The 66,343-nt window shown below is 32.8% G+C and overlaps 2 protein-coding genes and 2 long non-coding RNA genes across 7 annotated transcripts; 3 read left to right on the forward strand and 1 right to left on the reverse strand.

Moving 5' to 3' along the window:
• The first annotated feature begins 3,366 nt into the window (after positions 1-3,366).
• On the forward strand, positions 3,367-7,408 carry LOC143044895 (uncharacterized). The gene is made up of 5 exons (XR_012968801.1): positions 3,367-3,504; positions 4,298-4,377; positions 4,987-5,074; positions 6,615-6,831; positions 7,346-7,408. It is a non-coding gene; the product is annotated as an uncharacterized LOC143044895 (long non-coding RNA).
• A 2,455-nt stretch (positions 7,409-9,863) lies between these two features.
• LOC143044894 (CD209 antigen-like protein C) lies at positions 9,864-17,007 on the forward strand. The gene is made up of 5 exons (XM_076217118.1): positions 9,864-9,977; positions 13,764-13,843; positions 14,816-14,903; positions 15,479-15,695; positions 16,908-17,007. The coding sequence occupies exons 1-5, from the start codon at positions 9,926-9,928 to the stop codon at positions 16,939-16,941; spliced, it is 471 nt and encodes a 156-aa protein (XP_076073233.1). The 5' UTR covers positions 9,864-9,925; the 3' UTR covers positions 16,942-17,007.
• A 2,549-nt stretch (positions 17,008-19,556) lies between these two features.
• Positions 19,557-55,043, reverse strand: LOC143044896 (ras-associating and dilute domain-containing protein-like). Of its 4 annotated transcripts, none has more exons than XM_076217122.1 (12): positions 54,608-55,043; positions 51,999-53,655; positions 47,575-47,612; positions 45,996-46,236; positions 28,149-28,368; positions 25,845-26,017; positions 25,293-25,440; positions 23,736-23,879; positions 22,862-23,515; positions 22,505-22,626; positions 21,061-21,200; positions 19,557-20,042 (listed from the first exon to the last, which is right to left on the reverse strand). In XM_076217122.1, the coding sequence occupies exons 2-12, from the start codon at positions 53,613-53,615 to the stop codon at positions 19,943-19,945; spliced, it is 3,597 nt and encodes a 1,198-aa protein (XP_076073237.1). In that variant the 5' UTR covers positions 53,616-53,655; positions 54,608-55,043; the 3' UTR covers positions 19,557-19,942. The 4 variants fall into 4 exon arrangements, with proteins under 4 accessions (XP_076073237.1, XP_076073235.1, XP_076073234.1 ...); XM_076217120.1 differs by having other exon boundaries at positions 54,584-55,043; XM_076217119.1 differs by having other exon boundaries at positions 54,371-55,043.
• LOC143044897 (uncharacterized) lies at positions 34,975-38,262 on the forward strand. Its single transcript, XR_012968802.1, has 2 exons — positions 34,975-35,524; positions 37,826-38,262. It is a non-coding gene; the product is annotated as an uncharacterized LOC143044897 (long non-coding RNA).
• Positions 55,044-66,343: the final 11,300 nt, after the last annotated feature.

The raw sequence follows: 66,343 nt of genomic DNA on the forward strand, positions 1-66,343 counted from the left end.
TTCGTGGAACACTTGTTAGACCCAGTAATATGCCGTTGTTTGTAAGGACACTTATGTAGTTTAGGTATTAATACAGTGATGGAAGATCCAGTTTCATCATCTTTGGTTTAATTTCTAAAGGAACATAGAACGGACCTATGATTTTCCAGGATTTTCATCTTTGGTAGGTGTCGCGGGGATATTTGTTGAGTTCACACATTATAACAATGTTGCGCAATCTATCGGTTGATCAAATGCACGCCCGTTCCGAATACATTATGCTTGATCAATGGTAGCACCTGAACGTTTTTCAGTGTGGAGGTGTTAAAACGGTAGCGTCTAGAGGTTACAAAACTTCGTGAAACAGAAAACGAAAATATACATTAGCATTCCAATATTTGCAAAAGAAACATAACCAGGATCTTCAATTTGTTGATTATGATTAGTAACTTTAACATTGTCACTAAAAATCGTCTTATGTTTTGGGGAAAAAGACATGTTGCTCTATCAGCACGTGACAATTGTTTGTTTACATTTTCTACATTTACACGTGTTCATCCTAAAAGCCCGTTTTGATTGGATGCAGCCAGTTACGACTGCGACCAATATATATCACTACCTTGTGTCCAGAATTCTAGCTTAATCCGCCAAGACTGGAGAGGAGAGGATTAGATTGTAACACTTAGCTAGCGAAGATGTGGTTTTCTATGAATTAATTTCTTGAAAATCTTGCGTCTTTATACTGGATACCTAAACATCAAAACAATCATTACTAATAACAATATATAGTTTAATAAAATTGAGAATGAAAATGGGGAATGTGTCAAAGAGACAACAACCCGACCATAGAAAAAACAACAGCGGAAGGTCACCAACAGGTCTTCAATGTAGCGAGAAATTCCCGCATCCGGAGGCGTCCCTCAGCTGGCCCCTAAACAAATATATACTAGTTGAGTGATAATGAACGCCATACTTATTTCCAAATTGTACACAAGAAACTAAAATTAAAATAATACAAGACTTACAAAGGCCAGAGACTCCTAACTTGGGACAGGCGCAAAAATGCGGCGGTGTTAAACATGTTGATGACATCTCAACCCTCTACCTATACCTCTAGCCAATGTAGAAAAGTAAACGCATAACAATACGCACATTTAAAATTCAGTTCAAGAGAAGTCCGAGTCTGATGTCAGAAGATGTAACCAAAGAAAATAATCAAAATGACAATAATACATAAATGACAACAGACTACTAGCATTTAACTGACATGCCAGCTCCAGACTTCAATTAAACTGATTATGATTTCATCATATGAATATCAGGCACAATCCTTCCCGTTAGTGGTTAAGTATCATACCATCATAACATATATGAGAAGAACATAACCCGTGTCATGCTAATAACTGTTTTTTTTAATAAATGTGTTTAGTTCCGATGCAAAGACCCTATAAGTGAATCAATATTAACGCCAACATATGCAATCTTAAATGATCTGACAACAGTATCTTAACTATAGCCCTTCTTAATAAGTCTATTTAAAGGTTTTGTTAGTTTCTGAGGTAAATACTGACATTTTTGTGCTTTATAAAGAATATTTCCATAAAAAATTGGATGTGAAATACCTGAACGTATGAGAAGCCTGCATGTTGAGCTATATTTACGAATGATGTCCTTATACCGATGATAAAATTTAGTAAATGTTTTGACTAGTTAGTGATATCGAAAACCCTGGTGTAATAATTTTTCAGTAATACATAAATTTCTCTCGTTAAAATCTAAAGCATTGTTACATACACGAGAATACCAATCTAAAGTTCGTATAGCGATTCTTTTTACAGATGGGATAACAAAAACTTCACTGATATCCGCACTTTCATACATATATATTGGTTCTCTATTTATCCATTTCTTTTCGTATCATCATTAATGATCAGCTCTTTAAATAAATAATAAAAAAAAAAAAAACAACAACAATGAAAATAACTCGTTACAAATTAAATGTGGCCGAACCGCTTCTATGGATTTAGCTTCATCAGGAACGCGCAAAGCAGAATATTTGAAAGCCAAAGGATGTATAAGGACCGAAAATGTTGACGTTCTATAAAACAAAGAGGACAAAAAAAAATAACCAATCAATCTTACGCCAACATCCTGGGAGAGGAGACACCTTATTATTTTTTAATTTCAAAATTTATAAACGGGCAATTTTATAAACTTTGCTTTAAATCATGTCAGTACCGAAGTACTGACAACTGAGCTACCGATACCCTGTATTAGGGGACTGATAATCCATCAGCAGAGGTATCGACTCATGATCAGTGCTTTAGAAAATGAAAACAACAGAATAAAAAGAGGAAAAATAAAGACAACAGTAGTATAAAGGCAACAGTTGTATACCGCTGTTTACCGGTGTTCAAAAGTCATAAATCGATTGGGAAAACGCAAATATGGGTCGCAAACTGAAACCGAGGGAAGCTCATCAACTAAAAGAAGAAAACAACTGGATGAAATCAGACAAATATGGCTTGTAACGAATGTTTCCTCTATTGATTATGTCGTCTCCACCACATGTGTATTCGACATTCAATGTTTTTATAAGGAATGACTGTATTTTTTTTTTATGTCTATGAAGAAATAACATAATAAATGTGGTGCACACTGAATAATCCGCGTAGCGGGTTATTTAAAAGTGTGCACCACATTTTTTTATGTTTTTTTGAATAGACAGAAAAAAATTCTAGTTGTGTCTTATAGTTTAATTCTAAATTCGATTTTAAACCAGAGTAAACCATGCAAAAATGTTGATGACGTCACGGTCACATGAATTTTGTTCATTAGGCCAGTGCAATTATCACAGTGCAATCACTTAAAAGGTAGGTCAGTAGTGGTTTTTCTTTTTGCGATTTATGAATGGAATGTGAAAAACTATATCTCGAGTGAACGCAATTGATAGTTTAGATTATTTTTACCGATTACCGCTACGAATTTCAGCTGACGGCGACTATAGTAGTATTTAGATCTAAATTCAACAGTCAATGAGGACTTTGATGTATTATACAAAAAGAATAGACGAAGTTTTAAGTAAATAAATGGCTGAAGTTATGAAGTAAAATAATTTGATAATCTTGAATACAAAATAGTGTTATCAACCCTGTCTTATTTGAGAAAACAGAACACAATTGTTTTTCATACGACTGCATGTTTGACCTCATTATTGTTTTTAAATACAGCAAGATTTAATCTGAAGCAGCTGTATAAACAAACATTTAATGTTTTTAAGAACACTTTGGACCGTGTCTTAAGTAGAAAATATTCTAAGTTCTGACTTTCATGTTTACAAAAGTCACAGAGAATCTATAGGTATAAAGATAAGACATCTAGATGATAACAAACTATATTGAATGAGCATATTTATGACGTAATTAACAACCTTTATTTAACCTAGTATCTTAGTTCTTAACATACAACTTGAGATGAACGTGATTGATTTAGTGGTGGTTCTATGTTGTGTCTCTTCTATCAGTTGTGAGTTACTCTACAATTAAGTTGCAGTCGCAGAATATTGAAATAAACTATTTTATACAACATAGCATATTAGCTGTATAGGATTTGTTTTCTGAAATATTATTGAATTATTGTAATGTAACGTTCATTTACATTTATATTAAATGCACGTAAAATAGGCATACATTATTGTCAGGTATGTATGAAAATTATTTTATTATGGCAACCAAAGTCAATTTTAAAACGGAGTATTTTGCATACCTTTTTGTTGATTGTTCAGGAATATCGGATTGCAACAGATATGTTATAACTGCCTTCCCAGTCATTTTTTAAATGAATGTGACATTGTAAAATGATGCTTATCATTGACTTCGTACTAACAATGAGCAACATGACGAAAATTTTATGCGGCCTTCCTACGAGTGATATATTTAACTACCTATAAACCAGATTAATTTTCTTCCAATGAAAATGCATGTTTCAACATTCGATTAGGGACTTTCTGTTTGAAATTTCCGCTGAGTTTGGTACGATTTGAACTAACTCATATAAGAATTGACCATAAACGATTTTAATGATTCAATTGTGTTCTTTTGGTTTTCATTTATAAATGGAAATGTGATTGTTTTTTACTTTGAATCACTGATAAGAACATAACAATGAATGAATGAAACTAAAGTGAGTACTTGTAGATACGGTTGCGGATCTATATTAATTGATTGTGTGTTTTTTTTTATGAATCACCCAAAACAATATTACTACTATAACGGTTTCATTAAAACTTTGGATTGTTTTTTCTTACCTTCTTCTCTAGGTTGCATGAATGGATGGACACAATTTGAAAACAAATGCTATTTGTTCAGTCGGCAGGTGGAATCATGGATTGAAGCATCGGTTAGTGTATTGCAGGATTGTTAGCTGTTCAAAGAATTTCAATTATATATTTTTTTGTTCGATTATTATTCATCGTGATTGCAAATCTCGTGTTCAAAACGCAAGTTGCAGATCGTAAATAGAACAAATTTTAACTAAATTAGTAATAATAACCAACGCAAGACCCAATTACAAGGACAACACAGGTAACAGAGGGACGCAAGATACCAAAGGGACAGTCAAACTCATAAATCTTAAACAAACTGACAACGCCATGGCTAAAAATGAAAAAGACAAACAAAAAACAGCACACATGACACAACATAGAAAACTAAAGAATAAACAACACGAACAGCTGACTTCTGTTCTTTGTTCATTTAATTAAATTATCTTAAAACAACCCAATATAATCACAGAAAAGATCATGGCTATTACAAAAGTAAGGACAATGAAGTTGTTATTGTTCATAATGAGCATGAACTTTTCTAATATTAAGCTTTTCTTATTCCATATGAACTTTTGAATTTCTTTAATTTGTACACAGGTAGTTCTCAAGCTTTTGTATTTTTGAAGTTCTATCTGTAAAACTCGAGTTATACATCAGTAATTTTGATATGTTCTATTTTAAAGACAGTTTGTGGTGGATTTAATTCTAAGCTTGCTGAACCTATGAATACCAACACATCTCATTTCCTGATTAGTCACAGTCAGATTATGGGTATGTTTTAATAGTACAACTTTGTACCCTTTTTTTAGCTTTCGAACTTTTATATCTGGGCGTCACTGGTAAGTCTTGTGTGGACGAGGCGCAGTTTTGACTTTATTGAATTTTAAACCTGATGCCTATTAGCTATTATTCATGTTTTTCTTTGCCTAATACGTTCTCCTATTTATTTGTATTGAAGTCCTGTATTATCATGTTGTCATTTTAATGTTATAGTTAACAATGCCATTAAAGTGCGAGGTTTGGCATGCCACAAAACCAGGTTCAACCCACCATTTTTTTCATTAAAAATGTCTTGTACCAAGTCAGGAAAATGGCCATTATTATATCATAGTTCGTTTCTTTGTGTGTAACATTTTTACGTTGTTTTTCTGTTGTGTCGTTTGTTTTCTTCTATATTTGAGTGTGAATTCACGTTACTATAAGACGTGTCACGGTACTTTTCTATCCCAAATTCATGTATTTGGTTTTGATGTTATATTGGTTATTCTCATCGGATTTAGTCTTATGCTTAGTCCGTTGCTATGTGTGTTACATTTGAATGTTGTGTCGTTGTTCTCCTCTTATATTTAATGCGTTTCCCTCAGTTTTAGTTTGTTTCCCCGATTTTGTTTTTTGTCAATAGATTTACGATTTTTGAACAGCGGTATACTACTGTTGCTTTTATTTAATAGAATTGGAAATTTAAATCAGACGGTAACAAAGCAAAACAAAGAAAAAAAAAATTAAAAAAAAAAAAAAATTACACAAAAGATGATTTTATGGCCATATAACGAAAAAACAAATATGTTTTACTTTTATTCCGTACAACTTTGGGTAGTCCTTAAAACAAGATAAGAAGCATAGACTTTGATTTTAAAACCAACCTTAAAATGGGATTGATCCAAGGTTCATCAGCAGGGTAAACATATCGTATTCCACATGTTGTACCCGTTTTTATGATAATGACAAGAAACATTCGGTGAAAAATCTCCTCTTTTCTATAAGAAAGGTTTGAAAAAAATGCAAAAATGATTTCCATCAACCTACTAAGAGAGGGGCGAAAGATACCAGAGGGATAGTCAAGCTAATAAATAAAAAAAATAGACAAAGCCATGGCTAACAAAGAAAAAGACAAACAGACAAATAAAAGTACTCACGACACAACAGAGAGAACTAAATATTAACTTTCACGGGTCATGCTTAACGACTCATCAATTTTGAAAGATACATTTTTGTTAGCTGAAAGTTGCTATCAGAACAAACTAATTGATGTGAACTTGTATACAAACGTTGATAAATGATGATTTACTTATTGTCTCAACAACCAAACTGTTAATGAAGGAAAATACATTAAAAAAAACTCTCAAACAAGATACCAAACAAATGCATGTACTGTCAGGAATATGTCAGTTTTGTTCTTTTCGTTTGATATGTTTGAGCTTTTTATTTTTCCATTATATAAAGGACTTTCTGATTTGAAAGTACTATTTTATTTTTTGGCAATATATATAATAAGTATATATATTTTGTGGAATTAACATTTACTTCACAGGTGGCATTTTCTGGATAGGCATATCGGATATAATTCAAGAGGGAAAATGGATATACTCAACAGGACAGATTCCGATAAAAGTCAACAACTTTCAACCTGGTGAACCCAATGCTGGGACGGCCGCAAATTGTGTCGCTTTGTGGGCTGCCTTCTACGGGTACTGGGCAGACGAGAATTGTCTAGCTAGATACAAGTTCATTTGTGAGGCAGATAACATGTAAGATTACTGCATAAAATTCAATAATGAAAAAAAAAAAAAACAGCACTTTTCAAGTTTTAGTTAAAACAAAGAGCCAGTCAAAAATGAACAAGATATAATTTTTTTTTGGGGGGAGGGGGGACATTTGATCTCAATACAGGTTGCATAGAAGATTTCTTAAATAGAATGATAACGGATGAGAAACACACCAAAACACAGTGTACGATTATGTTAGCATATTATTTAAACCGGAAAAGGAAGTAGATTTCTGCGCAGATGCGAGGATTTCAAAAAAGTCTGAAAAAAAAGTTAACGATTTTGAGTTCATTAGTAGGATGGAAAATTCGGGAAATTTTCACCGATTTTTATTTTTTTATTTTTTTTTTTATTGATTTTTCTACCGTTATTGGGGACTTCGTCCCCATATAAATATGATGTATGCAGTATGCTCAAGAGAAAACACACTAATTTTCAATGGAATATTGAATGACTGAATGATAATGGTATCTTTTCTTTTGTTTTCTCTTTATAGGGTTGCGGCGTGATGTTTATACAATAATGAAGTGATAAAGAATAAAGAATATATATAAGGATATTATTATTTGTCATACTGTTTGTCACCTCAAATAACGCAAATAATGAATGTTTCGATGTAATGACGAGGACTATATATAAATTATAAATCTATACTATAGTTTGTAGTAGCAAACAAACATGCACGCCTTTGTTAGTCTTGTAGGATTTTTAATTTTAGTTTCTTGTGTATAATTCGGAGTTTAGTATCACGTCCATTATCACTGTACTAGTATACATATTTTTTAAGGGGCAAGCTGAAAGACGCCTACGGGTGCGGGAGTTTCTCGCTACATTGAAGACCCATTGGTGGCCTTCGGCTGTTGTCTGCTCTCTGGTCGGGTTATTGTCGCTTTGACACATTCCCCATTTCCTTTATCAATTTTAAATCTAACTTACAGTATTTAGTAGTTGCTAGTACACGTAGTTCATACCGTACAATCAAGGTGGCGCCTAGGGTAATGGTAGACAAATTTATGACTCACATATTGTATATTGTGCAATTTTAAAACATACAGAAAATGTTGTTAATTTGATGAACAGTTACTGATGAACTGATTTGTTTTGCGGGGCAGGTATACTTCCGCTCCACAAATATTCAAGACACAGAAATTAACAGTTATAGGTCACCGTAAGGCCTACAACAATAAGCAAAAACCATACTACATAGTCATCTATGAAAGGCCCCGAAATCACAAATGTAAAAAAATCAAACGAGAAAAACTAACGACCTATCAACATGATTAATGTACACATAAAATTACTAAAAACCGAACAAACGACACCAACTAAAATACAGGCTCCTGACTTGGGAGAGGCACATACATACATAATGTGGCGGTGTTAAACATGTAAACGGGAAACCCCCTTACCTGTGACAGTAGTGTAACAGTACAACACAAGAATGAACTATATAAATCAGTTGGAAAAGGCTTAAATGATCAGATGGATACAAATAGAAATGCATAAAACGAAAACACAGAGATGAGGTGACCGGATACTTGTACATATTAACACCAAAAAGACACTTCGTACATATCTAAGAGTACTCGCAGTGTTTGACAGTTAGTTCAAAGCAAATAACAAAAACAAAAAAAAAACAAAAAAAGAACAAATATGCATCTTAGACTTAATATAAAAGGAAGATGTGGTATGATTGCCAATGAGACAACTGTTCACAAGAGAGCAAAATGACACAGACATTAACAACTATAAGTCACCGTACGGCCTTTAACAATGAGCAAAGCCCATACCGCATAGTCAACTATAAAAGACCCCGATAAGACAATGTAAATCAATTCAAACGAGAAAACTAACGACCTTATTTATATAAAAAAATGAACGAAAAACAAATATGTAACATATAAACAAACGACAACCACTGAATTACAGGTTAATGTTAGTTCAATGAAAACTGATCAAATTCATGCAAAGGAACGGGTTTGTCCCTTTTGGGTCACACAATTAGACACCTTTAACAATAACAGTTAGTTGCAAAGGGTACCAGAATGCGAAGAATACATAACAATAGAGCATAACATAATTCGGTAATGTAGTAAAGATACCAAAATAATCAGTGCCGTCAGATGCTTGATAGCTCTTCGAACTCCCTTAAAGCAGAGGAAGGTAATGTATGGGTATATCTATGGGCAGGAACATTTGAACTCACTATCAAGAACTGCAATATTTATACTCAAGGATACATTACTGAATCATAGATGAATTCATAGCAAAAGCAGATTTAATCATTCACTGAATTATGGAGGTTCAACACGTAACTACAAACACTTTAAAATGGCTTTTAAAGAAAACTTTACAGAAAACGCAATATTCCTTTTCACACATTTACTACTAATTCCCTTTTGATCATATATCTCTCCGCATTTATTGATTTCATTAACCTTGGCTTGCAGATATTTGATTTTGAGAGTTACTGACGATGTTTAATCTAGAATAAAACAACGGACGAATACCATTTACTGAACTGGGTCGATACCGCTGCTAATGAATAAAAGTCCATAGGTTATCATCTGCTCAATAGTTGGTGCATAGGTACTGGCATGATAAATTTCAGAATCCTTTTTAAGCTGTTCATTGATAAATTAAAAAAAAATGAATGAATAAAATTAATAAAGTGTTATTTTCAATTTTACTAAAAAGAAAATATTAATATGATTGAGTGAAATATGTTAAATAGTAAAAGGTGCCTCATTTTATCATATCTTTTCATCTAATTGTTTGTGTTTTTTTATGTTGTAAATAGACTTGTCTGAATCCCTAATTGATGATATTGAACACTAGTTCATCCATGTTCTCTTTTTTGTAGTCTACATATTTATTAGGTTTTTCATCTATCCCTTAAGATTGCTTCGAAGACCATAATTTCGTACTCTTATAAATATAAAAGTCACAGAGATTGTATGGTATTAAGATAAGAAATCTAGATGATAATGTCATATATTGAATTAATATATATGTGTGACGAAGTTGACAACATTTCAGTTAAGGTACTATCTCATTACTTGACATACAACTTGAAATGAACCTTTTTGATTTCGTGGTGGTTCTATGTTTTGTCTCTTCTATCAGTTGTGAGTTATTGTACAATTAAGTCACAATAAGATATTGTTATGATTTTGCATTCAACACGACACGATTACTTATTTATGAGATACACATATGGGGGCGTATGATTCATATCTGTTATCTTGAAGCCTGATTTGAAAAGTTGAAATGAAATATAATATAATTGGACGCCAATTAAAAGAGGGTCGCTCAATTGGACTCAATGTTCCTCTGTTCATTTTACTTGTAAAGGTTATTCTCATGCTTCTATATATCATACAATTTCAAATTTGGTGTGAAACATAAGTGCATTAAATGTTTTTTTTTTCATGAATTGGATTAAGTGTTTTTGTTTTGTAATAAAAAAAAACAAGGACTGTTTTCATTATATAACAATAACAGCATATTTTTTAATCAACAGGTAACAGTACCCGCTTCCTTATTGTAACCTCCGTAAACGACAAAAAGATTTTGTCTAATGCTTAGTCCGTTTCTGTGTGTGTGTTACATTGTAATGTTGTGTCGTTGTTCTCTTATATTTAATGCGTTTCCCTCAGATTTAGTTTGTTATCCCGATTTTGGTTTTTGTCCATGGATTTATGAGTTTTGAACAGCGGTATACTACTGTTGCATTTATGTATGAAAGCACAAAATAGGGTTCATGAATTCCATTGTATAATTATATATTCACATTATACATATATCAAAAATAATCACACTAATTGGCAACGCTAAATAGTTCAATATTTGTGGAAAAAAAGAAAACACAAAACATCATAAATGTATTGTAATGCGGATCATAAATTCGAGTAATTTTAACTTGGAATAAAGATTGCTTTTTCAAATATCAATTAAATGCATCAGAAACATTTATCTATACAAAGCTGTAAAAAACTACAAGAACATGATGATCTCCCTTTCTGCAATTCTAAACTTTTCTCAAATCAAAGTATGAAACAAGAGAAAGTCTTCAAAGTAATCAACATGTGTTCATGGATAATCAATTATGTTTCAATTAGAAATATAAACTAGAGGCTCTAAAGAGCCTCTGTCGCTCACCTTTAAAATTTACTATAAAGGAAAAAAAAAATAACTCCTTAGGGGGCCAATTGACCATTTTGGTCATGTTGACTTATTTCTAGGTCTTGCTTTGCTGTACATTATTGCTGTTTACAGTTTATCTCTATCTATAATAATATTCAAGATAATAACCAAAAAACTGCAAAATTTCCTTAAAATTACCAATTCAGGGGCAGCAACCTAACAACGGGTTGCCCGATCCATCTGAAAATTTCAGGGCAGATAGATCTTGACCTAATAAACAATTTAACCACAGTCAGATGCGATCTTAATGCTTCAGGTTTTGAGTAATAAGCCAAAAATGCATTTTGCCCCTATGTTCTATTTTTAGCCATCCTAAAGGGGTCAACTGACCATTTCGGTCATGGGTGACTTATTTGTAAATCTTACTTTGCTGAACATTATTGCCGTTTACAGTTTATCTCTATCTATAATAATATTCAAGATAAAAACCAAAAACAGCAAAATTTCCTAAAAATTACAAATTCAGGGGCAACAACCACACAACGGGTTGTCCAATTCATCTGAAAATTTCAGGGCAGATAGATGTTGACCTGATGAACAATTTAATCCCATCAGATTTGCTCTATATGCTTTGGTTTTTTAGTTATAAGCTTAAAACTGCATTTTACCCCTATGTTCTATATTTAGCCGAGGCGGCCATCTTGGTTGGTTGGCCGGGTCACCGGACACAATTTGTAAACTAGATACCCCAATGATGATTACGACCCAGATTAGTTCAACTTGGCCCAGTAGTTTCAGAGGAGAAGATTTTTGTAAAAGATAACTAAGATTTATTAAAAATGGTTAAAAATTGACTATAAAGGGCAATAACGGGCCAGGTGAGCTAAAAATTAACTAAACATAATTATTATATCAACCAAGGGCACATAGTTCCAATTCAATATACATACCCTAAATAAGGAAATGACAGACGATTTCACTGCCAAATATCATCCTCTAGAAGGAAAAACACATAGATCTACCTTCAATCTTCAAATAGTCGTGTTCACAAAACTGAGACACAACTGCACCTGTCGATTAGTTATTTATCAATTGTAAAAAACATACAATGTAGTGAACTGTTTTTACCTGTACACTAATTACTAGACTGAAGTAAATGATGTTTTGAAATACCTTTAAATAATATCTGGACAAAATAATCCAACTGTATCATAAATATGATTTGATAAAATATATAAATGCTAACATAATAATTATCTTTTCTCTTTTCCCAGAATTTTTATTTAATTTCCAAATTTCACTTCATTTGCTGAACTCTATACAAAGAGAGATAACTCAAAAATATCTAAGGTAATTTTTGAAATGTTACATTATCAACATATTTCGATTGTTCACAAGATGTTTTCGGTTACTGTTCGGCATTAGTTGTTTATTTCCATCTTTATCTTCAGCTTTTGTTTTCGATACTAAAGATATTTGCATCTAGATCACAAATATAACTTTGATTTTCGTAAACTTCTTAATTAATACTATGTCATAATAGTGTTTCCCCGAACGCCCAAAAAGAGCATGGTAACTTAATTGAAAAAGGGCATTTAGAGCGCGCAAACATTAATAAAAAGGGCGCCTAGAGTGTATGGAAAATTAACAAAAAGGCACCTACAGTATGCTACAGAAAATAAAAAAGTAACAGGTAACCAGTTCAATAATCACTATATGGAACATTTGTTGTATTGCAAACGTATTTAGAAATTATCGTACATATTCTGGATATTGGATAAAAGTCTCTTTTAAAAAGTGTGGTTTTAAGTGCACACCCAAATGCTTCTAAGTAAGGAGTTTTATAAATATGACAGGTAGAACAGGAGATGCTATATTGATGCAATACTACATGGCATAGATTGCAGAAGGTATTAACTGTTACTATTTGGTCTCTATAATTGTTAAAAAAAAATAAAAGTCTTTGTGAAGTGTTCTTAATTTTTTAAAAAAAATTATAACTTTCTTTAACTATCCCGTTTTGTTCCAAACTTGGACAGAAGTTTGTTTACAATTGTAAGATAGTATCCAGAAGTATTTTATTATTTTTCCCAATTTTTTTTGAGCCTGCAACTTTTGTCGCAAAAGCGAGACAAAGCTATCTCACAGTCTTAAATTTTAACAAGATCATTTAGTATTTTATCTAAATAAGAAGATTTGATATGGTTTCCAATAAGGTAGCTCCCTACCAGAGACAAAAGGACGTAGAAGTTTACATCATCTGTAGGTCATCATAAGGCATACATTCAGCACAAACCATGCTGCAAAATCAGCTAGGAAAGGTCCCGAAATGACAAATGTAAACCAATTCAGATTAAAGCTAACGGATTGAAATATGTACTAAAAAATTGAATGCTTCTTTTTGTAACTTTATTGGGGTGTAAAAGCGTTGAAAGTACATTTTGTTCTAAAAATGTTCACATGGTCAACAATTGCTTAATGAACACGTGATGTGCTTTTAGCCAATCAGAATAACGTAGCATAATAAAACATACATCTAATGTAATTATAAAGCTATGAACGAAAAACAAATATGATATACAGAAACTATCAACAACCACTCATGACTTCGGACAGGCACATACATACAGAATGTGGAGGAATTACTCTAGTTTACTGGCACCAGTAACTTAACAGTGGCGTAACAGTACAACATAAGAACAAATTATAATCTATACGAGAATTTTAAATTACTATCTCATACATGCTTTGTTATTCTTCCACTTAAGGCTGCAAAAATGGATGGACACAATTTGGAAACAAATGCTACTTCTTCAGTCACCAAGTTGAACCATGGAGTGAAGCAATGGTTAGTATCACTGTCCTTGTCTTTATTATATTTCTTTGTTAGTACTATTCTAGCCTTTAATAGATCTCTTTGATAGAACAATTCTTGCTTATTTAAGATTTCTTTGAAACATGTAGCCCTATTTTTGCTTATTTAAGATTTATTCGATAGTACTGTTCTTACCTTTGTATGATTCCTTTCACAGTACTGTTCTTGCCAATGTTAGATTTCTTTCATAGTACTGTTCCTGTCTATTTAAATGTTTTTGAAAGTATTAGTCTTGCCCTTTTAAGATAGTAGCGGTAGTTCTGTCCTTGCCTTTCTTTTTTTTAAATTCATTCATAGTACTGTTCTTGACTTCCCTTTTTAGATATCTCTAATAGTACTGTTCTTCCCTTTTCAAATATCTCTAATAGTACTGTTCTTGCCTATTTAAATTTCTTTGATAGTACTGTTCTTGCCTTTTTAGATTTCTTTGATACAACTGTTCTCCTTTTTTTTTAAGATTTCGTTGGCAGAACTATTCTTTCCTATTTTAGATTTCTTTGATAATACTGTTCATACAATTTTAGATTATTCGATAATGCTGTTCATCCAATTTTAGATTCCTTGATAATACTGTTCTTGTCTTTTAAGATTTCTTTGGTAGTACAATTCTTCCCTTTTTAAAATTTCTTTGGTATTTGGTTATACTGTTCATACTGCCTTTTTAAAATTCTTTTGATGATACTATTCTGGCCTGTATAAAATGTCTTTAATGGTAATATTATCGTCTTTTTAAATTTCTTTGGTAGTTGGTAGTACTGTTCTTGCCTATTTTAGATCAATTTGATGATACTGTTCTTGTTTATCTGATTTATGCATTTGACCGTCCAAACTATCAAGAAAGAAGACATAAGATTCAGTTAAAAAAACTGTAAATAGTGTCTTGATCTAGCTAACTGATTGCACTCAATATTCTGTTATATTGTAATGAACGTTTTTTCTTTGCAGTCAGTTTGTCGTGTATTTGATTCAAAACTTGCTGAGCCGATGACATCAGAAGAATCTAGTTTTATAATAAGCCAAAGTCAGAAAGTTGGTATGTTTTTGTTTTAACAGTAGACACTATAATTTATATCCCAAATATCTCGCATAGCTGCTTCATATGTCTACATGGGTGAAAGTAATAATATGGTATAAGAAACTACATAGTAAATGTGTCAATGTTAATATATGTTCTTGAACTGGCTTTTAATTATGTATTCTCAGTTAATCCATAAATATGTGTGCAACACCATCTGACAACATCATCATTTCTAAGATTTTATTGTTTAAATTATTGAAGTAAATGTAATTTATTTATGCTAACAAAATATTTGTTATGTTCATTGTTGATGTAATAATAGAACCAGAAAATCGGTATATTCGTCGTTTTTAGATTTGTATATACAAACACACTTAATCTGTGTATTTTCCAAATAATTTATGTGATTTGCTGTTGAAAACATAATTTTGCAAGAGTAAACATATTGTATCGTACATCGTATCATCACATTTATGGTTACTTTTTGGACACGGGCTCATGGTTTCTTTTTCAAGAATGAACGCTATTTCATTGTATCTATATTACTGAACACATTAAAAATCTCAATATATATATTTCCAATTGTCCAGGAGGATCATTTTGGATTGGCATATCAGACATAATCGATGAAGACCGATGGATATACTCAACCGGACAAGAACCGATAAAAGTCAATAATTTTCAACCGGGCGAACCTAATTCTCATACTGCCGCAAACTGTGTAGTATTGTATGGTCCTTTCCGTGGAAAATGGGCAGACGACAACTGTATTACACTCCACCAGTTCGTGTGTGAGACAAATAATGAGTAAGATGTATGACAAGATAAATCTAATAGCTATAAAGGAAACCCACACATTTTCATGTGGGGCAGGATCTGCTAGCCCATTTGGAGCACCTGAGATCAACTAAAATATTTGTTGGGGTTTAGCCTTTATTTTTCTATGTTGTTACTTTGTGTACTATTGTGTGTTTGTTATTGTTTTTTACATGGCGTTGTCAGTTTATTTTCGATATATGAGTTTGAATGTCCATCTGGTATCTTTCGCCCCTTTCGTCAGAATTAGATGCATATTTTAGTTATTTGAACGGGTGCAAAAACATTGATTGATTAAAATATGGAAGCGTGTTTAATGCGTTACGATTTACAATTACAAAAAAAGGCATCCTCTTATTACGCTGTAATGCATGATGTCTTATCTTCCTAGTAGCGTCTTAATTCCACGAAGAAGAAGCTTTATATGCAATTATTTCTTTTCATAATACAATATCGTTTGCTATTTTAATCAACTGCAAATACTATCGGGGGTTTCATTGAATCCCGGTGTAATATTTTCATGGCGACATAAGAATTATACATTCCTATTGTGCATTTATTTTCTCTTATACAGTTATATACTCCTCCTGAAAGCATAGTTTGAGAATATTGATGTGCACGTTTGACTTATCTATTTCATGGATCAGCAACGAACATATACATGTGCTGATATGAGCGTCAATGATGAGTCTTATGTAGACGTAACGCGCGTCTGTCGTACTAAATTATAATCATGGTACCTTTGAAAACTATATGAATTTACAGATATGGCTTAAAATGAACATAATATAATATCTTAAGACAAGTTTTTGGTTTTAATGATTTACCTTCATGATAGTAATATCAGAAACTTATAGGAATGTTTTCTCTGTTTTATTCAAAACATCATCCTGTCTTATAGAGATGAAGTATAATTTACCGCTGTATATTACCAATATGAAATGATCTGAAATTGATCATATTTTTCTTTCTTCCCAATATATTGAAAACCGAACAAGCTTATATGTCTGCACGTGCGCTTTTCGTATAAAATAAGTGTATGTACGTTAAAGAGAAAGATATTATTATGTTGTCACACTTTGTGTATCAATTTAAGACCTCATGTTTGAAAAACATGCTGAACTTTGACAGCAACTCACAAATACCTAATTAAAATATAGCATTAAACGAGCATACTCGAATTTAGACTTTATTTCATTTTAGGTCAGCATCCGGACAGATACCAGTTGTTGGTTGAAGCAATTGCTATACAATTAAGATTAGAGTCACTTCGGTCATCCAAAAATGAAAATAAATTGCAGCGTTATTTTAGCATACTTTTTCATGATAAGTTTATTATATTTTCTATCTTAAAGTGATGAATAAAATTGAGAAAGAAAATGGGAAATGTGTCAAAGAGATAACAACATGACCAAAGAGCAGAAAACAGACCAAGGACTCCAATGGGTCTTCAACACAACAGGAAAATACCACAACAGGCGACAGGCTGCAGCTTGACGCTAAACTATACTTGTTCAGTGAAAATGAAGGTCATACTAACACCGGAACGTATGAATGAACTAGAATACAAAAAACCCGATTAAACTAACAAAAGCCACAGGCTCTTGAAATGGGACAAGCGGAAAAATGCTTATTGTATAGTATTGTTTACCGTTCTAAATCACGAATAGAAAAAGTGATCTGCAATTGGTAATTTTGATTTATCTTCCAATATAACAATGAAAATAAGACTGATAAGTTTATTATATTTTCTATCTTAAAGTGATGAATAAAATTGAGAAAGAAAATGGGAAATGTGTCAAAGAGATAACAACATGACCAAAGAGCAGAAAACAGACCAAGGACTCCAATGGGTCTTCAACACAACAGGAAAATACCACAACAGGCGACAGGCTGCAGCTTGACGCTAAACTATACTTGTTCAGTGAAAATGAAGGTCATACTAACACCGGAACGTATGAATGAACTAGAATACAAAAAACCCGATTAAACTAACAAAAGCCACAGGCTCTTGAAATGGGACAAGCGGAAAAATGCTTATTGTATAGTATTGTTTACCGTTCTAAATCACGAATAGAAAAAGTGATCTGCAATTGGTAATTTTGATTTATCTTCCAATATAACAATGAAAATAAGACTGATAAACTTATAGCTGATAGCTTATGAGATTGACTAAGGATACAGACAATCAGTTTACAAAAAATTAAAATAAAAAACGCAAAACACAAAACAAACATGTATCGGCAAGCACAAGATTAAGAAACACAAACAGACGGGGAAATATATTTATATAAGTTTTGAAAAACTTGTTTTCGGGTCTCATTTTTTTATATGGGTTTATATTGACCTTTTTCCATGTTTATTTATCTGTAATTAATAGTATCACTGTTTACTAAAAATAAGATTGATTATACACCAAATCAAAGGGAGAGGACACAGGACAGGTTCATATTACTATTGTACGAGTCAGTTATGAAATGATTAGTTAGCAGTTTTATGTACGGAGGCATATACGTTTAGTTTTCTGCATTTCTCCCTCTAAATAGTATTTGACTACAAGCTGAACAGGAATGATATTACAAAACAAATACTTCCTAACTTAAGAGGACAGTGAAAATTTCAACAGCCCATGAGTCTATCCCTGTTAATATGATACTTAGCAGCTTGCGTTGCTGATACCTTAATCATTGTTAATAGAACATTGCTGCTACTTTTTTGTAATTATATACTAGTAAACAAAAGGTTTGTTTTCTTTGGTTTTCTATTTTGTGTGTTGTAAACTGTTTTTTGTCGTTTATCTTGTTTGCCAAGGTGTCAGTTTATTTTCGACTTTGAATATCCATTTTGATATCTTAAGCCTCTCTTTGATTGTACTGACGTTTTCTAACGGTACAGTTGACATTTAACACTATCATATGCACTAACGCTTCCGGCAAATCAGAAATCAGTGCATATCGTCAATCTGATTCATTTCTTGCTAATAAGTACACATTACAGTGTATCATCATATCTTATATAATAATCGAATAATTAGTAGTCATCACTGCAAATAGTTTCTGTCGATATTTTATGGTGTTGCTGCGTAGTCTAAATTCTCTTCATATACCTACGGTCAGGAACATATTTTTCCAGTCCATCGGCATGTTTTTTTCGCTGGTCAGTCCGTTGGTCATTCCTTTGGTCTATATCGGTTTTTACTTTAATTGGTTTGAGCTCATATCAACGTAAAAATTAATACGCATGTAGGGAATTCGAATTGTGTGATGTAAATATCATATACATGTTTTGATTATGATTTCATGGTTCACTGAACATGCAAATGTGATTGGTCAAAGGTTTGATTTATGTTTGGTTCAAATTTAAGTTTCAGACAGTTTTTTGACTTATCAACTTGAAACTAAATACACATGTACTTTGTGTGTGCGCACTTTTCATTGTTATCCGTTGACCATTTCAGATTTGCGGGGTTCGAAACTGTAATTGATTTCGAGTGTACTTTACGAAAGGCAATCAAGCCACTCATGCAGTTTGCATGGAAATAATCTCATCATAGATACCAGGATTTAATTATGTATTTACGCCAGACGCGCGTTTCGTCTACAAAAGACTTTTCAGTGATGCCCGAATCCCAAAAAGGTTTAAAAAGCCAAATAAAGTACGAAGTACGAAGCAGTTTCGCTTAATTTTCACCTTCGTACTCAAACTATGTACACTGCTGCGGAATTATTTTCCTTTACTACAATAGTGTACTAGTATGCAGATCAATGTTTGGACTGCCTGGAAATTTTCTTAATAAGTCACACATTTCATATGTTTCAAATTTACGTAAAACAGTAGAAACATTAGTATGTATTAATCACATATCAAAATTTTATTCATAAAAAGTATAAATAATAGATAGTATATAATATATTATGATAATGTTTTATGAGGAGTCTTCACATACGATACATATTTTAGAATCCACAATGCGTAGATTTGTCGTAATGATGAACTTGTAAAAAACAAAACATATCGACATTTTATTCTTTGTTAGATGGTTAGAAATGAATTTCATGTTTTCGAAATGTCAAATATTAATTATAAATCTCACATTCTTTCATCGCCATACAAGATTAATAAAATTGAATACCTGAACGTCAAAACGAACAATATTTATAAACATTTATGAATTGAAGATACTATAATTAATTATTATACACCAAATATTATGTGCACACTTTGAAATGATCCTGTTTTTAGCAACTTGATGATGAAATCTTTGTGGCGATGGACTCATTTCCTTTGGCTACTAATAACGTCAACTGCTCTCCAGCCGCGCGTATTAATTTCATAGCACTGGAAAATAAAACAAGAACTGTTACAATGGTTAGCACCTAATGCATATTTTTTCAAGTATTACGAGTGTGTCATACAAGTCAAATGAGCGAATGTTTAAATTATTTGTGAAAGGATTCTTCTGCAGTGGTTATGTGCAGTTAAAATGTTATGTTTAACAAACGAACTAAGTGTAATTAGAACACAATTCCGACGTAGAAGTTCTTATATGATACCATTTAAATCTACATTATGCATCTTACATATAACTTAGAGACACAAAATATGTGCAAAATTTTAACAAAAACCCAAGCTTTTGAACAGTTCTTTTTTGGTATTCTTTTTCTCACAGCCACAATTAATCATTTAACACGGAACATAAACTCACACCTTATGCATGTTACAGATGCAACCAGAACCGGTTCGCGACAAGTTCTCTTCTACATTTTGGTAAAACTACACACCAGGTAGATGCGGGTAATACAAATCAACTACATACTTAAACGGACAAAGAAATCTAACAAATCATGTCATAACGGCGTAAAAGCGTAAATACAACATAAAGTGCTAGTGACACCTATTGGGACTTACATTTTGCTTTGCAAGTAGAAGTATCGAACCACTTATTTGATACAGATTTATTCAAGGGATGACTGTAATATTTTTTTCTGTCTATAGAAAATAGCATAAAAAATGTGGTACACTTTGAATAACTCGCATAGCGTGTTGTTAAAAAAGTGTGCTGCACATTTCATTTAAGGTCATTTCGAATAGAAATAGTGCAGCCGATTTTTTATAATTTGATCCTGAGTCCATTTTTTAGGATTAAATTGTGCAAAAAAACGTTAAAAACATGACTTAAAGGTGATAGCCAAAATATTCCATCAAATCAGAAGACGTGTTACAAAATTGAATTATTTAAAAATATAAAAATAACACACAGAAAGAGGGAAAGTGCTATTTAATACCTGTATGATTTATCAGAAAGAAACGAGTAAATGACAACTCAAGGAATATAAAGTAGTTATAGTGAACGAACCTCTGATAATCAGCACCAACTATACTTTTACCATTGACACAAAGCAGACGATCGCCAACTTGTATTCTACCAATGTCTGCTGCTGGACTTCCTGGTAAAACTTTTCGAATGTATATACCGGCCAGTCTTAGAGGCGTATACTACAAGTGATTGACATTGATTATAAAATAAATTTTGAAGCATGTTATTTATAAACGTTATATATACCGGCTTTTATTAGAGGCGTACACTACAAGTGATTGAAATTGATTAGAAAATAAATTTTGAAGCATGTCAGACGTTACATGTACCTCACAATTACGTTAAAAAAACAACAACAAATCAACAAATGTGATACTGGTACCGAATTCACTAATAAATGAATAATGGAGTAAAGTATCCTTATTTTATACCCATAGTTTGGTTTGCCATCAGGCAAATATATTAACCAGATAATAGATCATTGTATTACGTTTAAGGTACAAAGGATGTTAGTATTTTTTGGTATAAATCTTTGAGTGACTGAATGTATTTCATACATCGACACACGTTTTGAGAGAAAGTATATATATAACAAATAGCTAAGAGGGTGATAGAGCAGATTGGTACCCATAAAAGAACATTGAATTCTCGATATTTGATTGGTCTTGACGACAGGGTGACATTTAAAATATTGTCACCCGCTCAGCCATGTGATAGAGTAAATAACACCCTCTTATTAGCCAAACAAAATATGGCATTTTAACGTGAAGTATAATTATAGTATTTAAACATAGTAATATGAAACTCCATTTTTTTTTAATCAAAGTTGAATATATTTGTATACGTTTAAGTCAAGTGTAAATGGACTGTCTTGATTTAGAAAATCCTTTATCACATCAAAATCTTCAGGAATTTTCCGCTACTGAATAATTGTTTCCCCATAATCTTATTCGACGAAAGAGTTTCCATATGCAGTGACCTTACCTAAGAGCTTCGGCAATCGCACAGCGCAAGTGTGAGGGAAAACCGTGATCAAAAGAATTTAAATAAACTCATCATAGATACCAGGATTGAAATTTTATATTGATGCCAGACGCGCGTTTCGTCTACAAAAGACTCATCAGTGACGCTCGAATAAAAAATGTAAAAAGTTAAAATTCAAAATAGTACGAAGTTGAAGAGCATTGAGGACCAAAATTCCTAAAAGTTTTGCCAAATACAGCCAAGGTAATCCATCCCGAGGTAGAAAAGCCTTGGTATTTCAAAAATTCAAAATTTTAAACGAGCATGTAGTAGAAGGAAAGTGAAATTGATTTTGGAAGTGATGCTCAAATCAAAACATACGAAAATCAATGATTTATAATTACTTGGACATTTTAGAAGCTTAAACACTAAAAACGACACAAAAAAGTGGCTAAATCCATCTAAAATTTGCTAAGATTTACTCAATGAAAGGACAGAATATATTTATCAGACAACTCACCAGACCGTCTATCAGGCCAAGTCCAAGGCCCTTATCACCCTTTGTTATCCCAACAGAGAAAACCGGATTATTTGCTGACTTCACTGTAGTACCCAAAACAGGAACCAATGGAGGTTTGCTATCTGTGAAATATATATTATTTATAGAAAATCATTATTCTGAAAAGTAATCATGTTATTTTTTTGGAGGATATACAATGAATGAAAATTATATTACAATATAATTTAATACATAGTTGTCAAGGTTTTCGCATTAAAAACTGTGAAAAAGAGCCATTGTATACCTTAATCGCTCAAATATAGTTTAAATTAAACATTCTATATATCTTTGAATCTGTAACTTATAGTTTAAACTTACTTGTTGGACTCATTTGTCCAAGTGATTCGTAGATCTGGCGATTGACCTGAGCAAGATTTTCCCTCCCTAAGGGATCCTCATCTTCAAACTCATGTGCTAACTGTTTCTTTAGGGTGATACTATTAGCACTTAAAGAAAGACTTCCATTTGTCAATTGATGTGGTGATGTTGGCGACGAAGGAAATTTGTAACTTCTTGGTGGCAGTGGTGGCGCAGCATCTTCAATTGGGGTTATTCCATTTTGAAAATTTTCAGGCACATTTAAATTATTGTTTGTGATTAACAAATCAAGTCTTCTGTTGATCGACTCTTGTCGTTTTGACGATGGGGGATGTTTTGGCGAAGATGGCGTTGAAGTCTTTGGCGTTGAGTTAGTATCACTTTCATATGAAAGTTTGTAGAATTGTTTTTTGGCACCTGTACTTATGTCAGTTGAGTAAGTAGTATCTCCGTTAAGATTTAGATTTCTATGTGCTACAGTATTCATGTTAGTTAATGAATTGGTTTCTTCGTTTTGACTTAGATCTCTAAACACTTCTGTATCAGTACGATTACCACCAGGAGTATTGAAGAAAGAGTTTTGAAGTTCAGGTTTTGGAAAATTACTTGAAAATCTTGGAGTATTAGAAGGACTGAATCCGCTATCACTGTCATCTGAATAAATAAAAAAAAAACTCAGTTATATACAATGCCTTTAATCACTTGTAAATGTTCTTTGTCTGGATGTGGTTGTCTTTAACTTTGAACACACTATCTAGAAAAATATCAAAGGGTCAAAGTATATATTTTGTCAAAATTTATGGAAAATTAATCGACACAAATTAATTCACCTCAAGGTGTTAAATACCATATTAAACAAAAGTGTAAGATGTACCTTCAGTTACTCCATATACTGGATGGAGTTCTTTAAACATCTTCCAGAAGGCCTGCTCGTCAGGAGGGTGTATCAGATCAATACAACCATTGTCTTGTGGAATCAAAAATGGCGGGTGTGCTGTCATTTCCAATGGTATATCTTCTAATGAAAAGAGATTGTAAAAGGATTCTCATTAATGTGTGCTCTTCAATTTTGTACCTGTTTGGCTTTATAAATATTTTGATATGAGCGTCACTGATGAGTCTTATGCAGACGAAACGCGCGTCTGGTGTACTAAATTATAATCCTGGTACCTTTGATAACTATTTATACCACTAGGTCGATACCACTGCTGGTGGACGTTTCGTCCCCGAGGGTATCACCAGCCCAGTAGTCAACACTTCGGTGTTGACATGAGTATCAATATTGTGGTCAGTTTTATAAATTTTCTGTTTACAAAACTTTGAATTTTTCAAAAAACTAAGGATTTTCTTATCCCAGGCATAGATTACCTTAGCCGTATCTGGCACAACTTTTTGGAATTTTGGATCCTCAATGCTCTTCAACTTTGTACCTGTTTGGCTTTATAAATATTTTGATATGAGCGTCACTGATGAGTCTTATGCAGACGAAACGCGCGTCTTGTGTACTAAATTATAATCCTGGTACCTTTGATAACTATTTATACCACTAGGTCGATACCACTGCTGGTGGACGTTTCGTCCCCGAGGGTATCACCAGCCCAGTAGTCAACACTTCGGTGTTGACATGAGTATCAATATTGTGGTCATTTTTTTAAATTTTCTGTTTACAAAACTTTAAATTTTTCGAAAAACTAAGGATTTTCTTATCCCAGGCATAGATTACCTTAGCCGTATTTGGCACAACTTTTTGGAATTTTGGATCCTCAATGCTCTTCAACTTTGTACCTGTTTGGCTTTATAAATATTTTGATATGAGCGTCACTGATGAGTCTTATGCAGACGAAACGCGTGTCTGGCGTACTAAATTATAATCCTGGTACCTTTGATAACTATTGAATTCATTTTATTATGCTGTTACTAAAAGCCAGGTATAGATTCAGACCAGAAGCAATCCCTTACTTTAAATTTGTGATTCACGGCTGAAAGCTGATGAAACTAAGAGAATTTCTATAATCTAATATCGTTCAAAATGTAGACCCTGAATTCAACGTCTTAGAAAATCAGATTGGCTATGTATTAAACGAAATTGTAATACGTTTCCTTTGGTCAAAATAAATGTAAATAAGTATTAGGTAACACTGCTTGTATTCTGTATATACTCAGTCTTCTTGTTTGTCTGATTGTAATAGGATGTTCATTGATTTAATAACGTTGTACTGTTAAGGATACATTAAGCTTCTCAATGATCAAAATGAGTGTTTGTTAAACTGTTATATATCCAACCAACTTTTTCCCAGTCCCAGAAAGTGATTAATTCAAGTTTTTTGAATTTTTTACATTTTTTGGAGGAGTCAAATTAATTTTAGTAAAAGTATTGGATACCACCTTAATGATTCCTTTTTTAAAGGTGAATGAACGGAATTTCCAATACCTTTCATGTTTGCCTGATGTCTGTCTTCCGGTGATGGTAACCATGACGAAGGCGGAGATTTGTCTCCATTATCATACCCACAAACCAGATGATAAAGTTGTGCCTCGTTCAATGGTTGAAAATTGGTCTTTAGTTTCATCCAGTCAAACTGAAACGTATCAATTCGGCAAATCTTTTAATAAACTAGTATGTGAAATTATGTCATCAATAAAAGCGACAGTTGTATACCGCTGTTCGAAATTCATAAATCGATTGAAAAAAAAACAAATCCAGGTTACAAACTAAAACTGAGGGAAACACATCAAATATAAGAGGAGAACTTCCTATACGATTATCTTTTTGTTTTTTTTCATGTCAATATGATGCATTAAATGGACTGTTTGAAATTATTGCAGCATGCAGTAGTGCCAATAAACACACGTTACATTTGACGTCCGATCGAAAAATCTATCATTAAAATAAAAGAGTTTCAATGAACAGGTTTTAGTATATAAAAAAAAATCACAATGAGTGTTGTGTTATACGGCTGTTTCATGATCATATATTACTTACTTTTAGTAATAAAGATTTGGAGGTAGAAAGAAATTCTGCAGCAGTGAGAAGTTTTTCCGAGACTTGAGCGAATTCTTCTTCAAAGCCATTTCGTTGAGCCCAATCTTCAATCTGACCAAGGTTAGTTCTTATTCTTACACCTGCAGTCCAGTTGTAGTAAAGAGGTCCTGAATCTGCAATAAACACATAACTAACTCAGCCTCATCTTCAACAATGAGTTACAATTAAGTCAAAAGACAACAATCCGTATTTTTTTATATTGTTTTTCACACTTTATTTCGTTATAACCGAAAAGTTATTAATGCTTTTTTAATTTTTTTAATATCACTTGCATTTTTGAAGCAAAATGTCTCAATCTTGCACAAAGCGGATCGACAAATAGTATGGGGCATCAAAATAAACAACTTCTCTCAGTCGTGAAGTGTCTTCATTGGTATATCCCTCAAAACAGACATCGATAGCAGAATTTAATCGATATTTTTTTTACTTCTTACGTTTGATGCAAAAATTAAAAGAAATGTTTCAAAAATACAAAATTAGGAATACTCCAAAAGTTATAAATCCCCTTGTATGATATAGTATTTTACGTCTGTATTTTTATATAATCATTGACATTTCATCCTCATTTTGAAAGAAAAAAAGCATTGACTATAAAATTGAGAAATATAATGGAAATGCGTCAAAGAGAAAACAATCCGACCAAAGAGCAGAAAACTGTCGAAGGCCACCAACGTACGGGTCTTCAACACAGCAAGAAATTCCCGCACCCAGAGGCGGGCTTCAGCTGGCCCCTAAACGTAATTTGTAATAGTTGAGTGAAAATAAACGTCACAGCATACTCCAAAACAATTATTAAACTAAAATTTAAAAACATACTAGACTAACAAAGGCCAGATGCTCCTCACTTGTGACAGGCGCAAACATGCGGTGGGGTTAAACATGTTTCGTAAAATTTCAACCCTCCCCTTTACCCCTAACGTAGAATAAACAAACAAACAGCAATACGCACAGTAAATCTCAGTTGAAATGATGTCGGAGTCAGATGTCGAAATAGCACAACGAAAGAAACTAATCAAAATGAGTCATCAATGATACATTAATTAACAAGGGACTACTGACAATTGCTGAAATGCCAGCTCCAGACCTCAACTTACTCAATCAAACTGTTTCAGCTCATCGTCAGTGTATGACAATGTACTCAATTTTAAGTTTTACTTTCTCGTATTTCTTTTATAGAATATGTTAGTTAAAAAGCGCTATTGATGTGTCATATAAATATATGTAAATCCTTGGTTATTTACACATAAAACACACATACCGTTTCTCGATACCTCAAAAATGCTGTTACTTTCAGGCTTACGATATCTTGATTTGTACACACCGTGCATTTTTTGAAGTATTCTTTTATAAATAAATATATGTAAATCCTTGTTTTTTTTCCACAAAAAACACACAAACAGTTTCTCAATACCTCAAAAAACGCTGTTACTTTCATGCATAGGAAATCTTGGCTTGCACAGACCGTGTAATTTTGAAAGTGTTTTTTTTAATTCGTCATGCTATAACATTAAATATTGTTGTTCAAAATACAGTAAATCATGATTAAATTTGAAATAAATTGTAAACTTATATATTTTATTGAGACTAGTCATGAAATATTGTTTGAAATCAAAACAGGAATGATCTATAATATAAGGGTTTGTCTTTATGACCTTTTCTTGTTAATGCAGTATTATTCAACCTAAACGAGAGTAGGTGTGTACTTTATCTATACAATGTCAGGGAGTCACGCAATCAAATTCCTTTAGATTGATATTCATCATACAATAGACCTTATCGCTTTTTAGAAATCGGTCTGTGACATTTGATTAGAGATATTTTGAGACTTGAACTATTGACGTCATATCATAATCTCTCTTTTTGTACGACGTCTAACATTTTCTCTGATCACGTTGAATTTTTACCGGAATCTCTGTGCCCATTATGACCGGAAATAGTGACATGGTATATAGGTTTGTGGATTGCTTGTGATTGGATATGAGATGAATTTAGTATCGTCTTTATTTTAATCTGTTATGGTATAAAAGTGCATGGTAGTATTAGTTGAATCAAAACTAAAACATTTTAAAAAATGTATACGTGTAATCACGTTGAAACCTTTCAAAGAGTGTCGGAAGAATTTGGGCTTTAATTTTTGAAGGGAATTCGGGATTCAGTGTTTAATTTCCTGGGAATTCGGGAAATTCGAGAAAACACCCCTTCCTACTCCTCCTTTCAAAAATAATACAGTATACTGATTCTTACCCTCTGCAAACAATTTGTTGAATATTGAGGTACTACAGAAAAAGAAGAGATACATAAATATTTGTTTCAGTACGTCATGATGCAGTTGTTGAGAGTTAGTCAGGCGAAGCACAGCATCGAATACACTTGTTATTTTCGACATTCCATTACTCTTGCTCATGGTATCACTCTCTGTAAAAGGATTTCTATCCAGAACACTTCCAAGTAATCCATAGAGGGCCTGAAATGAAGTTGAAGTGTTGAAACACAATATGAAGGAAATGAAAAACGTAACAATGTAACAATGGCATACAAGTGAGAGGTTAAGCTAGCTATAAAGCAAGGTTTGATCCACCATTTTCCACATAAGAAAATGCCTGTACCAATTGAGGAATATGACAGTTGTTACATGTATACATTTGTTTGATGTGTTTGAGCTTTTGATTTTGCCATTTGATAAGGAACTTTCCGTTTTAAATTTCCCTCGGAATTTTCGTAATTTTTACTTTTTGTATGACATAACTACACAACTGAAGTTACTGTATTAGATTTTAGATTGTGCATCAAAAGATCAAAATTCAAAAGCTTTATATATATAGACAAATATTAGTACTTAGAATTTGTAGCTTTATTGAGCTTTCCATTGATACTGCATGATTACAAATAAAACATATAAAAATGCACGTTTAGAACAAAGCAAGTATAGCAATCATAAAAAAACTACATTATCAAAAACTATAGGAAATTATATTTTTGATATTTTAAAAACGAATGCTCTGTGTGTCTGTTTTAGTTTTGAAGTAGGCCTACGCACATTAAAGAGTTGAGTATCATTTTTTGGTATGCACATGCGTCGAACTAGAACACATTGATTGTTTTCATAGTCCAGTGGCTGATATAATATAATTTTAGGACGAGGACTTTAACCAAAAAATAAATCAGTTAATGTATTTAATACACTTCACTTTCTTAGTACATGTACTGAGAATTTCAAAAGCCTTCATCTGGTATACCACAATCAAAGAAATATGCTTTATTGAAGCAGGTACAGTTTATACTAACTGTACTGAGTATAGACTGTCCCTGATTGAAGAAGTGGTAGACATATTTATATTCAACTGAGTATTTAAGCTAGGCTTCTAATTAAATAGAAATCCAATCAGTTTTTAAGGAACCCCCAAGTAAATTATCCAATTACTTATACAATTACTTTTATAATTATTTTTATTCTGATGGACACAATACGAAATCAATTATTTTTCAACATAGTTAGTTTAGATATACTTAAAATCAAATGTGATTGAATTCAAAGGGAGCGTAATTTAAAATAATTTTTTACACTATTTGAAATGATTCTGTAAAGATCTTACGATAAAATATATTGTCCGTATCCACTACTAAAGCATAATTCAATACCATAACAAAGAATCAATAACGTCAGTGTATGAAGTTGAGTTCGATGAAGCGATTTACTATAACAATTTAGTATAATTTCAATTTATTATCATTAAATATAGCTTGAATTGGTTTTGAATTGAACATAAGCTATAAATGGAAAATCATTCACGTCAAATTATAGAAAAATAACGGTTTTTCAATCGTTTCAAAAACTTATTTTTAATTTAAAAATTATGCTCCAAGGAATTGTTCATAACAATTTAAATGAGTAATGATTAGATCAAGTGTAACTTGAGATGATTTTGCTTTTAACAATGAAATATCTCATTGTTGGTGATTTAAAAGTGATTTTAAATATTTCAGATATGTTTCATCAACTTTGATGATCGGTCACTTGTTTAAACTGATTTCAAAAATATGCTGAAGCTACGCATGCACTAACTACAACGAGAGATGCAAAGCAACCAAAAATAATTGAGACAGCCATCGACCAAAACAAACCATTTTAGTAAACCATAATTAGAATAATAATGGTGTAGTTGTTAGTGCAGGGACTGAATTTTCGGCTCTCCCTTGAAATGGTAGAAATTATTATAAATTAAGGAATGTATCTCCCTCATGCAAAGCTCTGATTCCTTTCAAGGATTTACACTTTTTGGACCTTTTGGATTATAGCTCTTGATCTTTTATAGCGTACATATACATGTTAAATATACATACACCTCAAAAAGAGTAAAAGAACTCGATCGTGTCTATAAATTATAAATGATTTGGATTTCAAATATTTTGGCCACAAGCATCACTGAAGAGACATGCATTGTCGAAATGCGCATCTGGTGCAAGAAAATTGGTACCGTTAATTTTATTGCGAGTATGGTCTTGAGAAACAATGCTAGTTCGTTGGAAGGGGACGATAAATGGCTGATCCGTGTTAAGAGAGAGCAATATTTCTTGCACGTAAAAGACACCCTAGTTTGTAGATTTCGTAAAAGAACAGGATAATACCGCTACAAGGCAGCAGTCGCACCCGCAAAGTTGAAAGGACTAACTTTTTTTCCAATCCACTGTAAATAAATATGTTTTAAACTAAAAACAAACAAACCAGTTGATAACTTAATCTTTCTTACTTTACACAGAAATAACAAGGCCAAAATTAAAATAGATCTCAACATACGTACAATAGTGTTTATTTGTATAGAATGTACTAGTACTTCAAAATGATAAAATTTGATGTCAAAGCTCAAAGATTTGTAATTGAAAGTTTCCTATTTCAATGAAAGTGATATTTTTGCCTAACTAATTTTTACCAAAGAATCACTATTTACATATAAAAAATGCAATACATGCGAGAGTAATATGGCTACCAGACTTTAAGATTAGTTCTTACATTAGAACAATACTAAATAACCAACGACAAAACGAAAAGTTCGTTGTCTGATGAAAGATCACCGAGATCAAAAAATTTATAATTTATAGACACGATCGAGTTCTTTTAGTCTATTTGATGTGTATGTATATGTTACTTTGATACATGTATATGTACGCTATAAGGTAGTCTAATGTGAAACTAGGTGAATGCTTCAAGACGCTAAGCACACTGAAAACAACGACAACATTAAATAATCTGACCGTGCAGATAATATCTAGGTTAAACAGAACTTAACTTTACAAAAATATGCCAGATTACGTAATGTTTACAGAATATGTCAGGTTTGTCTTTCTTTTAAGATATCGGGATTATCTTTTAGTCATTTTTTTTTTAAAAGATTCGTTGCTGTTGGTGGGATTAATTCAAACCCTTTTGTTGAAAATGTTTTAACAGATGCCGAATTAACTCTAGAACAAAGCGTACGTATCTTGGTTTCAGAAATGAAGAATTTACTTCGTAGAACAGTTTCAATGAAACCGGTATTCAAAGGATGAGTTTGTGGACGCTTCAAATGTTTTGTCAAGAAGTGAAAATATTTGTAATAAAATCAGAGTTGCCGAACAAGGACCATTTGAGAAAAGGATGAAATCCCTCGGTCATGGAATCCATTCTTGGAGGAAGATCCGGTCTGTAGACCCTGTTTCAGCATCAGGTAAAAAACGGAAAGAAATATCTGAAGTAGATAGCCAGACAACCGTGTTCAGTTGGGTTGAACTTATTAAGTTCAACACGGAGATAAGGTATTATAATTTCGGCAAAAATGTGCACATAACACATGTATTTCAAATTATGGTGGATCTACTATTCAAATATCTCCAAACAGTAGGCATGTCGATTAGAACAAAATGCCCTTTTGAATAATAATTTCTCATTGTACGAAACCCCGTGTAAACATTGTCAAAATTATTTATTCAATTTATCCTCCTTCTGTTAGAGAAACTCATGTGTCGCGAATTGACTATTTTGTTCTTCTGTAAAAAGTTGGTATGCATGCGTTGAACCAAATAATGTAATTTTGTCGTTACAAGTATACGTTTTGGATTAATTTGCATTTAACTATATCCAGATACATATTTCTCTTTTTTAATCGGATTGATGATTTTCAATTTATCCAGGATACCAAATAATTTAGTCATAAACCATTTGTGACAATGCATATATTTTGACTGGGTATATGAAATTAACGGTGCACACGAAGGTGACGGAAACAAAGTGTTCAAATCGATGTCTTCCTTTAAGGGATTTAGTCTGAATTAATAATAATAAAAAAAAGAACTGATAGACTTTTGGTTTTGCCATGTTTATGCCATTACGAAAACAAGGCACTGCCTGTAACAACAAAGTAGCATAATTTTCGCCTATGAAAATAAAGATATGTGTCTAAAGCAAGAGAAAGGCGAAAAATACCAAAGGCGTATTTCATAAATCGTAAATCTAAAGATTGATCATTGAAGAAAAAATAAAAGAGGGTATACTAAACACGAACACTTGTTCGATAAAGCATCAAGCAGAGAAGTAGATTGAGAAACACTGTTCCAATTAGGAACCGTGAGTTAACTAAGGCCAATGATCAGGAAAAGTTATCAGTGAATTGCGACATAAAAAACTTATTTAACAAACATAACGCATTCAAAGTAGATATTTTGAAACGATCAAACAAATCATGAACAACAGTATTTTTTGTTCGGCGGGATTTTCAATAGTATTGCTGTATTAGGAGTTTGTAACAGTAAGCCCCCTTACAATTTTGCTAATATGATTTCTGTTTGATCTGTGATTCCAGAATTATGGACTATCACTTTAACTGTCATACTTAATTTTTTTTTTCACGTATGTCACAAACAAACTCATGTATGCCAAGAACGATTTCCGTACAATTTACAATACTCTCGGGATTGTTAAAATATTTTGAGTCTTTTCAGACATGCTTCTCCAGCATAAAGGCGTTTTAATTCCGTAAGTTTGTTTGATGTTGAAAGGCCAGTTTACCATTTCTGATTCATTGTGTTCTGTGGTATGTTAAGGACAGGCGGATTTGGCGTTGCTTTTGTATATTAACATGTAGAAAGTGTTATTCACTCTTTGAATTTAATATCTCGAGTCAGTCAGACATAGACGAACGTATATATATTGGTCTTAACCAAATCAGAATCATATATGCCATACAGACGAGGGTTCAATACAAAAAGGGCGATGTTTGGACAATATAAGTGAAAAAAAATAAAAAAAAAATGAAAAAGATACATGCGTTTGATCCAAATTCGGCCCTTAAATATCATTGCGATGCAAACTTTGTTTTGTTTCGGCATCTATTGTACGTAATTAATCCCAATTTAATGGTACCAACGCGTGACAAACAGCTCATGCGCTGCAACCACAATTGAATGAGACGGCTATGGATTAAAACAAACAAACCAACCAATAAATAACACAATGGCCATACACAAAACACACCATCAACAAAGATCGAAAAACAAGCATGACAGTCGGCAAATAGAACAAAAGTCAAATATCTTCCAATCAATAAGCTAATGATAAACATAAGTAAACCCGAAAAACATACGAGACACTGACCACACAACACATCGTTTCGATCCAATGCGTGCCAAATAATCAGTATATGTGAAAAATGATAACACCGAGACGGTCATTTAACAACAAAAAATGACCAACAACAAATACGACTAATACAGAGCTCTATTGATCTATTGACAGAACCTACTAACCAACAATGATAAGCTGGTCAAATTCAAGTGATATCTCTTAATCAATAAGCATTTGACTTGATAGTTTAGCAATTTGACCACCCTCCCCAAGTGTTGCAAAATTGTGATATTACAATGTTATTACGAATGCAATTTTCAAAAAGGGTAATATACAGCTTTTGACCATAAGATAAGTTAACGTTTCTTACTTTACACACCAATTACAAGGCCCAAGTAAGATAGACCTGAACACATACAGACATTTGATTGTATATAATGCAATATAACATGAAAAAAGTCGATATAGAAGTATTAAGTTTAATGATATGCAATTGAAAGTTGCCTATTTGAATGATTGTTATATTTTTGTATAACTAATATTGGCCATAGAAATACTTTTTGCGTTAGTTTTATTCTCAAATGCAAATCTGCAATACAAGCAAGATTTATATGGCAACCAGACTACAAGACTAGTTTATGGCGATAGAACAACACAGAAATATCTAGTTAACTTCAGTACAGTACTGAAAGGTTCTTTGTCTGATTAAAGATCACAGAGATCATGCAAACCATTCATAACTTATAACAACGAGTTCTTAAAGTCTATTTTAGATGTATATATATGTAGACTTTCTATCTGGTTAACGTTTAGTGCATAAAAGTTTCAAGTACAGTAAATAACAAATAGACTATAAAATCATGTATATATAGATTATTATTATTTTGGGAATGAAATACGGTTTTTATTTCATTTTTCATAAATGAATGAAAAAAGTTTCTAAGACAGTTGTCAGGCAAGTGAGGTAATTTTCGTTGCTTTATTTGTGATCCGGTGTTATTTCGTCATAATTTGTGAATGAGACTACATGAAACATTTACCAGTCCTCTATTCGCATTGTATCACTTCGATCAGCTCTAAATAGTCCAACTAAGGGCTTTATGTGTTTAACATGGTCGAAATGACTACAATAGTAGAAGCATTATATTACCGACGTAATAATGTTTGTCTCAACATTGACAGTTTGAACCTACTTGTAAAGTTCAATTCCTGTTAAATAGTAATATAGATAAGGATATTTTGCAAACAAACTTATAATTGGTTCTTATCGGCCAAAATGTAATTTGTGTACGCGATATAGTCTTCTTCGAAATAAAGGTATTGCATAAAGTTGCTAAACACAGTTTGAAAACGGCGACAAAATTAACAATGTAGGATCCATCTAGGTTAAACAGAACTTAACTTTACAAAAATAGGCAAAATTACGTAATGTCTACAGAATATTTCAGGTTTGTCTTTCTTTTAGGATATCGAGGTTATCTTTGGGTCACTTTTTTTTTTAAAAGATTACCTTCAGTTATATGCAAAATTTCTTGTACGCATTTAGGAACTCAAATTGGGACAGAGATGTTGCGTTTGCATTTATTCTTGCTCAGTGTTGCTGTTGGTGGGATTACCTCAAACCCTTTTGTTGAAAGTGCTTCAAAAGATGCCGAATTATCTTTAGACCGAACCGTGCGTATTTTGGTTTCAGAAATGAAGAACCTCAAAGATCAAATGCAAATGATGGAGCAGACTCACCAGGAAACAGTCCAAGATAACAGAAATTTAAGAACTTTGGTTAAGTCTCTTACTTCAAAGAATGAAGAGCTAGAAAGCAGGGTTTACTCCGTTGAACAGTTTCAAAGAAACCGGCATCAAATGGATGAGTTTGAAGATGATTCTAATGTGCTGACCAGTAGTGAAGATATTTCAAATAAAAGCAGTGTTGCCAAATTAGGACCATTTGAGAATAAGCTGAAATCTCTCCGTAATGGAATCCATTCTGGAAGAAAGACTCGGTCTGTGGACCCTATTTCAGTATCAGGTGAAAATAATATATATATGTATATATATATCTGAGATACGATAAACTAATTTCGGCATAAATATGCAAATAGTATTTTATAGTATTATATGTTTTGCGGAACTAATCTTCAGGTATCTCATCTTATATTACAACTTCAACAATATTTCTTTTTTTTTAATAAATGTATTTTTGAATTAAGTTTTACAAAGTTCAGAACCCCGTGAAATCTGCCAAAACGTAAATTATCGCCAAAACACTTTTGTATATTTTATCATAACTGAAGATTGTCAATACAATTTACCCTATTACTGCCGGAGGGAAACATGTGTCTACACAGACTATACAGGAGAGGACCATTATGTTCTCATTACTGTATCACCTTGAAATAAAACATTGAGTATTATATAGTGTAATATTTGTCTTCAAGAGGTCTCTAATGTAAATCGCCAATTGCTCGTTTATCAATATATTGAATATAAAACCAGAGTCTCACTCGATATGAAATTTATAATAATATGACATAGACCTGTCATTATAATTACGAAGCATGGCCCTTTTTCTTTATTACGTAAAAATAAAACTTTATAAATTTGCTGTCTTCAAAGCATTATTCATATTATGTTCAAATTTAGTTGTAATGATGAATGTTACCATTATATATGATATGATTTTGTCGTTACGTGTATGTTTTGATAACGACATTATGTGATGTTTTCTATGTCCATTCTTCATTTCATCTTGTGAATACTTTAATTTTCATATGATACGCATTTATCATTTTTCTCCTCCTTTATAAATCTATAATACTAAAATTACGAGGTCCAATTTGTCAGCCGTCATCACGTTAAAACGACGAATCAAAGAATTCAACTTTATATATAACTAATATAGTACAAAGGTGTAGATTAGAAATTACACCACTCCAGGCCCTTTTGTTTTCCACGTAATTAATATTGCCAATAATTAAGAAGTTCCGGGTCGAGTCCGATACCGATACCAATAGTATATTCACCTGTTACCGATTACCTTATCTGTACGTTCCGCATCTGACAGGCGCACCACCAAACGGTGTATTCAGGATTAATATGCTATATAGTATTACACGGGTAATAATCACAGGGTTGACACTACTTAATTGTCAAATTGTTACCTATTGTAGTATTTTAATCAGTTAGACTTTCTAAGATAACAATACGAATACTAAAAATCTGGACTAAAATAAGGCGTATATATAGGTACAGTTTTCAATTTGTTAGCGGGCATGACGTAAAACAGCGAATCAAAGAATTCAATATTTATAACTAATATAGGACAATGCTGTTGATTAAAAAATACTCCATTCCAGGACCTTTTGTTTTCAAAATAATTAATATTATCAATAATTGATAAGTTCCAGTTCGACGGGTTCAAACAGAAAGATTTGAAAGCAGAGAAAACTGTGTATCTTATAATCAGCATGACTTTATCAGATGACAATACTAATACTAAAATAAGGCTTGCGCATAGTTATATACTTTAATTCAGTCACGGACCCGCGATATACGGGTGTGTTCTAGTATTGTTTATTATTCCTTACTCTATATTTTGAAATCGCCTATTGTTTATTCTTATTCTTTTCTTGACCTGTTTTTTTCTATTTTTTGGTAAATTATTATGTATTCTGTAAAACCAATCCATGCTCTCAAGTATATTATTTACTGAAAATCACACAGTTTAAAAAAAATGTCGTTTATTAAAAATTTCTGTTTTCTGATGATTGGAACAAATTTATAAACAATTAATATCATGGTTAAATAACAAAAAATGGAAATAGTCTTTAAAAGGCCAAAGTATATGGAAATCAACTAGTTCATCATTTTGAACATAAATTAGGCCATTAGTTTGCTTTTTTGCTTTTTTTTTTTACATTTGTCATTTAGGGGCATTTTATAGCTGTACATGTGTGGACTTCGTTCATTGTTGAAAGCCGTACGGTGACCTATCATAGTTTTTCATTTCTTTTCTTGTGGAGAGTAGTCATTGCAATCATACCACATCTTCTTTTTTCATACAATCCTTGCTTCACAAACAATCGACGCGAAATACTGTACGTTTCAGTACCTACGTTAACAGTCTACCAACAACTTATGATGTTATAAAAGGAAAACTAATTTAATGTCATTTTGATAACAAGATACATGCAAATGGACATTTTTGCCATCATTTTTTGAGTGATACACTGGAAAGAGTGCGATATTAGCAAATCTCAGAAACCTGAGTATTAATTATTTTTATTTCTGTTTGACGTTTTGTAATATAATGACAAATGTATGATTTTAGATAATGGTGTTGTAGCATTTTCTGCCCAGGTGAAGGATCCCATTTCTGGCCTTGGAGATAATCAAGTGATACAATTCAGATCAGAACTAACTGACACCCACAACGCCTTTCACAATGCAACAGGAATATTTACTTGTCCACGGGCAGGACTGTATGCGTTTTTTGCAAAGCTTTATGTGTATCCCGATGTCAGAATTGAATACGCGATAACAAAGAATTCCGATAGTGTTCAATTCGCGGAAGGTTATTCAAAAGGCATTGCACCGAATAAATTTGACTCTGGTTCAGCGTTTGGAATAAGTAATTTGTCTGTTGGTGATAAAGTTTGGGTGTTCGTAATTAATGATGAACACGAAGGTTCTGGCAAACAAGTGGCATGGAAGATGTCTTCCTTTATGGGATTTAGTTTGAATTAAAAAAAAAGTTTAGAACTGAAAGACTTTTGGTTTCATCATTTTTATGCCATTGTAATAAAAGAAGCATGATTTCCACCTATGAATATAAAAATATTAGGTGTCTAAAGTAAGAGAGAGGCGAAAAATACCAAAGGAGTATTTCATAAATTATAAATCGAAGAATTGATCATCGAAAAAAAAGAGAATATACCAAACCCGAACACTAATAAAACATCAAACAGAGAAGTAGATTGAGAAACACTGTTCCAATTAGGAACCGTGAGTTATCTTAGGACAGTGATCAGGAAAGGTTATCAGAAATTTGCGACATGAAAAACTTGGTTCACAAACAGAATGCATCCATAGTAGATTTTTTGTAACGATCAAACAAGTCATGAACAACAGTATTTCTGTTCGTCGGGATTTTAAATAATGTTGCTGTATTGGGAATTGGTTACAGTAAGCTCCCTTACAGTTTTGCTAACATGCTTCTGGTCTGATCTGTGATTCCAGAGTATGGACTATCATTTTAACTGTCATATTTAATTTTTTTTCTCGTATGTCACAAACCAACTGATGAACGATTTCCGTACAATTTATAATATTCTTGAGACTGTTTCAATATTTTGAGTCTTGTCAGATATTATTCCCGAGCATAAAGGCGTTTTAAAGTGTGATACCGACTAAGGAGTCAATACCAAAAGTGCCGTATTGGATGATATAAGTAAAAAACACGAAAAAGATACTTGCGTTTGATTCAAATCGGCCCTTAAACATCATCTAGGTTGCAAACTTTGTTCACTACAAGTTTTGTATCGGTATCTCTCGTACGTAATTAATCCTGCTTTAATGACACCGCCGCGTGTCAAATAGTTCATCCGCTGCATCCGAAATTGAATAAAACGGCTATCGATGAAAACAAACAATAACTAACACAATGGCCATACACAAAACAAACCAACAACAAAGACCGACAAACAAGCTAACAGTCGCCAAATAGAACATAAGTCAAATATCTTTCGATCAATAACCAATGCGAAACATTAGAAATCCCGAAAAACAAACGAGACGCTGACCACACAACACAGCTGTTCAATCCACTGCCAATCAATCAGTATATTTGAGAAAAAAAATACCTATATAGAATTAATATAGAATGAGACGGTCATTTAACAACACAAACTGACCAACAACAAATACGACACATACCGAGCACTATCAGTCTATTGAATAGAACATACTAACCGACAATGATAATCTTGTCAAATTCAATAATTATCACTTAAAGAATACGCATTTGACTTGGTAGTTTAGCAATTTGACCCCCCCCCCCCCTCCTCAAGTGTTTCAAATATTCAAATCCAATTTCTAAAAAGGATAAAATACAGCTTTTGACCATATGATAATATGATAACTAAATGTGTTAACTTTAAACTAGACACAAATAAAAAGGCCCAAGTAAGATAGACCTCAACACATACAGACATTTGATTGTATATAATATAATACAACATGATAAAAATGATATATAAGTATTTAGCTTAATGATATGCAATTCAAAGTTTGCTATTTCAATGAAAGTGATATTTTTGCATAACTAATTTTTGCCATAGAAACACTATTTACATTAGTCTGAAGCCTAATAAAATTGCAATACAACCAAGAGTAATATGGCAATCAGACTACGAGACTAGTTTCTGGCATTAAAATAATACTAAAATATCATGTAACTACAGTAGTGAAAGTTCGTTGCCTGATTAAAGATCACAGAGATCAAACCATTTATAACTTATAACCAAAAGTTCTTATAGTCTACTTTCGATATGTGTGCAGACGTTTTATATATATATATGGTTAGTTACATAATTGTTTCAAGTACAGTAAATGTCAGATAACGCTTAGATTATTATTAACCGGATTTACGAAGTAAAAATCGGTTATTAATTTGGGGATGTATTGTGGGTGGAAGGGTGGGAATGCCGGCGGCAGCCAAATGTTGTCCGTGCATTTACTTAAGAACCGTTTAACCAAAGCTTTTAAAATTTTAATATGTTTTTACTTACACCAAAATGAAGGTCAAGTTCAATAATGAAGATTTTGACTTTTACCGTTCAGGAGCTATGGTTCTTGAAAGATTGAAAAATGATGTTTCTAGTGAGTCCGTGCATTAATTCATAAACTGTTAAAACAAAGCTTTTCAAATTCTAAAATGTTGTTACTGTTGACAAAATGGAGGTCAAGTTTAATATTGATGATTGTGACTTTTACCATTTAGAAGTTTTGGTCCGAGTGATGTTGACACAAATAAATGTTAAAAAATCCGATTAACTGTCATTCTGACAGCTCTTGTTATTTTTGGAATGAAATACGGTTTTTATTTCAGTTTTCATATTAAAATTAGTTTGAATAAATGAATGAAACAAGTTTCTAGGACAGTTGTCCAGCAAGTGAGGTAACTTCATGGCTTTATTTGTGATCTGGTGTTATGATAAATAAATTAATTTCTTCATAATTTTTGAATGAGACCACATGAAATATTTCAAGGTCTTCTTTTCGCCTTGTATCACTCTGCTCAGCTCTAAAAAGCTCAACTTTTACGGTTTTATGTGTATAACATGGTCTACATGACAACAACAATAGTAACATTATTTTACCGAGGTAGTAATGTTTGCCTCAACATTGACAGTTTTGAACTTCTTGTTAAGTTTCATTCCTGTAAGATTGTAAAAAAGTACATATACAAAATAAGATTTGGTGTGATTGTCAATGATACAACTATTTTCTAGAGACCAAATGACACAGACATTAACAACTATAGGTCATCGTACGGCCTTCAACAATGAGCAAAGCCAATACTGCATAGCCAGCTAAAAGTACATGTATTGTTTCGATCTAATGTGTCACACATTTCAATTATGATATTATTGGTTCTTATCGACCAAACAATGATATGACTTGTGTACGCTATAAGTTAGTCTTATGTGAAATAAAGCAACTGCGTCAAGACGCTTAGCACACGTTGAAAAACAACGGCAATTATTAAATAATCTAACCTTGTAGATAATACCTTGTTTTAACAGAACAAACTTTTATCAACATATGCAAAATTACGTAATGTCTATAGAAAATGTCAGGATTGTCATATATGCATTCTTTTAGTATATCGAAGTTATATTTAGGTCTCTATTTTTAAAGATTACTTTCAGTCATATGCAAACTTTCTTTAACGCATTTAAGAAATCAAATTTGGACAGAGATGTTGCGTTTGCAATTTTATTTGCTCATTGTTGTCACTTTTTTAAAAGATTACTTTCAGTCATATGCAAACTTTCTTTAACGCACTTAAGAAATCAAATTGGGACAGAGATGTTGCGTTTGCAATTTTTTTGCTCATTGTTGGTGGGATTACTTCAAACCCTTCTGTTGAAAGTGTTTTAACAGATGACGAATGATCTTTAGACCGAACTGTGTGTATGTTGGTTTCAGAAATAAACACTCTCAAAGATAGTCTGCAGGAAACCGTCAAAGATAACAGAAATTTGAGAACTTTGGTCAATTCTCTTATTTCAAGGAATGGAGAGTTAGAAAGCAGAGTTGACTACGTAGAACAGTTTCAAAGAAACCGGTATCCAAAGAATGAGTTTGTGGACGCTTCGGATGTTCTTTAAAGTAGTGAGACTATTTTAAATAAAAGCAGTGGTGTCGAATTAGGACTATTGGAGAAGACAATGAAATCCCTGGATTAGAGTACACCTGGTTTTTGGTGGGGCTCGTGTAGCTTTCTATGTTGTGTCTTGTGTACTATGATTTATCTGTTTGTCTTTTTTAAGCCATGGCGTAGTAAGTTTATTTTCAATCTATGAGTTTGAATGTCCCTCTGGTATCTTTCGCCTCTCCTTCCTAAAAGGCCCTTTTTGTATTGCCGATTTACAATTGATCAAATAATTAAGTCATTTAGATTTTGACTTTCTAACTGTTGATAAACGTGTTGATTTCACATATATTGTATTTATCTAAAAGTAAAATAACAAAATTTCTGTTATATAAAATTGAGAATGGAAATGGGGAATGTGTCAAAGAGACAACAACCCGACCATAGAGCAGACAACAGCCGAAGGCCACCAATGGGTCCTCAATGCAGCGAGGAACTCCCGCACCCGGTGGAGTCCTTCAGCTGGCCCCTAAACAAATATGTTACTAGTTCAGTGATAAAGGACGTCATACTAAACTCCGAATTATACACAAGAAACTAAAATTAAAAATCATACAAGACTAACAAAGGCCAGAGGCACCTGACTTTGGAAAGGCGCAAAATGCGGCGGGGTTAAACATGGTTTTTTTTGGTAGAAAATAAACGCACAACAATACGCGCAGTTTTAGAGAAGTCCGAGTCCGATGTCAGAATAGGTAACAAAGGAAACTAAACAAAATGACAATAATACATAAATTAACAAAGGACTACTAGTAGTTACTTTGTACTGACATGCAAGCTCCAGACCTCAACTAAAATGATTTTTTATTGATGACTTTAGGTGATGTAGTAGCTTTTTCTGCCCAAGTGAAGGATCCTATTTCTGGTCTTAGAGATAATCAAGTGATCCCATTCAAATCAGTATATATTAACACCCAATAACGCATTTCATTGGCCAACAGGAATATTTACTTGTCCGCGGACAGGACTGTATGCATTTTTTGCAAAACTTTTAGTGTATCCCGATGTCAGAATTGCATACGCCATAGCAAAGAATTCCGATAGTTTTCAATTCGCGGAAGGTTATTCAAAAGGCGTTGCACCGCATAAATATGACTCTGGTTCGGCGTTTGGAATAATTAATTTGACTGTTAGTGATAAAGTTTGGGTGTTTGTAGCTCATGATGCACACGAAGGTTCTGGCAACCAGGTGTTTAACACGATATCTTCCTTAATGGGATTCAGTTTGAATTAAAAAAAAATCTAGAACTGATAGACTTTTGGTTTTGTAATTTATATGCCATTAAGAAAACAATGCACAATATGGAATAAAACAGAATAAAATTGAGAATGGAAATAGGGAATGTGCCAAAGAGACAACAACCCGACAATAGAAAAAAAAAACAAAGCAGAAGGTCACCAACAGGTCTTCAATGTAGCGAGAAATTCCCGCACCCAGAGGCGTCCTTCAGCTGGCCCCTAAACAAATATATACTAGTTCAGTGATAATGAACGCCATACTAATTTTCAAATTGTACACAAGAAACTAAAATTAAAATAACACAAGACTAACAAAGGCCAGAGGCTCCTGACTTGGGACAGGCGCAAAAATGCGGCGGGGTTAAACATGTTTGTGAGATCTCAACCCTCCCCCTATACCTCTAGACAATGTAGAAAAGTAAACGCATAACAATACGCAAATTAAAATTCAGTTCAAGAATAAAACAGAAGCATACTTTCCGCCGATGAAAATAAAAATAGGTGTCTAGAGTGAGAGAGAGGCGAAAAATACCAAAGGAGTTAAGCCCCGGTCTCAACAGATCGTACGATTTTTTGTCGTGGAAGATCTATAAAATAGTTGTCGTGTCACGGTCGTGCAAAATGTCAAAAAAAATATTTCGAGTGGTCACATCAGCTACGACATGTCCACGATGGTTCCACGATTGTTACAGTATAGAAAAAAAGAATTGTAATTGTACTGTCGTGGGTTTTCGTGCGACAGTCGTACGACAATCGTAAGTTGTTTGGTGCTATTTTTCAGGTTTTCACGTCATGGGATGCGCGTGTTACTGTCGAACGACTGTCGCGCAACTGTCGCACAACAGTCGTGGGTCAGTCGCGCGTTTGACTCCGAACAACTTGTCTATAACGAAGGCCCGATTTATTGCATGCCATTTACCATTTGCTTTTAATATTGTTCAGTGTCATTATAAGTTCGGTCCAAATAAGCGACGTTTTTCTTATTAGTTTATATTACAATTATTCAGCGAATTTAAACCAGAATGCACCCGAAAAGAAAAATTACCAAACGAAAGGTGGTATCAGTAAACGTGGGTGATGTTGACCAGACGAAGGACCCCCTTTCCACAAGCTTAAACGATTCGGAAACTGCTGGAGACGACCCTGCTGATAATGTCGTCACTGTGACGGGGGACGGGGAGGAGTCTACGGACATTCCTGTCGAATTGTATTTTTCTAAATAAAACTAAAAAAAAGTTGCACGACGAACGTACCACTGTCGTACGACATACAATCAATGTTGTGCGAGCAGCGTACAAAATTTGGTAATCTTGAGACAATCGTGCGACTGTATCACGAGTGTCTTGTGACAGTCGTGAGATTGTCGTATGACAGTCGTGCGACAATCGTACGATTGTTTTTATTAAAATAGTTTCTTTTGGTACCCATAACAATGTGTTTATCGCACGACAGTCGCACAACTGTGGTAAGACACTCTTACGCAAGCCACAAGACAGTGACACGACAAAAAATCGTAGAGCAAAAAAGGTCCATGTTCAATTTTCGTCCCACGACACACGACAGCGCCACGTTGCTGAAATTATCGTTCAACTGTCGTGCAACTGTCGTACGACGATCACAGATGACCCGCGATTTGACCAAATTTCATGTCGTGGCGCTGCATAGATGTGTTGTGGGTTCGTTGTGGCCATGGCTGTCATAAATCGAAAGATTGATCATTCAAGAAAAGAGATTATACTAAACACGAACAATTGTTCCGATGAAACATTAAGCAAATGAAGATTGATAAAAACTTATCCAATTAGAAACTATGAGTTACCTTAGGTGATCGAAGAGGGTTATCAGTGAGTTGCGACAAATAAAACTTGGTTCACAAATTGGAAGCATCCGTAGTAATATTGTTCAACGATCAAGTCATGAACAAAAACATGTCGACAGGACTTCAATTTTACCAAGATCTCACTTGAAAGCTGATATAAAAAAAGAAGATGTGGTATGATTGCCAATGAGACAACTCTCCACAATAGACCAAAATGACACAGAAATGCCCATACCGCATAGTCCCCGAAATGATGCTGTTTTTGGAATTGGTTATAGTAAGCTCCTTGGCAATTTTGAAATTTTTCTGATATGTCGTTCCAAAGTCATATTATGTCTTGTTTTTCTTTTATGAAAGCAAGTTTATTGACTGAGTTATTGCGTTCTGATTATTTTCCCAATAGTTCCTATAAGACGGGTGTATTTTGAGTTGCTGATTATGTTAACAGGCAGAAAGTGTAATTCACTTTTTTAATTTAACATATAAAATCAGTCAATATTAGACACAGCATGGAGAAACATGCACCTTTGCACTTAACAAAACCAGCATGTGTCATACAAACTGACTTTGAAACTGAAAACTGCAAAAAAAAAATAATACACGCCGTTCATCCATAATTTGCATAAAGATATCATCTCGGTAGCAATCTTTGTTCACTACCAGTATTGTGTCGGCATCTGTCGTACGTAATCCTGCTTTAATGACTCCTCACACATATTTCGTTTTAACTATTAGGTATTTTTATCAAATGATTGAGATTTTCGAAGGATATTCTTACACGCCCATTTATCATTGTGTATACCAATAGGCACATTACCACATCGGCAGGACACTCTCATAGGTTGTTCATTACATTATGTGTATCTTCTAATTTACTTTTCATTAAGAAAAAAAACCGTTTTGGATACCCTGAAGAACAGTTGTACGGTCCAATGGAACATATTTGAAAGTGTTGTTTAATATTTGTCCCCTTTGCTCAAAATATTATACAGTCACAATGCTTACCTTGGTTATTGCATAGATCGCCTGTTGGAAGCAAAACACAACAATCTCTTCAAGACCTGTTGCTAGATTTCGGAATGCTGATTGTGGGTCATCGTCGGACAATTTCCGTCCAACAAATGGAAGTTTAAAGTTATGCTTCCTGAGAAACAGAATCAATTGAACACAATTTGACATCCATCTAACCGCATATTTTAAAAAGTCCTCTGTCACAGATGAATTCTTTTTGTTTCTGACTAGTCCACTGCAATAAAGAACAAGTACTTGTTTTTTCTTAAAAACATAAACATAGAAAAAACTAGAAGTTGATATACATGTAATTATCTAATATAGGATTTTCTTGCTTTATTGAAGACCCATTATATTGGTGGCATTCGGCTGTTTTCCGATCTTTGGTTGGATTGTTGTCTCTTTGACATATTCCCCATTTCCATTCTCAATTTTATTATAAAATAAATGGATGTTGCTATGACTTTAACTTTTATTCAATTATAGCTTCCTATTTTATGGGTTTGGAACTTGTAAATTATTGTGTATTAAAGGTGTTTTTATATTGAAGCGAACTATTTTTTTTGCAAATGCAAATTTACCAACATTTTAATTGTTGTTTTTTTTTAAATCTTCACGACGCAATTATTACTGATATGTTAAAATACCACCCCCTAAATGTACGTAAATTAATGCTTGGGTCAAATATGTCATTCTAATATATTTTATTTCAAATAAGATTTTTTAAATTTTCACAGCAAATTTATTCATATGTTAAAATACAAAAATAATGTACGTAAATTGGTTATGGGGTCAAAAATAATGTCATTCAAAACTATTGTATTTCAAATAACGATTTTACTAATGTCAAAAATAATGTCATACGAAACTGTAGCGTACAAATCTGTGAACTAAGGAACGACAAATATAAGAAACGGCTGGGTTAATGTACGACGCAGTTTAAATTTCAGACCCAACAAAACAAAACAGAATCGGACCTTTTTCCTTCTTTGCTACAATACATTGTATGTAATGTTAAATTTTTAAAAGAAATTAAATTTTCAGAGGAATCTGTACTATTTACAGGATGAATTGCATTTAATGTCGACAGACCTATTCAATCCTTGATTCTTACCAGCTTGAATCTCCATTTTTTGAAAACCCCTGCATTTCCACTTTTAGATTTATTTATCGTCGTCATTAATAATTTACTATTTGGTGTTTTCCCAAACCACGCAAGATTCATGCATGCGTTTTCAACATGTTTAACATAATTTTCTGTTCGGGTGTTGGAACGATATTAAGGGAAAATTTATTTTTATTTTTATAATGATGGAAACTTAACATCTCTGTTGACCAATGCCTTCATTGAGTATACCAAGTAGACATCCTTTAAGGGTTCATCTATATCTATATGTAAATGTTATAGATGCATGAACTTTAAGTGATTCAAGTTTGGTCAGTGGCTAAGGAATAAGCTTCATTCGTTCATTACATTTTGTGACTGTTAGTGTGAGATAAAGAAGGTAATTGCACATTTTCAAAATTCAATTCCAAGTGTATTTATAGCATTTGTTATTTTGGGTATACATACCAATTAAACTTCTGTTCTGACAACGATTTTGATATCTCCTGTAAATAAATTAATATGTAAATAAAGTAAAGTAAGTACTCCATTATGGAAATACTTAAATTAAAGTGTAAACAAATTAAGCGTTATTTATTCCTTCTTCAATAATATATGTAGTGATTTAACTTTCAATTTAAAGCATTTTCATTAGAGACATAAAGTCACTATCTTATGACAATGCAAATTACTGTTTAAACCTTTCATTATTTATTTTCTTCCCAAGCAATTTTACTTATAAATTTTAAATGTAAGTATGATTGGATCTTATCAGTGTGGGAAATGTTTATATGTTCTAATGTCTATCTGTTTTTTTATTTTTGGGTTAGGAATACACAAAATGAAACAAAAGCGGGGCCTTTTATATAGCTGACTATACGGTATGGGCTTTTCTAATTGTTGAAGGCTGTACGGTTAACTAAAACAATGTAATTGTTTATCTCTGTGTCATTTAGTCCCTTGTGGAGAGTTGCCTCATTGGCAATTATATCTCACATTCTTATTTTTATACTGATTTTTGGTAAAATGATTTACAAAAACAATTCTTCCCTCTGGTTAAAACGTGGAGTTAAAAGGCCTTCGATTCCGGATTCACCGGGGAGGTAATGACGTTGCTAACGTAAATTGTTATTTTCTCGACGTCAAACTAAGACTTATCGGAAAAAGATTCAGTTTTCGACTGATTTTTATCAATCAAACTTATTTAACTTGAAAACGAGTTCATGGACTCCTCTTTTTTAAAATGCCATTTATTTTGATTACGCGAGAAGATTATGTGTGCCAATTTTCATGAAAACGTAAATAGTGCATTTTTTTAAAATTTGAATATACAGCAAAAAATGATGTTTTTTCTACATTCATGAACATTTGATAAATATGAGTTATTTCTGAATAAAAAATGCATAAATTTTAAGGATGCTTTTAGAATATAAATATTACAAATTATCTAACAACAAGAATGTGTCCCCAGTACACGAATGCCCCACTCGCACTATCATTTTCTATGTTCAGTGGACCGTGAAATTGGGGTAAACCCTCTAATTTGGCATTAAAATTTAAAAGATCATATCATAGGGAACATGTATACTAAGTTTGAAGTCGATTGGACTTCAACTTCATCAAAAACTACCTCGACCAAAAACTTTAACCAGAAGTGGGACAGACGGACGAACGGACGAACGAACGGACGAACGAACGGACGGACGGACGAACGGACGCACAGACCAGAAAACATAATGCCCCTCTACTATCGTAGGTGGGGCATAAAAAACAATTTGTGTTTATCTTTAAAAACAAAAAAGTTATGTCTTTTTTTGAAAGGAAAAATACGGCCACAAATCCGAATTTTGAGCACAACAAGAAAACAAAAATCGACCTCATGAAGGTATATTTTTAATTACATATTTGATTTAATCAGGTAAAAAATAGTCTATATGAAATTTTTTATCAAAATATAAATACGAGATCAAAACTGTTTCGTGTGCCCTTAATGTTTTGTTTACTTTACCTCGCCAAATGAGTTGAAACAATAAATTGTAAGAAAATTGAAATGTTTTTTTTTTGTCGCTAACGTCTTCTTTGTTCTAACTTTGCTGATGGTATCTAGTGGAATATTAAAGAAAAAATAATGGTGAAGGTGAATGCGTAACAAACGTCCAATCTCTAATCAAACCTTTTTCACTACAAGGTCATGCGATATGAGTTTCAACCCCCGGAACACCCTCAGTATCCGCCAAATCATACCCGTAAACACAAAGTATACTCTAACAGATCGTACTTTGCTATAAAAGCAAACGAAATGTTGTTTGCTAAGCAAAAAGGCACCAAAAACCAATGTTGAAGTCTTTGGTTTGACCCTTCCGGGAATCAAACCAGTATTTTTTCTACAGATAGAACATCTCGGCGGATTGAAAAAATGGATCAAACCTTTTGTTTGTTTTGCCATATAGATCTGGCTAAAGACGGACAATGCCACAATCTGTTTTAGCGTTAAGAATATGATAATGACTTTATTCAAATGACCGAAAATGATTGATACATGCTCCTTCAAACTCCGCTTACAAAAATTAATATAAATGCTCGGGGTCAGAAGCCTTCAAAGGAAAAGCATGCGCAATTATATATCATGACTTATTTTGGATATAAAAGTATGTAGAAAATTCATACAATTTTTCAAATGACCCTTACCAAGTTAGATATAAATGATAATAACTCTTTAAAAATTCGGTGCATGATATTTATATGGACAACAGTAATACTACTTTAAAATTTTTAATCAGATGAAATTTAATCGGCGTATAAACACAGTTATCAGGAATGAAAACGATGTTTTAGTTTTTCAATTTAAATATGTAGTAAATCGTTTAACAAATTTGTTTATCTTTTAACTTTTGTCAGAAGTACTTTCGCAAAGTGCTTGACATTCTTCATATTTTAATATCTATTTTAAATCTCTCGTCACTGTCAGATTTTATTTGATATTACTTAAAGTCTTGCTTGAAAACAATGTGTTAAACGAGGTCAACGTGGCCTTGTTTTCACTAAAAACCTTTGCTTTTATTTAGGTTTATAGAACACTTTTTGTGGACACTTGACTACTACCAGAGAATTATATTTCGGTGTTGTATTTTCTTTTTCACACAAATGTCGTTTAACAAAAAACATTTCAAGTGATACTTGTACCCTAGTTTTCGTATTGACAGTCTTAAACGGATATCGACTGTCCACGGAACCCCCGCCAAGTTTTAGAGTGTTTTTATGAAATTAAAACAATTCGTCAAAGTAGGTCAAAATAGACTCAAGTACATAAAAACAATAAACCTCGATTTGATATCTTTGTTGGTGGTCACGTTACCTATATTTTCCCCCTGTCTACTGTTAATGTGCGAACTTCCTTAATGATATATATTTTAAACCAACATATTTATCATTGAACAATTTTCACAGTATTGATAAAAATGTACATGTATCATTTTCTCGGGATGAATGAAATATAATTCAAACGAGGTCACAATTTGATGATTTAAAAGTGTAAAAATGTTCAAATTAAATATTGTCAACTCATTCATTCATAACTATTAAATATCTTAACCAGACTTAAAGTTGTGATACACACGATAATTGTAAAAACAAATATCTATTGAGAATCTAAGGCCCAAGGTTTGAAATTGAAAAGTGATTTATTTCAAGCAGTATGAATTCAACTGTATCTAAAAGTAAAACCTATATCGAAAATATCGAACTCAGAGCTAAATTCAAAAGGCAAAATGAAAAAGCTAAAACACATCAAACGAATGGATGACAACTGCCTAGTACAGGCAGTTTCTTATATAGGAAATGGGGGACTAAAGTATTTATATGAAAGAAAAGAGAATGGGCCCATAGGGACTCATCAGATACTGCGGCGGAGGCATAACAAATATAAAAGATGTATCTCGCATATATTGTCTATAATGTTCTAAGATTAGGACAACTGTGTACATTATAAATGGTTAGGAAATCAATAATGAGTCTGAGAGTCTGGACGGTTTTGAGAATAGGGAATATTGGTCAAAATGTAGTAAAATAGAAATAATAAGCACAAAAGAATAGAGACTAATTGGTGCTTAAACATACGAATATGGAACAATTGTGAGCTAGAATTTAAAGAATAGATACTAATTGGGTGCTAAGATATAAAGTATAGAGAATAATAACCAAAAATGAAGAATATAGAAAATAGCTTAAACAGTCAGATAATACAGAAATGGTGTATCCCCATTTGGACCTACGAAAATATTAGATATTGAGATTTTTTTTACATTATTATTTCCCCAATACAGTTACACAATCGTTTTTAAATAAATAAAAAAAAACCGACATCGCCGACTCATGCAGTGACTGAAATCTTTTTCAATCAATCACATTCTCTTTTTCAAGTATTAATCCAATTTCAAACCTTGCATCCCAAATGCGTACAAAATGTAGGATAGACTGCAAATATAACATATCGTACCGAATGGCATCAAATATTTGCCACTGGACGTGTATCAAACCTAATTCAATCAATATAAAAAGAGGATTATTTTAACATAAATGTCAAAAGATGATATTTCGACGGATGATGAAAATTTCATTTCATTTAGTTAAATAACAGGTAAGTTATCTTAATATGTTTTTCACGATATGTAAATGCTATTATATGTATATTAATGTAAACTACCTTTACATTCCCCTGTCAAAATATATGTCACACGTGTCAAAAGGTGATAAAATTGTCAATATGGTCCTTATTTTGCTATGCTAATGCATAATTGTCCCACACATTGTATATGAAACATTGTGAAAGGCGTAACAATTGTATATAAAACATAGTGAAAAAGGGGGATATTAGGTTCGTAAATAATACTCACCCCAACACTTTCTCGAACAATTCCTAATATCCGAAGAAGAAGGTTCCGAATGTGATGCAGATCAAATCGTTTACAAGAGTATTCAATACACATACTGTAAAGGTATGCAGGAGCCAACGGAAATCCCAAAGAGTCTTGTTTAACTATTGCACAGATTGCTTTCATAAGGTCCTCTTCTTTTTCTCTAGAATATGCAAATCTAAATCTTTCACCGGTCGATTCCATTGTTGAAATTGACACATTATCCTCTTGTGAAAGAGGTAATGGCGGAACAACATTTTGAGGCAGACCGGAAGTGAAATCCCTTTGTGAATTAGAAAAAGAGCTACTATATTGTCTGGAAGACTCGTCAAACACATCCTCGGTTCCTAACCATGGTAACTGAAGAGGTATATCGTGTCCAAGAGAGAAGTCTTTAAAAAGAAAGATGTAATATTGTCCAAGAGACAAAATGTCCCCTGCATGCAATGTAGTCCGATTAGTAACAGGGTAGCCATTAATTAAAACAGTTGATGTCGGAGTTCCTTGAACTTCAACAGTATAGTTATAAGATTGGCGTTCAGAGGGATTGGATATCCGTTTTAAATGGAGGTAGCAATGTCGAGGTTGTATATCTGGAGCATGCAAAACTATTCTTTGAGAATCTGATGTGGACGTTTTGTTATTGCATATGAGAACATTTTTGGAACAAATAGTATGACATAGGGGATCTTTCTTAACATCAAAACCACGTATCGTGAGAAGAAACGGTCTTAGATTTACAGAAGATGGCGGTAGCTCGAGTAACTTTTGTCTCTGCTGCAACTGTGGAGATTTTAAGCCATTTGATGCGAGGTTGATATCTAAATCTAAACTATTTATGACTTTATTGCACTCGTATTTTTTAGCCACCCAGCTTTGAGACCTAATATTTGCATTTAGATTTAAATCATCCGAATATTTGTCTCTTCTATGATGGTGTGGTTCGTATGGTATCGCACCCGGTCTGAGTTTTGATATTGAAATTTTCCTAGCATTTTCATTTAATCCTGATGTGTCATCGCCTTCAATACAATTTGAGAAGTCAGTTTTACGTCGCAGTTCATATCGTCTGCTCAGTCCGTCTGCTGGCCGCCAAAAGTTCTGCAACAGCAATGGCCGATCGTGATCCGATAACATTCGGCAGCATTTTGTCTGCCATTTTGAACAGTGTCTATGATCAGTTTCATCAGATTGAGAATTGACTTGTCCGACAACATCACATAAGAAATAATCTACGTGTTTTTCTTGAGGTACGTCATATCTGTCCAATGCTTGTTTCACAAGCTCTTGGGCAGTAGATCTGAATGAAGCTAGAACACTTTTGTATTCAACTCCAGGTACAATTGTTTCTCCAAATATTTTCAGAACACCCGGACTTAGATGATCAGTGGAAAGTTCACTTGCACAGTTATCATCTACAAAAACTTTCCGCTTTCTTCCCTGATATATGACAGTTCGTCTAATCTCTCGTTCTTCGAAAAACAGTGATACCGGCGAGTAAATCTCATAATCTGTGTCGCTAACATCTCCCATGTATTCGAGATCACGTGGAATACGACTTCGTTTCCAATCATATGGTTCCATTCTCTCGAACATTGCTCTTTGATATCAGGTAATCCACATTTGACAGTAAGATCTGAAAACAGAAAGAAAGAAATGCCGTAAGTGCATTACAAGGTACATGTATGTGTAGGATTTGAAAAAAAGAAATGGTACATGTAGTTTTCAGAATTACTTCAGTCAATCATAATATTATTCATAATAAAATGAATTGTGATCCGATTGTCAATAAAAGACAACTCTCTACCAGAGTCCAAATTGAATGGACTTTTAATCAACTATAGGTAAACATGTAGCATTCGACAATGAATAAAACCCATACCGTATAAGACAGCTCCAAAGTATCTTAAAAAGCTTCCAACTTGACACTATGGGAAACAATTATACCGAAAACCGTATGGAAATGGCGTAACTCAAAATGGAACTATTTTAATAAAAGGATGGGCCTAAGAAAGAATTTCGAAAAGGAAAACTCAAACATTTGACAAAAAAGAGTTCCATGGTGCAAACTTTAATTTTGGCTTCATTGGAGATTACACAATTCAATGTATATAAAATAAATGTAACTCGTAAGTTTTTGTATATTTAAAGAAGTATTATACTTATCTCAAGGTTTTAAAAGCTTAGCATGAAGTGTGTACTTAATCTTCTAAAATATTTAACCTCTTTAGGGCATTAAAATTCCTTTTGAAGATTATTGAATCATTCAATTTTCCATTTTCCTCTAAATTTGAAATTACAATTAAATTTGAAAAATTTTAATAGAAATTAAAAAAAAAACGTTGTCTTACCATGATGTGTCAATTGAAATTTCTTCTTTCAATATCCATTACTTTTTTTAAGGAGAGATTTTGAACTACATTCTTTCATGTGTATTGCGCGGACCTTTGTATCTGTCATTTAATAAACGTAATACCTATTGTTAAATTTGATATTGTCGTTTGGGTCAATGAATTGTTTTTAAATCCGTTTTACTTTTTATACAAGCGTCTTAATACATTTACCTCATTGTGAATACTTATGGTTACTTATTACATACGGCTGTTCCTTGTACTTAACAAACTATTAATTCCACATTTTGGTTTGAGGCAAGAACAAAGACGTTTTCGTATATGCACGGACAATTCAAATCTTGTCGTTTTTTAAACATTGTGCAAAGACATTCTTTAAATTTCCTTTAAACAATTCTTCCGTGCTATATTCACTTTCACTGAATATATTTTGTAAACAAAAACAATTATCGTTTACAAATCGTCCTTTTTAAAAACACAGATAAAAACACAATGTCTCGTTCCAATTTTATGAATAAAAATAATAGAAAATCACAGTGGGTCCTTAAGACGCCGTTGTATTATCAATAGATATTGTGTAAAGATATGAAAATGACAGACCGGAACTGTTTTGTTCTACGCACATACAAAATTCCTCTGAATATTTTCCGTAACTATATAGAAAATAATATACTAATTGTTATTCCTTAATCCACAATTTAACTTTACTTAATGGGGAGTCTGTTTTCAATTGAATGCTATTGTAATCGTATCGACCTATATATATATATATATATAAACTACAACAACTATTCATTTTCATAAAACTAGAAATTCAATCAAACGTTTAAAGATTATTTAGCTATTAAATCTCGTTGATTTGAAAAGTAACCAATTTGATTAAAAATAAGTAGCTTAAATATGGTTGCAGTAGAAAAAAATGATAAAATTATGAAAATTATTTACCACGACGAATAATGATTTTTTATTCATCATGATTTTGTATACGTTTTGATCATTCAAGCACAAGACATGCCACTTTACCAAATTCAATTATATTTTAAATATATTAATAATTTAAAAGCATTTCTGTAAAAAATCTTTTCTCATGAAGACCCTATTGTTACCCCACCCTGATAAACTTAGATATGATTTGTCTGATATTTGAGTAATGGTCAATTTCCGTATATTAAAGATGACCGAATAAAAATTATATTTACATGTAGGCCTAAAGATCCCAAACAAATATATATAACTGATCTATACAATTGGTATCATTTTAAGACTTCTTTCATCAAAAAGACCCTCGTATTACCCCAACTTCATAAACTTAGATATGATTTGTCTGATAAATAAGTAACGGTCAATTTCCGTATATTATTATATATCTAAATGACCAAAATAAAAATTATATTTACATGTAAAGATCCCGAACAAATATTGTCACTGATCTATACAATTTGGCAAGTATGGTATACAATATAATATCAATAAAAAGACAATAACCGTTTCTAACATTAAAATGCCTATCTATTTCTTGGGAAAGTTATACTCTCAACCATTCATATATTTAAAATCCAACTACTTGTACAAATTAAATGAATTGGCGAATAGTAAAAGAGCAAAGTTAACAGTAAATTAAGTAAAATGTAATAAAATTATACTTACAAAAAGATTAAATCTTTTCCTCAACGCCATTGTTTAGATGTCTGGAATCACACATTTTTGTATATAAAAGTTGTTGTTGTTATCGCTGGCTAGCGCTCGGACAAAAAAATGTTCAAGTAAATTAAACAGAAACTGTCCAAATTTACTGAGATGAAATTTGCTTCGTCCAAAGTCAAGTTTATAGAAAAATATAAAGTTTGATACTATACATTGTTTTGCATTTTTAACCTCTTTTGTTTGCAAAATAATACCCCCTTTTTTAAGCAACGGACCGTCCGTAATCTACATCTCTGATAACACAACTACAAACATCGTTTTAAAAATAAACAAACGCCTTCCAATTTATTTGTTTCTTATATGGAATGTAAAATACAAGGAAACAAGAACGCTTTACTGAATAACAATCATTTCAAAACACAAATGTAAAGCTTCAAATATAAGTTTACAAATTAAATTTGAAAATTATTACTTATATGACACATACTTTCATTTTTTCAAGGCAAACAATTTCAAATGTTTTAATTTACATCCTATTATATGACAGGTATTAAAAATATTTTCATTTATAATTGTTTAAACCTATCACGTTTCACCTGTCCACCTTTACAAGACCACTAAATTTGATAAAAATTGACATTACATTGACAATAATTATCCATTGACCGATTTTATAAATCAATAAAAGTGGTTAATTTTGTTTCGTTCTGATCCCCTAATTACGAACACCCTGTGTATTGGAATTGAACCAAGTTTTCACGACAAAGGGGTATATAGCGACCACAGTTGAGCGGGATGTATCAAATACCAAACTCATGTGATTTCAAATTGATGCTTCATCCAAAACACCGTATTGAAAGAGTACCACATACTCGCGCTCTTGCATATGAGAGAACCCTTGCCAAGACAGGAATAGGATAGTTGTTTTCCATTCGTTTGATGTGTTTGATATTGCCATTTATAAGGGACTTTCCAATTTAAATTTTTCTTAGAGTTCGGTATTTTTGTTATTTTATTTTTTGCAATAATTCGTCGGTCAGATGGTGACCTGTTGTAATATGAAATTTCTTCTATTAAAGAACCCCTTTTCTGCTGACAGTCCTAGTATATACCCATCGTCTTTCCTAGTAGACAAACATTATAGTACCCACTAATTTAAGATATAATTGCTTTACAAATCTTTTTTCTTCCAGGAAACGTATTAGATATTTGTCACTGGGAGTTAAGGAAACAACGCCTTGGCATATTTATTGTAAATTGACACTTGTAGGTGATGATTTGGATGTGGTTTATAGAATAGAGAATAATAGGTCAATTACAGAAAATGGACCAAAACATAAATAATAGACAAAAATATATAAACAATAAATAATAAAGAATAAAAGGATGCTGCAATATAAGGAATAGATAATAAAGGGGTGCAAAAATATAAAGCAAAGAGAAATTCACTTCCAGACCCTTGACTATTGTTGAAGATTGTATATATAAGCCTTCTCAAGTATTTTTTCCTGCGGTTTTCTGTTTGTTTGTTGAACCTCTCGTTCCCATTTATTCATAACCACAATCGATCTATCAATTATGTTTATAGATAAATATTGATGTATTAAGAATTAATATAGAAATGTGAGAACGATACTATCAAATGATCATAAAAAGTGTAATTTTTCAAATAAAAATGTCATTAAAACATGTGGGTGGTATATATCGATGTATACTAGTATATTGACCTAACTCGAACGTTTCCTTCCATTCGTAGAAAGTTTTTATTATGAATTCGAAAAAGGGTGCAAGGTGAAAATACTTTTGAGACATCCTTATATTGGTATATTCAGGAACATATATATAAGATATAGCCTTCTGTTGCCAGATATATGAGGTAAACTATGAAAATGCTTTGGGAAGAGACTTGTATGTGGAGGGAAGTATTTGTACAAAGACACATGATTGATTATCTTTACCAATAACATATATTTTTGCTGAAATAGTCAGCAGAAATTCGATATGGTTATCCTAAATTTTTTGGCTATCTTATAGGTTCTCTCGATGTTGTATTGAGTTATCGTCATTGAAGATATAAAACTTTTTCGTATGCTTTACTATGCAAAACACAGCATGAACAATACTTGTATTTGCTACTTGAGAGCAGTGATTAGCAGTTATAAATTATCAACAATTTTGGTTCATCGCGACGTACATTTTTGAAATACCTTTGTTCATACGAAACAACACCATTATTATGACTGAATTTAACAAATACATTTATTATCAGTTGAGTCTTCATTGCTTTTTAGCTCACCTGGCCCGAAGGGCCAAGTGAGCTTTTCTCATCACTTGGCGTCCGGCGTCCGTCGTCGTCCGTCGTCGACCTGCGTTAACTTTTACAAAAATCTTCTCCTCTGAAACTACTGAGCCAAATTAAACCAAACTTGGCCACAATCATCATTGGAGTATCTAGTTTAAAAAATGTGTCCGGTGACCCGGCCAACTAACCAAGATGGCTGCCATGGCTAAAAATAGAACATAGGGGTAAAATGCAGTTTTTGGCTTATAACTTAAAAACCAAAGCATTTAGAGCAAATGGGATGTGGGTAAAATTGTTTATCAGGTCAAGATCTATCTGCCCTGAAATTTTCAGATGAATCAGACAACCCGTTGTTGGGTTGCTGCCCCTGAATTGTTAATTTTAAGGAAATTTTGCTGTTTTTGTTTATTATCTTGAATATTATTATAGATAGAGATAAACTGTAAACAGCAATAATGTTCAGCAAAGTAAGATTCACAAATAAGTCAACACGACCAATATGGTCAGTTGACTCCTTTAGGAGTTATTGCCCTTTATAGTTAATTTTTAACCATTTTTGGTAAATCTTAATAATCTTTTACAAAAATCTTCTCCTCTGAAACTACTGTGCCAATTTAATCCAAACTTGGCCACAATCATCATTTGGGTATTAAGTTTAAAAAATGTGTCCGGTGATCCGGCCATCTAACTAAGATGGCCGCCACGGCTAAAAATAGAACATAGGGGTAAAATGCAGTTTTTGGCTTATAACTTAAAAACCAAAGCATTTAGAGCAAATCTGATTGGCGCTAAATTGTTTATTAGGTCAAGATATATCTGCCCTGAAATTTTCGGATGGATCAGACAACCCGTTGTTAGGTTGCTGCCCCTGAATTGGTAATTTTAAGGAAATTTTGCAGTTTTTTGTTATTATCTTGAATATTATTATAGATAGAGATAAACTGTAAACAGCATAATGTACAGCAAAGTAAGATAAAAAAATAAGTCAACATGACCAAAATGGTCAATTGACCCCCTAAGGAGTTATTGTCCTTTATAGACAATTTTTAACAATTTTTATAAAATTTATAAATTTTTACTAACATTTTCCACTGAAACTACTGGGCCAAGTTCATTATAGATAGAGATAATTGTAAGCAGCAAGAATATTCAGTAAAGTAAGATGTACAAACACATCACCATCACCAAAACACAATTTTGTCATGAATCCATCTTTTCGTGCTAATGCGGCGTAAAGCAACCAACAATCAATCAATCATCTGCTTCCTTTGTTTAATATTCACATAGACCAAGGTGAGCGACACAGGCTCTTTAGAGCCTCTAGTTTTCTTCAGTAAAATTACAAGGTCAATATTTTTCTGGCATGGACAAGGAGCGATAACTAGAATCGCTTTCGATCATGTTTTGTTGTGATGTCCGATATGAATAAAGTATGTTGGCTATACGCTTCAAGATTGAAACCAATCGATGATTGATATTGTGATGTTTGCTTGACGTCCAGTGAGAAATACTTCAAGAATTTTCATGACGAAAACAAATTAAAAGATGAACACATTAGATAGGTACTGTAATAGATGTCGTCCGTGAAGTTGGGGAAAATTAGACTGCCACTTGAAAAAGAGGGTATATTGGATAGGAGCAGAAATTATGCATTGCAACAGACCACCTATGGACCCCTAAATGAGTTATTGTAAGGGCTCTTAACTTGCCGAAAGCGGAGCATTATCTCTAAACGAGACATCGGATTTAACTTCCCCACTCTGATCGGACATGGCTGCATACTTAAACATCCCGCTCAGCCAAACAGAAGCCCTAGTAGTAGTATTGCCTTTGTATATTGAACCTTAATTCAAAGTTTGACACTCTTGTAAGGTCGACTTTGTTTATACATGTTTGACGGTTCTGTACAAAATATTCTATATACATTAAAATCCAAAAATACCAGAACATTTAAAAAAATGTATGACAAAAAAAACCCAATAATTTCATACAGGCAGGAAACCGTATTGACTGCTTTTTTTCAATCCAGTGGCAAATATTTCATGCTCATTCAGAACGGGTACAAACCAAGAATGGTGGCTTCTGAAATCCAGCTCATACATCTTAAGAAAAAAATTTATGGTAAAAAATCAAGAATAAGTATTTGACAGCTCCAGAAAGTGCTCAAACGTTAACCTTCACCAAGTCTCTTCTCAAATATGAAGCCATTCGGTTGCTTTTTTAAGAAAAGTGTTACAAACATATTTGAGGACGAACATTCAGTCAAAGTCATTGCTATTTAGTCCCCATTTCGGAAGAAAAATCGGGATATAATGAACATATTGTTGTAAAAATCTACATAAACGGCACCAGATATTACACAAGGATAAAACTCACACACTAGACAAATTGCAGATATCTTTCTTACTGCTTGCAATCATATAACATTGTTTTATATTGGATAATAATGGGGGGGGGGGGGGAGGGGGGAGATCAAGCGACAGATTATACTTAAAACTAAAGTATTTGACGAATCTTGCTGCATTTGTAATATGTTAATTAACAGATTTATTCTGGCAAATGGGAGAAAATCACATGTACTAAATAGAATTACGACTAATACTACAAATAAGGTTAGGAATGTTATAATACCTTACGAAATGATTGAACATTTTACAAATGAAAAATACGTATTTAGAGTTCGGATGAAAATCTCCGTTCATTAATACGATTTGAAAGTTTCTTAACAAAGGTTAATAGATTGCTTGGTGGTTACTTAAATCGTCAAGAGGCGAATATTTCATTTATGTCCAGAACGAGCTAGGTAAATTGGTTAGCTACGAATAACAATAAATATAATTTCATCTAAAATTTTGAAAAATTATCGTTGTTGCCAAGAAATAATACTGAAAGCAAACCACACCGCTCTTTTCTGAATTACAATACACGCATGAAGTGATATTTATTTCAACATGAACCTTATTGCAGATTATTTGTGCAACGAACAGTATTCGCATTTATACGAGAGATGCTCTTTATTCATGTCAAATGGTATTTGGTAATTCTTAAAAGGTCCCGATCGTAAGTTGTAAAGCACATGTGAAATCAGGAACTATATTCCTTTCCGGTACACTTTAATTTTGTGAGGTTTTATGTTTCTCAATCTTCAGTTTTTAAGTAAAGTTTTAAGTGTGCACGTTTTCGTCTTTTCGTTTGTTTGCCAAGGCGGTGTCAATTTTTCTTTAAAAAAAATGAGTTGGTATCTTCTGTCTCAAAATCCGCCACTTTAAAGTTCGCCTGTGTATTTGAATATCTGCAAAAAGCACATTTTGAATCTGAATGAAAACATTAACCTCACCACATCGATCAGATAAGCCGATAAATCAATGTTCTTAGGTATATGAAATGTATTTTAATTGCAACACATTTTTCCAATTGTAAGTATTTAATGAACACAAATACCAATAAAAAAAAAATAGCATAATACGCTTGCTGATCAATTCCATTCTTTTGTCGCATTAGCAATATTTAACATAGGATAGCTTAGTTCCAAGGCATAATTAGAATGGAAAGTTTGCATACAAAAATGTCTGTTAGTTTTCGGTAATCATTTCCAAACGTAAATGAACTATTTTTGTGGAAACTTTAGAAGTCAATGACTTCAGAATTGACTACTGCTACATGTACTTAATCAAAGTACAGGAGTACTAAACATTGGATGACCGCAAGTTCTTGTGGATGGTCACAAACACTTGTCTCAGAAAAAAAATTAATATCTCTATACCTGAAAATGAGGTTCACTGACAGGTTCATAGATATATTGTTTTGTTCTGTGACTAGTTCGTGCGTGGATGATGAACAAATGACAGGGAATTCAACCTCATCGTAATAACTATTATATTGTAGTGAATATAAATCAGTATACTCTGGTTTGTTGTTATATATTATATCAATATTTGTATATAACAGTTACATGTGCATTTCATTTTAATCCATTTGAATCATTCTATGCGAGGGCACTGTGGACACTCTTCTGAAATAATACAATTTTTCTAATAGATCGGTTTGCTTGCATCAACAGACTATTTTCATATTGCCGACTTTTGTATCTTGAGTGTATATTTTTTCTACAGGTTATCCTACTCTTTGACTATAGGTCACCGTACGGACTTCCACAATGAGTAAAACCCATACCGCATAGTAATTTATAAAAAGCCCCGAAATAACAAATGTTAAACAATTCATACGAGAAAACCAACGGAAACAAACAGTCTTACTTGTGTAAAAAAATGAACGAAAGACAAAGATGATATACAGCAACAAACGACAACCACAGGCTCTTGACTTATATATTCCAACACCAAATAGACACTACGTGTAGAAATGAGAGTTCTCGCAGTTACTGGCAATAAGTTCAACACGACAACAACTAGTTTACAACTAATAAAAAAAAAAACATCATGCATTTAAGACTAAAATATGGTCTACCTCTTATAATGAAGAACATCTGATAAATTGGCAATGAAGGTCGGTCAGTAAAAACAAAACTTACAGACAATGATTTTGACATCCAGATTGTCACCATTCATTTTTATTCAGAAACACTTCAGCTGGGCTTGCAGCCGGAGCATATAGATCCAGTTGAAACGCGCGTCTGAGGTACCAAAACACAAGCTTGTTATTTGCATCTTTGATGAGTTCCAGAACATATTTTTCCTAAATAAAGGCTTTCAACACACAAAGAAGCTATTAAAAGAAGGGTGGTCAAGTTGAAGTCAACCCTTCGAATGCTATTACTGAATTGAAATTACATAATGAGTCTGACGGAGGAAAAATCAAGGGTTCGTGTTTCTTAGTCTGTATTTTTCTATGTTGTGATTTGGTGATTTACCGTCATTTGTAATGGCGTTGTCTGCTTGTCTTCGACTTGTGAGTTTAAGTTTAAATGCCAATTTACCCTGAGAATCAGTTGTTAGGGAAAACATTCCGAACAAAAACACGTTCAAATTTACATCAATTTATGTTCTTACGGTAATGGAGCACGAATACAACATTCGTTTCTCCCTGTTTTGGAATTCCAAGATATAATTTTGTTGAAGTGAACAAGAAATTAAAAAACTAAAGGGAGCTACTGTAGCTCCGAATTTGCAACCATTTTAACCAAAAGTTTTCTGAGATTTCTAGAATTACAAACCACGCAAAAACCAAACCTATGATTTTGAGGTCACCATTGGTGCTAAATTAAACAAAGGGTGATAAGTTCGTATTGTTCTGTTTTTTGGGCCATGTTTTGATACTCGTCTAAATTGCCTGATTCTAACAAAGATTTGCCTGCCTTTCTTTTAGATGCTTTTTCCCTCTGTGGAATGTATATCCAATCAGAAGGCGTTTAAAATGTTTACAAAAATGATTTGGCTATTAGAAGTTATAGGTGAATTGTTTTGATAGTACACACATACACAGAAGTAATACAGACAACTCTCTCACTGTAGAACAGTCAAACTCATAAATCGAAAATAAACTGACAACGCCAAGGCTAAAAATGAAAAAGACAAACAGACAAACAATTGTACACACATCATAGAAATCACGAACCCCATTAAAAAACTAGGGGTGATCTCAGGTGCTCCGGAAGGGTAAGCAGATTCTGCTCCACATGTGACACCCGTCATGTATAGATGATGATAATGATGCCACGTCCTTTCATACAGTCAGAGATCAAAGTTAATTTGAAAATTCTGTTTCATATTCATATAGGTAAAGGCAAAAGTAGTATACCGCTGTTCGAAAGTCGTAAATCGACTGACAGACAACACATCCGGGTTTCAAACTAATACCGAGTGAAACACATCAACTATTAGAGGAAAACAATGAAACAACAGAAACACACATTTTTAAATAAAGATTTTTAAGTTATTATACGAAAAAAACTTTCGAAAAACGGATGACGGCATTAACGATGTTTAACTTGGTTTCTATGTTGATATGTTCAGTTTATTATTTTTCTATGAGCATGTTGTTGTGCTACCGTTTTTGAATAGCTCTGTTAATTAGCTCTTCTTTCTTATTACAGAAATAAACTCAGTTTAAGTGGGTTTGTCAGTCAAAAATATTTTCAATATATATTTAAAGTAATGCGACAGTTTACTTATATGTATTATACTAAATATATCCCAAACGAAATTCATGAATCTTATGGTATAGAACCACTAATTGGGCCTGATCTGAAAGAACATACAAGAAAATGGTTACTACGCATAACTGTAACCAAGACATTCTGTATTTAAGTCTAAGCTTTCAGCTGTTAAGCAGACTTTATAAAACGTATCAGTTCTGAGCAGAAATTTGATGAACCAGTGTATATTAAAGAACGTCTCGTCCTTTTTTGTAAAACAGTTCATCGGAAAATACCAAGACCTTGTTGATAAATATATATTCACAAAAGTATATGAGGGTCTTGAATTATACATGTTGCAGGGCCGTAACTACCTATGAGGCAGGGGAGGCAACTTTTTTTGGAAGTAATAAAATGAAATTTTGACAATATGTACACCAAGAACTTGAATTTATATAATAAACAACACAAGTTTACAGTTTTAACAGTGTTATCATGAAACGTGATATATTCGTCATTTTCTAGATTTTTGATCGAAAGTGAACCGTTTCAGTATTTGTATTTTGGTTTTTTTTCAGAGTTGTGTGGCCGTCCGTCTGTTATTCAGTATTCGTACGAGAACACATATAAAACTTTGCTTTCGACAATTTTGAATAAAACTCAACTATTCGCATTTATTTAGGGGCCCAATTAAGCAGAGGAAGTTCCCTTTGAATTGTGAATCTTTTATGATATCGGGAATTCGTTACCGGCTGAATCAGCTGTTTTAACCGCTTCTCCCGATCGTACGAGAACATTATGGTCAATACCTTAGTAGTTGAACCCCCCCCCCCCCCCCATTTGTTGAGGCAAGGACTTTCTATACTAAGTATATAATACTTGACTGTATTTAAAGTTTTATATGTTTTTTTTAACTTACCAGTTTGATTTCTAATAAAAATATCTTTAAATACAGATAATAGTTGTTTGCATAAAAATTGCTTCCAGGATCCAGCATTACTGATGTTTCTTTAAGTAAGGAAATCGAAGAAAAACATTTTAGCCATATTGAGAAAAAAATCCATAGTCACAATTTATTTAATGTTAATAATTATAGGCCAAATTACAGCCTTTAAGACGGAGCCTTGGCTCACCCCAAACAGCAATCTCAGCTTGTTTTTGCATAAAAATTGTTTCCAGGTTCAAGCAATACTGATGTCTCTTAGAGTAAGGAAATCGAAGGAAACGGGTCATTTTTAGCCATTTTACTGAGAGTCGGCGGCCCCAAACCCCTGCCTCCCTTGAATTAGAACCCTAGTTACGGCCCTGTGTTGTGTACTGACTTATTAGGTCTGTCACTTTATTTAAAGTTATTATAAGACAAAATAAGCTATGTATCTTGAAATAGAAGAATTTAACATAGAATGCAATGCGACTATAGATGAGTGATTTTATACCTTAAAGGGCATGCATCATAGTTCTTAATTAAAACGAATTAATTCTTTTTCATGTATAATTTGATAATTTTCTTACGGGATGTCAGTGGTCGACATACATCTTTGAATTATTTCTTATTCTTATTTGATCAAATTTTATACACTAATTGATCATAAGTTAGGCAAAAGATCGTGCTCATTATATAAATATATAAAGGTATTATCAAATTTTGCCGAGAAAAAAGTGTACAACACAGACATCAATTACAATGTATGTAAACCTTTTTTTTCATTAAAACAATGAAATCCCTTATTTTTATATATCAAGCCATACCATAGTGTCGTAAAAAATAGATATAATTATGAAACTTAGGAATCATATGTTACAATCATGTTTTAAGACCGGAAGATAAAACTATTACATAAATGTTGATAAAAGTCAATGTACATCTGATATTAATAGTTCACGAAAAGTGCATTTTAAACCATGCTTGATACTTGTCGATGCCCTAAGCTTT

The sequence above is a fragment of the Mytilus galloprovincialis genome, chromosome 9 (genome assembly GCF_965363235.1).
Source record: "Mytilus galloprovincialis chromosome 9, xbMytGall1.hap1.1, whole genome shotgun sequence".
In the NCBI taxonomy this organism is placed as follows: Eukaryota; Metazoa; Mollusca; class Bivalvia; order Mytilida; family Mytilidae; genus Mytilus; species Mytilus galloprovincialis.

Excerpts from the sequence above, each read along its gene's own strand:
- LOC143044894 (XM_076217118.1), top strand. The coding sequence starts at position 9,926 with ATGAACCTTTTTGATTTCGTGGTGGTTCTATGTTTTGTCTCTTCTATC. Across the intron at positions 13,844-14,815 it reads AACCATGGAGTGAAGCAATG|TCAGTTTGTCGTGTATTTGA; the intron begins GTTAGTATCACT and ends TTTTCTTTGCAG. Across the intron at positions 14,904-15,478 it reads AAGCCAAAGTCAGAAAGTTG|GAGGATCATTTTGGATTGGC; the intron begins GTATGTTTTTGT and ends CCAATTGTCCAG.
- LOC143044896 (XM_076217122.1), bottom strand. The coding sequence starts at position 53,615 with ATGTTCGAGAGAATGGAACCATATGATTGGAAACGAAGTCGTATTCCA. Across the intron at positions 23,516-23,735 it reads AGTATATGGAGTAACTGAAG|ATGACAGTGATAGCGGATTC; the intron begins GTACATCTTACA and ends TTATTTATTCAG. Across the intron at positions 22,627-22,861 it reads TGGACAAATGAGTCCAACAA|ATAGCAAACCTCCATTGGTT; the intron begins GTAAGTTTAAAC and ends TATATTTCACAG.